Source organism: Dasypus novemcinctus, chromosome 19, assembly GCF_030445035.2.
Source record: "Dasypus novemcinctus isolate mDasNov1 chromosome 19, mDasNov1.1.hap2, whole genome shotgun sequence".
Taxonomy (NCBI): domain Eukaryota; kingdom Metazoa; phylum Chordata; class Mammalia; order Cingulata; family Dasypodidae; genus Dasypus; species Dasypus novemcinctus.
This window is the reverse complement of record NC_080691.1, coordinates 31,362,036-31,434,124: the sequence shown is the minus strand read 5'-3', so window position 1 is coordinate 31,434,124 and position 72,089 is coordinate 31,362,036. Positions and strand designations below refer to the sequence as shown.

Below are 72,089 nucleotides of genomic sequence, written 5' to 3'. Positions count from 1 at the left end.
TCAGGACCCACAGTGACAATCTTCATTACTTGAGGTAGTAAACTAGGCCTAGAGCTACAGGGTGTCTAAGAATTACCTCCTGAGAGCCTCCCTGTTGTCAAATGTGGCCAAACTCAGCGTATAAATGCATTACCTTCCCCCTAGCATGGGACATGACTCCCGGGGATGAGCCTCCCTGCCACTGAGGGATTACTACCAATCACTAACTGGTGATGCAACTAGAGAGAGACCTTGGATAAAAGGGTCAACTCAGACCAACAGAATATCTCAGCCTACATGTTGGAACAAGTGTAAAAATTGCTTTTTGACCTTGAATGAAAGGGGGAAATGGCAAAGGCAAAGGAATTCATATGGCTAAGAGTCTTACAAAGAGAGTCAGGAGGTCATCAGAGGGGTCATGCTTAAGCACACTTCAGCAGGACCCCAGAGACAACCAAAGTAGGTACAACCCTAGGTGCTGGTTCTCCTGAAGGCTATGGAAATCCACAGGTATATATGGTCATGGCCGATGGATTTGCAGTTCTGTGCTATGTCAGAGGGCCCTACGTTGGAATTTGTGCTCCTGACTATGATGTAGCTGGACTCAGATGTGACCTTCTTACACATACCTCTTCTGTCACTTTTAGTGAACCTGTGGTTGGTGCTAGGGTTGGTGTATACTCAGGGGATTTGAATCTCTGGACTGCCCATGAGCCAACTGGGCCCTGAACCTCAGCAGAGTTGCCACTCCTAATCTCTGGTTCTTTGGACTTACCAGGTCAGCTACCAGGAAGGTGAAGATGGCCAACCAGGTAACCAAGAGTGCCAACAACTGCAAGCAGAGGAATTGCATCCATCATCCATGTGGAATCTAAGCCTCCTCTTGATCTAGAGGTGGGGTGGATATCACCATCCTAGGGTCCACAGAATGGAGGAATAAAATATGGATTAGAGTGTACTTACTGATATTCTACTGTAAAACTATCGTGACTAGTAATAAAAGAAATCATAGCATTGAGGTGGAGAAAGTGGCCACAGTAGTTGCTGAGGGCAGGGCGAGGGAAGAAGAGATGTGGTGTGGGGGCATTTTTGGGACTTTGAGTTGTCCTAAATGATATTGCAGGGTCAAGTGCTGGACTTCATGTATCCTGCCATAACCCAGTGAACATACTAGGGGAGAGTGTGAACGACAGGGTAAACTATTATCTATATAGTGCAGCAGTGCTCCACCATGTATTCACCAAGTGCGATGACTGTGTCACAATGATGGAGGAGGTTGTTGGTGTGGGAGGAGTGGCGTGGGGGGGTTGAGGGGATCCGGAAACCTCATTTTTTTTTTGAAGATTTATTTATTTTTTTATTTCTCTCCTCTTCCCCCCCCACCCCGGTTGTTCTCTGTGTCTATTTGCTGCGTCGTCTTTGTCCTCTTCTGTTGTTGTCAATGGCATGGGAATGTGTGTCTCTTTTGTTGAGTCATCTTGTCCCATCAGCTCTCCCTGTGTGCCACACCATTGCTGGGCAGGCCTCATTTTCTTTCCCGCTGGGCGGCTGTCCTTACGTGGTGCACTGCTTAGCGAGGAGCTCCCCTATGTGGGGGACAACCCTGCAAGGCAGGGCACTAATTGCCTGCATAAGCACTGCACATGGGCCAGCTCCACATGGGTCAAGGAGGCCTGGGGTTTGAACTGTGGTCCTCCCATGTGGTAGACAGACACCCTAACCACTGGGCCAAGTCTGCCGCACTGATTTTTTTTTTTTAAAGATTTATTTATTTATTTAATTTCCCCCCCTCCCCTGGTTGTCTGTTCTTGGTGTCTATTTGCTGCGTCTTGTTTCTTTGTCCGATATTTTTTAATGTAACTTTTTTTGTGAGGTATATAGCTTCAAAACCATACAATTTAAAAAATGATGGAGTGGGGGAGGTGAGGAGTGGGGTATATGGGAACCTCATGTTTTTATATCTTTTTAAATATAACATTCTTTGTGATCTATTAACTTTAAGAAGTATAAAAAAATTAAAAGAATTCTCAGCTTTCAGAAGCAAAATGAGTTCAAAACTTTATTTCTATTCACATCATAGTGGAACCAAAACATAAGAAAGTGAAAGAGAAGACCGAAGCATTGCCAAAATTTAAATTGAGATGTATGATTTCTTTCAAAAGCTAACAATAAGGAAATTTTCAATTAAAATTGTTTAACAAACAACTATCTTTCAAAGATGAATGATTGAATTCTGAAAAATTGGTAGAAATGGTGGCATACTTTAAGAATTTCCTCATAAAATAGAAATTAACAGGAACAGGAAGCAATAACAGTAAAAAGCATATGATGGAAGCGGACCTGGTCCAATGGATTGGGCCTCTGGCTATCACATGGGAGATCCACGGTTCAAACCCTGGGCCTCCTTGACCTGTGTGGGCTGGCCCATGCACAGTGCTGATGCACGCAAGGAGTGCCACCCTCTGCAAGGTGTCTACCGCCTAGAGGAGCCCCATGCACAAGGAGTGTGCCCTGTAAGGAGAGCCACCCAGCATGAAAGAAAGTGCAGCCTGCCCATGAATGGCACTGCACACACGAATAGCTGACACAATACGATGACGCAACCAAAAGAAACAGAGATTCCCGGTGCCGCTGAAAAGGATAGAAGAGGTCACAGAAGAATACACAGCGAATGGACACAGAGAGCAGACAACTGGAGGGAGGGGAAAAGGCAGAGAAATTTTTTTTTTAAGATTTATTTATTTATTTAATCCCCCCCCTCCGGTTGTCTGTTCTCTGTGTCTATTTGCTGCGTCTTGTTTCTTTGTCCACTTCTGTTGTCATCAGCGGCACGAGAAGTGTGGGCGGTGCCATTCTTGGGCAGGCTGCACTTTCTTTCATGCTGGGCGGCTCTCCTTACGGGGTGCACTCCTTGCGCGTGGGGCTCCCCTACACAGGGGACACCCCTGCGTGGCGCGGCACTCTTGGCGCACATCAGCACTGCGCATGGGCCAGCTCCACACGGGTCAAGGAGGCCCCAGGTTTGAACCGCGGACCTCCCATGTGGTAGACGGACGCCCTAACCAATGGACCAAGTTCGTTTCCCTAGGAGAGAAATTTTTAAAAAACATATGACATTCTGACCAAAAGAGATGACAAAGCATTATGAAGAATTTCCAAAATTCAAGAAAGTGGACAAAGTACCAGTAACTCCCAGCAGTTCCTGCTCTTCATGTTTGTGCAAGGAGAAGCAGAGGGAAGCCACTGAGTCTCAGAAGGACCTGGGAGCATGAGAAGCACATGCTGATAGTTGCAGGGACTTTGGCACTTTGATATTATTTATGAATTCCAAAAATAGATATTGGATTGTGTTTGTAAACTGGTCTGTCCCTGCAGCGATATTAGATTATATTGGATTCAGAGGTTTCACTTTTACTTGGTTAAATAATGATTAAGGCTTTGATTGGGAAATGTCATTAGGATGTTGCATTCTTGCCCCTTGGTGGGTGGGCATTCACAGAGAAAAGACATGGCAGAGAAGAGAGTTTGGAGTTTTGATGCTGGAAACCAGGAAGTAAACACATAGGGAATCAGATACATGAGGAAGGAGAGAAGGCTCAATTGGTCCCATCAGAGACCCCAGGAAGAGAGACAAGCCATTTGACTGAGAGTCTACAGCTGACCTGTGGAGAGACTAGAGGGACTGAACCCAGGGAGAAACAAACCCTGGGAAGAAAGGAACCCAGGAAAGCCTGAACCTTTGCAGACATCAGCAGACATCTTGCTCTAACATGGGGCAATAGACGTTGATGATGGAAGTCATTTAGTCTTTATGGCCTAGTAACTGTTGTGGCCAAAGAAATACCCTGTATAAAAGCCAGCAGATTTCTGGTATTGTGCATCAGCACCCCTTTGACTGTCTAATGCATGGGCCAACCTAGTCATAGTGCAATGTGGGTAAAAATGTAAAAGTTGGATGGAAAGGAAGATAGCACTAGTAGAGACAGAGAAATTACCCAACATGAGGACAATGGATTGTATCTATGCAGCAAATCTAGCAATCAAACCAACGAAGTATTAAAAAGGTGTCATTCATTTGTGATTGGGACAAAAAGCCAAACTTATGGGACAAATGGTTCCATATATATACATATATATATATACACATATCATATATATATATGGGAAATTGTCAAGGAATAATTGCCATTTAGCCAAAGTAGGTTTGTTATTGAACTTGACTAATAAAGGAAAGAAATGTCCACACAATAGCAGAAAGAGCAACTCTCTTATCAGAGGAGAATCACAAATCCATCCCTCACTTTTCTTTTTTTTTAAGATTTATTTTTTATTTATCTCCCCACACACACACACACTTCATTGTCTGCTCTCTGTGTTCATTTGTTGTGTGTTCTCCTATGTCTGCTTGCATTCTCATCAGCAGCACTGGGAATATGTGTCTCTTTTTGTTACATCATCTTGCTGCATCAGATCTCTATGTATGCGGCACCACACTTGGTCAGGCTGCACTTTTTCATGCTGGGTGGTTCTCCTTACAGGGTGCCCTTCTTGAGCGTGGGGTGCCCCTATGCAGGGGACACTCCTTGTGCACATCAATTCTGTGTGTGGGCCAGCTCCACATGGGTCAGGAGGCCCTGGGTTTGAACACTGGACCTCCCATGTGGTAGCAGATGCTCTATTAGTTAAGCCTCATCCACTTCCCCATCCCTCACTCTTAATCCAGAAGTATGTAGACTTAGGTTTAAAAATTTTTGAGTCAAGTGCATTCTAATAATAATATTCTCAATCAAGTTATCATTCAAGTGTGAATGATGAGCAGACAATTATGTATTATATTAACTGAAACCTACAACACATGTGTTCCCAACTTCAAACAAAAAAGTACAGGAATGAGAAATTTAGCTAATGAAGTATTTCATCAAGGCAAACTCTTTAGAAATAGAAAAGCTATAGGGGGAACAGGGAAAGGTTAAGGAAGACTCTATATTTTACAAAGGTTATTTTTTGTGAAATCCATCTGTAAATGTAGTTACATCAATCAAATTACCAGCAAGAATGTGTGTGTTTGCGTCTATATAATTAGAGCAGCATTATTCATAATAACCAAGAACTGGAAACACCCAAATGTCCATCTCTTTCAGGGCTTTAGCTGATAGTGCCTTCTCCTTTCTGTCACATGGCAGGATCAAAAGTGAAAAGTTGTCTCCTCTATGTCTGTCTTCTTGAGTGAGTGGTTCCACAAGTGATTGGGGGCTCAACATGAGACATGACCACTGACATTGCAAATCAAGAATATTACAGGAACAGATGTTGGACATTATATATGCTGCCATAGCCCACTGAATGTCCTGGAGGAGAGTGTAAACTACAATGTAAACTCTAATCCATGTGGTGCAGCAGTGCTCCAAAATGTATTCACTGACTGCAATGCAAGTCCCTGCAGTGGACTTAAAGGGCTCACACCATCCTCTTGGGCAGAGACTGACCCTCCAAACAGAGCCCCGGTGGTGGCCAAGAACACTCGTGGACAGGTGGTTTAGGGGGTGGGTCAGGTGGGAAGCCAGTGCTAGAAGGGACTAAGGAAAACTGATGGCACATGTACAGGATCAGGACCCCCAAGCCCCTGGATGCATCCTGGGAGCAGGGGGGACCCTGCCTGGGACCTAGGCATGGGGCTGGGAGCCCGGATATCCCCACCTACAGCCTATGTTTCAGGGGCTCCCAGGATGGCCGCCGGGACACTCACCTCCTGCCCCGCCTGCTCATCAGCCCAAGGCCTCACCCCAGGTCAGTGAGTTCCCGCCATCCCCTGAGGAGCTGAAGACCAAGTCCTCGCTGGTATGTCTCATGAGTGCCTCCTACCCAGGCAGCGTGGACGTGAAGTGGAAGAAAGACGGTCATGACTACACCGAGGGTGTCAGACCACCAAGCCCTCCAAACAGATGAAGAAGTAGCCACCAGCAGCTACCTGACGCTGACGCCTGCCCAGTGGAAGGATGCAGATCAGTACAGCTGCCAGGTCACGCACGAGGGGAGCACCGTGGAGAAGAGCATTGCCCCTGCACAGAGTTCTTAGCTCCCTGACCTCAGGCCCCAGCCCTTAGGGGAGCCTGGAGTACAGGCCCCTGGGGAGGGTCTTCCCTCATCCCAGACAGCCCTTCCCCACCTCTCTGCTCTGTCCCTCAGGCCCCTTCCCGGGATCGGTTCCAATGCATGACTTCCCTACCTCTCCCCTATTTGCACTTCTCCTCAATAAAGGGCACACCATTTATCATCCAACTCTGTCTAAAGCACATTGTGTGTCTGCTCATGTCTCTGGGGAGTGGATCACCAGCAAGGGTCAAGGGCATTCTGGAATAGGGATCCCATCTCCCCAGTGTCCCACCCTCCCAACACCCGGGAATCTGGGTGAATTCTGTGTGCTAGTCAAACCGCCATCGGCGCAGGACCAGATGTCATGGGGCTGCCCTGAGGGAGAGGGGCCCAAAGAGATGATAGGGCACCCTGGAGAGTGAATGGGGGGATGAGGAGCTCCCAGTGCCCAGTGGGGCTAGAGACAGGCCAAGGGAGTGAGAGCCCAGTGGAGCCAAGGCCACAGTCACAGCACAAAATCAGGGTCACCTCCAGGGTCCAGGCAAGGGACAAAAGCATTTCCCAGGAATTGCCAGTGGTTGCACAGGCACCAAGGAGTGTGGAAAGCTTTGTGAAATCCAATGGCCTTGTGCTTCATAAGATTCCTGGGTTGAGTAAAGTCAGTGACATGTCCTGCATTAGATAAATGGCTTCATGTTGGGTCACTTAGTTTCCTGAAATCATTTGATCATTCTTAGCACCTTAGAAATCCCAACATCCTTGGTAGGCATGGGTATTCCATGGACACTAATTTGGGAGGCTGAGGGCCCCAGGGTAGTTGCCCTGGGTTCACATGGACATGGGGAGCAGTCAAGGACAAGGAGATCCTGGTGGGGGTAAGGATCCTTAAGGGTCTCAATACTAAAGTCAAGCTCAAGGATAGAGTTGAGGACACCTTTATGAACAGAGTTTTGAGAATATCATGCACTGTCAGGACAGACACAGGTTACGTTATGGCAAGTGGGGAAGAGCATCTTCCCAGGTGATGGCATTTAAGTTTGTCCCTGGAAAGGTGGATAAGAGGTCAAATCAGAACAAGGTTCAGGGTTAAGTCAGAGGTAATCAGGCTGGAGTAAGGGTAGCCTGTGGGCCGTGGGCCAGTTCGGGGTCCACCATCTCATCTCCCCAGACCTGCTTAGCCAAATGTGTGGACCTCACCCCTCCCCCAACTATCAGCTGTGACTCCTGCCACATCCCCCACCCTGTGGTTGCTCACACCCTGATATCACCCACCCAGTCAGCTCCCAGGGTCCCACCCTGCAGGGACTGTCACTTGCAGAGATGCATTCCCACCAACCCCATGTATGTCAGTCCCCATCACTGCACAGGTGAGACACCCTGTTATTGGTTCATGATGTGCCCTTCCTTTCCTGACCCACCTGGAACCTGGTCCTGAACTCACTGTCTTTGTTTTCCTTTCAGGGTCCAGGCTCAGTCTGCCCTGATTCAGCCTTCCTCTGTGTCTGGGGCTCTGGGACAGATGGTCGCCCTCTCCTGTGCTGGAAGGAGCAGCAACATCAGGGGTTATAATGATGTATCCTGATACCAACAGCACACAGGCACGGCCACCAAACTCCTCATTTATGACACCAATAAATGACCCTCAGGGATCCCTGCTCATGTCTCTGGCTCCAAGTCTGGCAACACAGCCTCCCTAAGCATCTCTGGGTTCCAGCCTGAGGATGAGGAGGACTTTTATTTTTGCTCATACGTGGGCAACGGCATTTCCCATAGTGATACAAGTTCATGGGGAAGTGAGACCAAAACCTGCCTGAGCTCACTCAGGGCACTTCCTGGTGACTTCAGTCTCTCATTTGTTTTCTTAGGAACTGTACATTCTTTACTGACATTGATCATTTTTAAACATATGCAAATGTGCTTCATCATCCTCTTTTTCTCCCTGCCTTCTTTGTTTCTCACTTTGTATTTATTTATACCTCAATCCATATACATGTGTCATTTTTTAATCAACTTGCATCTACATGGTACACATCACTATCTTTACCCTACAATACTTGTATTTTTTGCTAATTCACATAGGTAAAGTTGCCTTTATTTAAAAAAAAATCCCTTTTCTTATATGTCCAACTGGGTAGAGTTATTAAATTCATAAGTAGACAATGACTAATTTCAGAATACTTTCAACACTCCCCAAGATGACGCCATATTCATTTCAGTAGCCCTCAATCAGGATCTGGCAGTCTAAAATATCCCTTCACTCTCTGTAATGACAAGAATTTTCTGAACATTTCTTTAAATTTTACTTCACTATATGACCCACTGTATTTCTTTTATTTTCCATAATTTAATATTTTAAGATTTGTCCATGTTATAGCATGTAGGAATTGTTCATTCCCTTTATGGTCCAATAACATCCCATTTTATGGAATATCACATTCAGTTATCCATTTATCAATTGATGGACTCTCATTATTTTTCTATGCCTTCTTCCTCAACCATGAGATTGAGGAATCCTTTCTGAAGGTTTTTTGAAACCATATCACTTCCATCACTGCCCATGAAAAAGAAAACACGACAAAATTTTCCCTCTAGGTCTTTCTTTAAGAGAGACAAAGGCTGCTCTCCTGTGACATTCTTTGGGCTTCCCAAGAAACCCCATGTTGAAGGGCATCTCCCTTCCTTTCCACCTCCTGTCTGGACATGCCCTGGATGGGTGGGAAGGGGCAGGGATAGAGGTCCTGGGCCTGAGTCTCAGCGTGATTAGATCAGTGGGGGACAGCTTTGTCCTGCCCTTGTCTCTGTCCTTCTATTTTCCTAATTAGTCAGCCTGGATTCTAGTGACTTTGTTCCCACCTCCTCCAAGACCTCAGAGTTAGCTCTTTCACCTTTTTCTGGTTGTTTCTCATGGGAACATTCTCAAATTCTGCATTTGGTCTCTGCCTGTGTCCTATGTGATTAAAGAAAGAAGGAAAATTCAGGTTCAGTTTGCCATGTAAGTATTTTTTCTATTATTTTGAAATTTATCATATCTAAAGAAGAATGCATGAAATGAATATGTACAGTTTATTAAACAATTTTCATAAATAGAAACACATTCACCCATTCCTACATGTACCACTGCTCCAAGCATGTCCATCTGTCCCTCTCCCCAAGGAAACAGTACCCTGAACATGTTAAGGAACATTCCATTACTTTTCCATGTGGGTGGTAAACCTTTTTTCCTCAGAGTCATGGGGCCATGATGGGTCTTTGCCCAGCCAAGGGTACCATGGGTTTCTGCCAAATCCTCCTCACACAGGTGGTGTGATCTCTTGGAAGGTTTTTCATCCAGCTCATGATTCTCTCTCCTCATTCTCAGTAAGTTCAATGAAGTAGAACGACTAAATCAATACTAAGTGTAAATATCTGTTTTTCATTGTTCCGTTGTAAAAGTTTGTCTCCCTTAATTCTTCTCCTTTGAATTTTTTGGTGAAATTAGAATTTAATTTGAAACATGACATCACCCCTTGGAGACTCCCACCAATAGACAAAGATGGTGGAGAAATAAAGGCCGGAGGTGAATGTGAATTGTGGTTCTTCTAAGATATACTGAAAAGAAGGGGAATTTTGAGCTCAGACATGGGGAATCACCTGGAAAACTTTCTAGGGTGGCACCAAGAGCCACACACCCATCCCCTGTCTCTAAAACCAGGCCCTCTCCTCAATGTGCTGATGACTGAAGAGTTAGCCTGCCCTCCCACTTCATTATTGAGATTTACATTTGGATGATGTGCTTCTTGAAAGGAAACATCTAAGAAAGTTAATAAGAAAATGTCAGGGAGGTCTAGCAAAATTAATGATGCCCACATACTATGTATAGAGAAAGCACACAAGCACCACAACTGTATAACAAGCCTTTCTCTTCATCAACCCTAGTCCTGAAGGTGAACATTTACTTAAGTGACCTAAGAACCCTTCTCATCCTGGTTTATAGAACACAGTTCTTAAGGACTTAAAGAAATAGACCTGTGGGGTCTGTGGTGATGCTGAGAGATCTTCCCTAAGGAGTTGTCATCCCCCTAATTCTATATCCATCCCCTTATTCATATTAGAGTCAAGTTCAATCAATGACCCCACATCCCTATGTATTATTTTGATGACTCATCTTTCTCTAGGAGCCTCTTGAAAACAAGAAGTTAAGAGACTTTTCCTCTTGAAGGTGAAGAGCTCAGAGCACAGGGTCTCAGGGTGTGCAGAGGTCACTGGTGCAGAGGACAGACCCAGCAATGTCTTCTGTGTAGACAAGGACGCTGGCAGGAGGAGAGCCCCCATACATGGTATGGAGGCCAAAGAGATGCCAGCTGCTTTCTAGTGTGCTAGGACTGGAATAGGGAATGAGGTGAGGGTTAGGTCAAATGTCATTCATAGAGGTTGGTCTTTCCAGGAGTTTGGGAAAATGAGAGAGGAGCATCTAAGGAAAACTAAAACTAAGAATTTCTATTGGGTCCTGTTAGATATGAGATGCTATATTCGATGAAAATAAAATGCAATAAAACCCTACTCACATACCATGATAAATATGTGTAATGTGAATTTCTTGTACACATTCAATAAGTCTATGGAAATACCCCTGATGGGCTTTATACCCTAGGATATGGTGGATTGAAACATGAGCAAAATACTGTAATATATTTCTTGGTGATTGCTGTCTAATTCATATTCGCAAAAACCCTTTGGGTGCCTAAGCATGTCGGGTATTTTCACATTAAAGTGGAGAGTCTCAGAGAGCATCAAGAGCTGGTGGTAACAGGAAGTTCCCTGGAGGGAAACTCCCTTATGCTCCGAGAGGCAGCTGTGGGCACAGACCAGGAACATGGCAGGGAGCCACTGTCTGGCCATTGGAGTCACTCCCATAGAAGTTAGACTCATTTATCTCTACACCTGGCTCTCTGCCCCTTTTATCTGAACCTGTAATTAACACTACACTTGTTAAAGATATGTCCCAGAGACTTAAATTTTTGGTCTGTTCATGTGCCAGTTGAATCCTGAATCTCAGCAGAGTTGCAAAAGCTACTCTCCAGTTCATTGGACTCACCCAGATCAATCAACAAGGAGATGATGATGGACATAGCCCATCCCAAGGAACAGAGCGTGCCCGCAACTGCAAGCAAGATAGTTCCGTATATCTGACCCATGGGAACTAAGCCTCCTTTCAATCAGAAACAGACTGGGCGTCACCATCCCCAAATTCTCAAGATTGGAGAACAGACAATGGACTAAAATAAACTTATTATTATTCTATTGAAGAATTATTGTTCCAGCAATGGAAGAACTTGTATCACTGATATAAAGGCAGGGGCCATAAAGGTCCTGAGGGCAGTGAGAGGGAAGAATAAGTGTAATGTGGGGACATTTTCAGAACATTGGAATTTTCCTGAATGACATTGCAGTGATGGATACATGCCATTATACACTTTGACAAAACTTATAAAATGGTGCAGGGCAGTGTGTAAGCTATAATGTAAACTATATTCCATGGTTAGTAGAAATGCTACAATATGTGTTCATCAATTGTAATAAAGATACCACACTAATAAAAGATGTTGTTAATGTGGGAAAGGAAGAGGGGGAGCAGGTGTGGCATATGGAAATCCCCATATGTTTTGATGTAACAATTATGTAATCTAAAGCTCCTTTTAAAAAAAGACAAATATTTTAAAAAATTAAATATAAACCTAAAAATGTAAAGACTATGCGACAACATCTGATGAGATGAAGGAGTCATTCTGAGATATTTTCAGCTGTTCCTGGGCACTCACCATCACCTTGACGACCATCAACAGGAATCATTTCCACCGCCTTCCAAAGCTGACACTTCCTGGAATCTTCTAACCAAGATGTAGCTTCTGTTAGTAAGCAGGAGTGAGTCTCAGTTATAGAGATCGGCCAAACTGGGTTGCCTTCTGAAGCACAATGCCATAAGGAACTTTGGGAAGCAGCTCTCAACTGTACAGTTCTGCTTCAAAGGTTCAATCCTGTGATCTATGTATCTTTTAGAAATAAAAAATATATATATTAAAAAATAGGTTCAACCTCTTGATTATAGAGAAGTGATGATTTCAGGTGGGAGATATTCCTCTTCTTGGCTCCAAGTTCACAGGCATCATACACCACACACTTCGATGAATCACAAAGAACAGAGTTATGGCTGACTTCCCAGTTTGAATAGTCTGAGCCACAGTCAGAATTTACATCCTTATGCCTAATCTATTTCTCCATCTATTCAGATATATATTGTTTGCTTAATAAATATTCTTGAATGCCTGCTCTATTCTAGGTACTTGGGATATGTTAGTGAATGAATGACATAAAAAATTGTTCTATTCATAGGGATTATGTCCTATCAAGATACACAATAAACATGAACAATTAGTAATGTTTTTAAGAATTGTTTCTTATATTAATTTAAAAATAATTATTAATAATTACCTTCAACATCTGTTAGAAGGGGAAGATGGCTGGTGGAACACTGTGCAAGAACTGTAGTGGGGAAAGCACTACAGGGGATTCAACACTAGTAGAAAGTGGCACTTTTAAGAAGGGTGGTCAGGATGGACTTCAATGTGAAGAAGCATTGCTGTGAATTCTTCTACTTATTATTATTATTTTTTACTTTCAAAGATGCTTTAGATTGCATAAATGATTGTATCTGTCAGCCAAAGGGATGCTGATGCAAACTACCAGAATCAGTTGGTTTTTATAAAGGATATTCATTTGGGTAGTAGCTTATAGTTACAAGTCCCCAAAGAGTCCAACTGAAAGCTACTTCCTCCCCAGAGTCTTCTGTCACATGTTGGAGCAAGATGGCTTCCAACATCTGGGAGGGTCCAGCCATCCTCTTGCCCTTAAGGCTTCCTGGTCCCAGCTTATTCCAATATCAGCTGTAGCTTGGGCCAAGTCTCCCCACTCCCAGGGGTTGTTTCTCTCCAGGCTCAGCTGCTCTGGTCTCTCTACAAGGTCAGCTGTAGATTATCAGGCTCTCTCTCTCGCTGGGGCCTCTGCCCTGTCCATGGAGCCATCTCTATTCTTCTGTGTTCTTCTCCTGTGAGTTTATTTCCTGGGGCCCCAGCTCAAACTCAAACTCCCTCTTCTGCTGTGGCACAATCAAAGCCCTAATCGTAATTTAATAAGAGCGAAATCTCTGAAGTTAATACAATCTAATACACCCAGAGGAACAGACCAGTTTGCAAACATAATCCAATATCTGTTTTTGGAATTCATAAGTAATTCCAAACTGCTTCACTGATACACTGAAAATATAGGTGGATTTCCATATAAGCCAGGCACTCACCCTCTCTCACTGTTCCCCAGTAACATCTTTCATTAGCGTGGTGTAGTCCGTAGAATTGGTGAGCTCCTATTGAAGCTTTGCTACTAACCATGGTCAGCAGTTTACATTATAGCTTATGCTTTGCAGCACACATTTTTATAGGTTTTTACAAAATGTATAATGGTCTCTATCTATCATTGAAATGTCCTTCCCAAACTTGCCCCATGTTACGTCTACTCTTCCCTATCCCTCCCCTCAGAACCTCTGGTGACCACTGCTTTTACAACATTGTTACAAGATCTTCCATTGCTAGAAAATTAGCCTGTCTACTTTGCCCATAGTTGCATTTCCCTCCTATGTTTGTTCACTCTTCAATATTAAGGCTTTTAGGATGGTTATGCTCTCTGTGTTTCTGACTAAGAGGGGGACTTGGATACCATGGGGTAGATGGATGGAAATGTCATGCTTGCAATTGTACTTGCACTCTGTTTTGGGGATAAGAATTTTCCGTCATCATCATTTTGCTAGTTGTCCTAGGTGAGTCAGATGAACCGGAGAGTAAGTGTTGAAACACAGCTGAGGTTCAGGGTTCAGCTGCCATATGAACAACTGAAGATTGAAGTCTATGGTAAACATATTTAATGAGAATAGTTCTAAATAAAGGTTCAAATAAAATAGCAGAAGAGGCATATATAGGGAACTTATAAATGAATTTAACTCTATTTCATTGGGAAATATATATTTCAAGGTAAGGTCCACTGAATTCCTGAGATTGTCTGGCCTGCCTAGAGTGTCTAGATGTCTCTAGAGTCCTAAGGAGGACCCCGAATTAAGACAGGGTTTACTGTGGCAGTCAATGTGATCCTCTTTCAACACTCATGAGGGTAACCTCTGAAATGACCTTCCAATTCACTTTGAAATCTCTTAACCAAAAACACTCATTTTTATTTAATATTTCTCCCTTTTGGTTAAGTTCTTTTTCCAAATTCATGCAATTGAGTCTTAATGGAAAGATCCAAGCAAGAGGACAGTCATGAGGTGGGAAGGAAATCCCAGGTTTAAATCTAGAACATGGGGGAGGGAGTAGTATAGGTGTGGTAGGGGTGGGCACGGAGAGAGTGAGAGGCCTCCTTGTAGTCATGTTATGATCTAGTACCAGGGGAAATGGCTTAGGATGGAAGTGCTGCTATATAAAAAATGTAGGGGCAATTAGGAATTAAGTGCAGACCACTCTGCGATTAATCAGAGCAGTTGATACTGCCCTCTCACAACCTTGGGAGCGGTCACAGGCAGGTTTTAGTTCTCTCCAGTTCAGGAACTGTTGAGCTTAGGAAAATTGGTCTCTCCACATTGCTTCTTTTAAACCATGAGTCAGAATCAGGAAGGACCAAAGAATAAATACCTTTGGCTATGCAGGCCATAATAACTTTGCACTACTTTTAACTCTACAGGGTGTAGCAGGTAGAAAGGATCCACAGACAATAAAATAAATCAGTGTTCATGACTGCAATCTAATAAAACTTTGTGTGTAGACACTTTCAACCAAAAAGTGATAAACTGCATCTGGAAATAATTCTTCCCTTTTCTTTTCCTTACCCCCTTGTGTTAGTTAGCCCAAGAGATGCTGATGGAAAGTACCAGAAATCTGTTGGCTTTTATAACGTATACTTATTTGGGGTAAAAGCTTACAGTAAGAAGGCCCTGAAGAGTACGACCGCAGGCTCCTTTCTCATCAAGGTTAGCTACCACATGTTGAGTCAAGATGGTGGGTGATCTCTGCCCGGCCTCCCTTCCCTCTTCCCCTTGAGGCTTCATGGGGCCAGATTCTTCTGCTCTCAGCCATGGGCTGGCATAGGGCTTGACACTCTGGGCTTTTATATCAGTCTGGCATAGGGCTTGTTTCTTTCCAGGCTTTCTCATCTACTCATCTCTCTACTGCAAAGTATCAGATGAATGGCTCAGCTCTCTCGGGGACCCCAAAATCAAACATGACAGAGCGCTCTATTCTTCTTTGTGTCTTTATGAATGGGTATCTGTTTGTATCAGCCCACCAAGGGGACTGGACTCAACTCTGAGTCTCTACTCACGTGCTCTGACCAGTCAGCAGATGGTGCTGTTCAGCCCAAGTTTCAATGGAGGTGCTTCAGTCTAGGTTTTCTATTAATCTATTAATCTATTAATAGATTAATAGAATTGATTAATACTACTAAGGGTCTACTCACATGGTTGACTCAAAGCCCAAATCCTAACCAGTAATTTAATCAAAACATATCAGCCGAATCTAATGCAGTCAAAGTGTATCACACTTAGAGGAATAGATCAGTTCACAAATATAATCTTTTTTTTTGGATTAATAATTAATCTCACACTGCCACACCCCTGCTCCAGCACTGTCTGATCTGATATGTGGACACCTCTGTCCACCCACAGTAGCTCCCTGGTAAACTGGAGATAAGATGTTAGGGCTCATGCAGGATAAAGAGCTGGGAGACTTCCTCCCCTGGCCCCAACCCTAATGAACTCTGGGCCTGGAGTAAGGCCCCATCCACTTTCTGCCCTTTGAGTAGATGAAGTATGTTGGCAATCGCATTGGACCTCATCCCCAAATTTAATCAGGTGCAGGAATGTGATTGGAGCCCCATGTATCTGTCATAGACGGGATTATTTGAGCTATAAAAGGGTTGAATCTTCAGTTCTGGCCTCAGAACATCTTCGAGAGAGAAGGGGAGAGCTGTGCAGACACAGAATTATCTCAGGGGGACTCTTGAGAAATTTCTTTGTGGCTTGGATGCAAAGATACTTTGGTTTCATCCTCCCTGTGGCACTGATTGAAAATACCAAGCCACACCAAATCAGCTGGACACACAACATTGAACTGGTGAGATAAGAAATTTGGTAGCCTCCATATTACTTTCCTTTGACCAGGGTTTGGCTATTGGAAAGGCCACCTAGTAAATTCTTTAGGCTACTCAGGCCATAGTAGGGTCCTGAGTTCTTTAATTTAGCCTGGGTATAACTGTGAAAGCAGCCACAAAATAGCAGTACACCAATTATCAAGGCTATATTCAAACTAAGCTTTATTTATGGACACTCTAAATGTGGAAAAAACCACTGAGGTGCAGGTCACCAAAGGTATTTGGTTAGGGTCTTATAATTTCAATTCTGAAAGATTCAGGTAGCAATCCAATCATGTCCCAAGGTGGAATTCCAGGCAAAGGTTTTTAAAGGAAAGACAATACACAAGATGCTTGTGGTTAGAGGATATTTGGGGTACTACCATTGTCCTTCAGTTTACCTAAGTGAGTTCTTAACCTTATGGTTTGTTTTAAGATGTCTACATGTCCTGGAGTTTGAAGGAACATTGTTACTTCAGGCTTTACACTCTTCAGCAGTGTAAAAACCTACCTGAGAACTTCCTAAGAGTAACTTCCAGAATGACCTCCTGACTATATTTTAAGTCTCTGAACCACAGAAAATATATTTTATCTTGTTTCCTTTATCAGGTTTGAGGGAAAGACAGCCAAAATTTGTGAACTAAACAGCCCACTGGGTTTATGGGAAAAGGAACAGTCCAGAAGGAGCAGGGTTTTTGGCAGAGCTTTGAGAACAAACTTACTGAGGAATTCCAACCCTCAAAGACGGTCCACATGGATCTGGGACTAAAAAGGCGGCAGTGTGGTACCAGTGGTTGAGGATTTCAAAGGTTTACTCTCTGAGAGTTTGAACACCCATCCTTCAATCTTGTACCTTTTGGGCCTCTCATTCAAACTAGTTCTCTGGCAATTCTGGGGCACAGTGTGGCTGGTGTATGGCAGGAGAAGTCAATTTGGAATTAGCAGCAAATAGTAAAGATACGTGATTGCATTGAAATGGTAGAGAGTCTGAGAACTAATGTTGTTCTAGGAACTGGTCTTAGTATTTTAAAAATAGACCTTCTTGTGGTGATTCCCAACAGTAATTTTATCTCGTGTTTTTTTAGAACAGATAAACTGGTATGTTATTTAGAGATCTGATGCTCAAATCAGGCACAGCTAGGTTTTTAATCCTGGCTCAGTCTTTATCTAGGTGTTATTCAATGGTTTCAGCCTATGCTCCTCAGGTGTAAAACAGCTATGTTATTAGTCATCTCAGTGTTTAGGGATAAGATTAAAAAAGGGAATGATTGTCATTTCAAATAAATTCTGACTAATATCATGTTGCTGTCTTTAGGTGCTACTGACCAGTAGAAAGACCTTGCAGTTGAAGGGGCCACTGGCTTCAAGCAGGAAATAATAGTAAAATGGCAGATCTCACATGTGAGAAAGATCAGCAGCCAACACTGTGGATGAAGAATAGCAAAGATTCCAAATGCCAAGGAGGTGAAAATGCTGACATGGTCTTTGTTGGGTGGAACATGTCAATGAAGATGCTGAAATTGCCTTTGTTAAGGAGATCTCATATCTGAAATCTGTCATTTCAAAGATTTTGAGCAGAGTTACTCCAGGCTCAGGTCCAAAAAGTAGGAAACACATCATGAGTGACAGTAGCAATCATTCATGGAAGCCTTCACATGAAGCAGCCCCAAGTTCGGAAAAAGTGGCCAATTTGCAGTTTCCTCAACCCGAATCAAGACCAACAGACCATCCTATTGTTATGGCGCATTCATCCAAACCCGGTTGTAATGGGAATCCATTGCCAGTCATGCCTGAAGATTTTTTCGATGAACTCTCACCGTGGCCTCAGAATCCACTTGGACCTTCTCTTTCTGTAGGAGTCAAGAAGGAAAGTCCTCATATTTTAAAGCGATGTCCTCTTTCTGATGTAAACAGGGGCAATCTCAAAAGGCCTAAACTCGGTGAAGATACTGAAAAGGAAAGTTTCTTTCCTACATTGAACCCCAGTGAAGACCCAAAGTTGATTTCAACCTCATTTAACCATGGTCAAAATGGAGCATTTTCTCCATTGGCGTGTCCAAATGACAAAGCACGTTGTATATAATGAACCCAGCTATAGCAAATAGCTTTGGAGGACCAGCAAAAACAGACATTGGAAGCACAAAAAGTCAGAAGAAGACTTTGAATTCTAAGGAAGGAAATAGGATCATGTTAATAGCTCACTTTTTCTATGGTCAACCTGAAGGAGAAAAGCAGCCAGTAGAGAAGACTTAAATGTGAACTTTAAATATGCCAGTTGTTTTAAAGTTATAAAAAATGTAAACTTTTGAAGCATATGAAAGAGAATTTGGGGCTTGAGAAGAGGAGAGGCAATGGCTGGGAAGTTCACAGCACCTGCCAGCACTGCCATTGGCTGTTTCCCATTCCTTTGCAGCTGCAGTGTCACATTGAACATGAACACATACCTCAGAAATCGTCCTCTGTAAAATCTGTAAATTGTAATTTGAAACAGAGCAGGTTCTCTTACAACACCTGAAGGACATTCATAAGCCTGGCGAGGTGCCCTTTATCTGCCAGGTTTGTAGTTATAGTTCATCACTCTTTGCTGAGATGGAAACCCATTTCTGAGCATGCCATGAAAATTCCAAAAACTTGCTGTGTCCCATTTGTCTGAAAATTTGCAAAACATCAGTATCATATGTGTTGGATTGTTGGTGACATTGGAACGACAGTCTTTCAGTGTTCCAAGTGCCGCCTACAGTTTTTAACTTCTAAGGAGAAATTGGAGTACATCACCAAGTATTATCAAGCTTTTATAATGCCAGAACAACTAGAAGGGTTAACTCCTGAAACAAAGGTTATTATTCAAACTTCAGTTCAACATGATCAAGAGGTGCAGCATCCATTATTATAAGCATGCCTCACAATTAGTGATCCCAGTTAGTCCCCTGCTAGACCGAAGAGACGATGGTTATGAACAGAAGCCTTTCCAGACACTCTTGCAGCTAGGTTTCTGCAAGAATTATAAATGACTCAAGTGAGGCTGTGCCATCTATGCCTTGGTTTTAGAAGCTCACAATATCACCCATTTATAGGTTTCTGGTTTGAAGAAATGCCCAAAGTCTCCTTCCTCCTCCCCTCTAGACACCTTATCCCTGTGTTAAACCTATTTTACTCCATCCCCATCTCCATAGTTTAATTTTACCTGTATTTTTAAAAGCTTAAATAAAGGAAATCACAAAATCTATACTTGCCTTTATCTTCTTTGACTATTTCCTGTGAGATGTACCCTTTGGATTTGTAGAAGTAATGTATTCCTTTTCATTGCCTGGTATATTTCTATTAAATTAATATGGCACACTTTTTACATCCATTTTATTTTGATGGGATTTAAGAAAAATATCTATCTCTTTATTAAGGCTGTTAAGAACTTTCTTGTGCATGTTTGCTGGGCATTTGCACTCATTTCTCTTGGATATATATGTCTATGAGAAAAGATGATAAAACTACAGGTAAAATTGTATAGTATTGTTCTCATTTGCTAAAGCTGTTCAAAATCAGTTGTCTTTAATCATGGGAATTTATCAACTTACAAACTTGCAGGTTCGAGACTGAGGAAATGTCTAAATCCAGGCATCATCAGGTGAATATTCTCCCTGAAAGCCGGCTGCCCGTGGTCCTTGAACCCCTGCGCTGCAGCACTGTGGATTGTTGCAACTGCTGGTGTCTCCCTTCTCTACCTGCTTCACCCCCGGTGGCCACGAGCGCGGCTGAAGCTGGGTCTGAAAGCCCTCCAGAGCCTGAGTCTGCTCTCCTGGGGAAGTGCTCCAGGCTTGCTCCAGTCCCAGCAGAGGCTCTCTCCCTGTGAGGGTGACCAGGCTTGTGGGCCAGGGGGCCTGGCAGGGTCAAGGGTCCACGTGGGGTGTGGAGTTGGACACTTGGGGCTCAGGCTTTGTGTGGACGCCCATGGGTGGGAGAGCTGGCCCCTGCAGCGCCTGGTGCCTCCCTCAAGAGGGGCTCATTCCAGCCATTTCCCCTCCCATGTTGGCACAGCGGAGGTGGGGTGGGCTTGGGGGCTTGGGGTGGTGGAGGGGAATCCCAGCTCCCTCTTCTCTGACAGTCAGGAGACAGGCTGGGAGGTGACCCCCAGCCCCACCTCCACCCACTCGACAGGTGTCCAGGGGCTCCTGAAATGTCCGCACCCTGCTGGGCTCCCTGTTACCCCAGATAAGCCCCCTCAGTACCAGCCCCCCAGGCACACCCCTTCCCCCTCGTTGCCCCCCACCTGCCATAGCCCCTCCTACTCCTTAGCTGTGAGCCCTTGTTCTGCAGCTGGCAGGTGGGGGCACCTGGGCCTCATTGCCCGTGCAGGAGCGGGAGGGGCCAGGATGGACCCCTTGGCCCTGGGGATGCCACGCGGGTCATTTCATCCTGAGTCCCAGGGTGGTTGCAGATCCAGGCCTTGCTGGGGACTGTGAGGGGCAGACTGCACGGCGGGGTGTTCTCTCCTGAGGACTCCCCTCAGACCTGGGGGTCTGGGCAGGCCCCTCGGGGGCTCTGACGGCCCCTCTGCTCACAGCTCTACAGCCTGCTGGAGAGGGCGGACTGGACCACAGCTTCCCTGTCGGGTGAGCACCTCCCAGTGCCTTGGGGGGGCTCCTGGGGTCTCCTGGGGGGTCAGGGGTGGTCACTGTGGCAGGGCCTGCCCCACGCTCCTTGGGGCCCACCTGCCCCTCCCTAGCTCGCCCTGCCTGCAGGCACAGCCTCGTCTTCTTCCAGGGCCACTAAAGCAAAGCCACGAGAGTGGTGGGTGAGTGGGCTGGGGCTTCCTCCTCTGCTCCAGAGCCCCTGCCCCTCCTGCGCCCTCCTGCCCCTTCCTGTGCCCTCCTGCGCCCTCCTGCACCCTCCTGCCCCCTGCTGCCCCCTGCTGCCCCCTGCATCCTCTTGTAGGCCTGCGTGGCACAGCACTCCTTGTGTGCATCAGCACTGCGCATGGGCCAGCTCCACACGGGTCAAGGAGGCCCGGGGTTTGAACCACAGACCTCCCATGTAGCAAACGGACGCCCTCACCACTGGGCCACGTCCGCTGCCTCTTGAAGGCAGTTTCTGTGAGGAACCTGAAGACGTCCACTGCGGAGGCCCTGACCGGCTGAAAGCTGCTGCTCTGCTCCTTGGCCACATCGTCTCCGTGCTGGGCAACCACATGGTGGTGCCGGCCATGCAGCTGGCCAGCAAGATCCCGGACGTGTTGGAGCCGCTGTGGCCAGCAGAGCTGCTCAAGGTGAGGGCGGCCCTGGGGGACGCTGCGGGGTCTGGGCGATGCAGGAGCCCCGAGGGGCTCTGGCTCGGGGTGGGCAGGACTGAGCGCACGCGGGGCGTAGGCTGGTGTTGCCACTGGCCCGTGCTGCAGCTGGGGAAACAGGCCCCTCGGGGAGGTGGTGGCCCCGCGCCCCTTGCTCGTGGCAGAGCTGTGGGGAGGCCCCGGTGGGCCCCACTTGGGGCTCGAGCAAGCTCCGTGGGCCCCAGGCTGGCAAGGCCCGGCTCCACCACAGAGCTGGCCCCCGCTCTGTCCTCAGGCCCTCCCTGCTCACCCACAGCCCCTCTGAGGACGGTGTCCCCAGGCCAAGGGTGGGCAACTTCAGGGCTGGGGCCAGGGAACAGGTGGCCCAGCCCCACGCATGCGTCCCCCCCCCGACCTGAACAAGGTGTGTGGCCTCACCATGGACACCCATGAGACCTTCCAGAAGCTCCACAACTTCTCGCAGCACCTGCTGCAGGAGCACATCAGGGCCTGCAGCCTCCCCGAGCACAGCTTCATCAGGGCAGGGGCACAGGGAGGGACGTGAGGCAGGCACCCCTGTTCAGCGAACCCCCTTCCAGGCCCGCTGGGTCCTGGGGTCTTAGCCAGGCCCCACACGTCCCTGCCTGAGGGGGTGATGGCACCAGGGGCCCAGGCCGCAGGTGTGAGGGGGGAGGCGGGCAGGTGGGGAGGGTCGGGGGCTTCAGCTGTGTCCCTCCCCGCAGTGGATGGAGGGCCTGAGCCCTCCCCCCATTCAGCTTCAAGCTCAGAAGAGACCCAGCCCCAGCCTGGCCAGTCTCCTGTGAGGCTGGTCCGAGAGTGAGGCCCAGTCCTGGAGGGGGATGGCCAGCCTCGGGGCCTGCCCAGGGCCTCCACCGCCTCCACGGGCTCCAGTCTCCACGGGCTCCACGGCCAGCACAGGATCTAACAGGCTCCACGGGCTCCAACTTCCCCACCGGGAGGTGCTGGAGCTGCCACACCCTAGAGATGTGTCCCCACGGGTGTACCCGCTGTTCTCTTTTGACTGTTTCTTGGGCTTCCACATCCCTGGGGACCGCTGGGAGCTGCCATCCTCACGGGAAGAGAACGTCTGTGGTCAGACCCCAGGACCACAGCTTGCGCTGTCTCCTGGTGGACACTGCAGCTGGGGTTCCAGTGCCGCCCCTTCTAGCAGACGCTGCCTGCTGACCCCCTCTCCAGGTCAGAGCCCTGCCCCACAGGAAGTGCTCCTGGGCTGGAGGCAGCTGGGGTGTGGACAAGGCCTCAGTACCGCCTCTGCTGGGCACCCACTGCAGGCCCACCCACCCCCATGCCCAGTGTGCGCTGGCCCCGTTCTGACCTCTGCGTGCAGCACCTTCTGGAGCCCAGAGGCCTCACCTGGAGGCAGAGGCCATGCTGCCCTCTCTCCACAGCAGTCCCGTGGTGGCGGGCTCTGCCCAGGGCCTTCAGACGTCCTGGCTGCCTCCACACTGGCCGCTGCCCGGCAGCCAAGATTCATGGGGCATTAGCGGGCCCCAAAGCGCCACCTTTACCGGGTGCCAGTCCCATCGGCAGCTGTTTCTGGGGACTGCGGGGCAGGCATTGGGTTCCCACCCAAATCTGAGCCCCCTGTGGCCCGGCCCTCTCCACATGGGTGGCGTGACCCCACCCCGCGGCTCTGCTGCTGTGGGCGGCAAGTTTTACACGTTCTGTCCCTGGGGGTTCAGGAGGGGGCAGCAGGGCATGGTGTGGCTGGGAGCGCACCCAGCTGTCACGATGGGGGCTGGCAGGGTCTTCCTACACTGCTGGGGCTCCCAAAGGCGGGAGGGGGCAGCACCCTGGGCAGCAGGTGCTGCTGACGGTTTTGTAGGAAGGTGCTGGCAGGACGTCTCCCCTGGGTTCCTGGTGTTCTGTGGTTTTGGCAGACTGTCACTTCAGCCGCTGCTCTTGAGCAGGAAAAATAATTGTAAATACAAACTGATTGCTCTGCTCTGCCCTGCCCTGCCCTGCACCAGGAGCTGGGGATTGAACCCGGGACCTTGTATGTGGGAAGCCTGCCCTCAGCCACTGGGCCATGGGGCTGCCCCGAGGTGGCTTTGTTTGTTTTGCTTGTTGTTTGTTTTTATTGTTTCAGGAGCACCAGGAACCAAACCAGGACCTCCTGTGTAAGGCAGGGGCTCACGCACTTGAGACACATCCACTCCCAAACCAAGATTTATTCAACATATACACAGGATGTCACGCCCTGTTGGTGGGTTTCTCTTCCTGTGTCTTCACAGTAAACAGCTGCAGGAACCCTCGCTGCTGTCTGTGTTTGTGCCTCTGCCCCTCTCACCCAGAGCTGTCCCCAGGGCATGGGTTCCCTTTGCCCCACCCCTCCCACCCCAGCATCAGGCAGCTGTGCCTTACTAGCTTCTCACAGCCTCTCGTGTGGCAGGCGAGGGCATCGTGGGCACCTTGGCCTCACCACCGTGTGAGCCCAGAGGTCCCTGACCAGAGCACGGTGTGCACCCTGGTGTCCTGAATCACTTTGTGTCCCACATCTGGCCCTGGGGACAAATCAGGGACCTCACCCAGACATCTTCTGCTGGCCTCCAGGGAGGACAAAAATGTGGCACCCCCCAAATAAAGTGCCCCCAGGGGTCGGGTGTTACTCTCAGCATCTCTGTGGGGCTCCAGGTCCACCCCCACATGGGAAGCAGGTGCTGTTCTCCTCGCGCAGTGCCCACATCCACCTCCCCTCCCACTGCCATCACCCAGCACCATGTCCAGAACCCAACAGGTGCTGAGAAGGTTCAGGAGGGAATCCTCCCAGCTTCACATCCCTCCAAGGCGTTGCCAGTCAGGTCTGGAGATGCAGAGTGGCCAAGAGCTGGTACAGAACCCAGAGGACAAGGCCGAGAGCCCACATTCCACCCTGGGGAGGGGGCTGGGTGCCCCAGGAGCTGCCCTGGCAGACGTGCGTGAATGGTGGGCTTGAGCCAGGGTATGGGGCTGGGGCAGGGAGGTGCCTCTAGGTGAAGCGGGTAACAAGAGGGGTGCCTGGGGGTCAGGAAGGAGAAGAGGACCCATGTACATACACACGTGGCTGAGGGCGGGAGCTGGGGGTCCCCATGCAGCCACCTGGCCAAAGAGCGGAGATCTTGTCCAATGTACCAGCAGTTCCCAGAGAAGATTCCATAAAACGCTGGGTGTTAGCACATGAAGAAAGAGTGCCGTGGCCATAGAATTGTGGGAAACTCTCAGGAAAGCTAGGCAGGTGTTTTCCAGCAGGACTTGTCAGGAAAAATGGGCTCCGTGCAGTACACGCTCAGGGAGTGGGTGACGGGACACACAGGCTGAGAAGGGGAAAGGCCCAGAGCAGGGGTCACCCTGCGTCCTTGAAGCCCCTCCCATCTTACCACTCCAAACACTTCCTGGCCCTCTCCATTCCCCCCGGTGCCTGAACCCCCACGCCCCATTATTCCATCAGGCAGCCATCCCGCCTCCTCTCTGACCTCCCCCAAGTGGCCGCTCTCACTCAGTGGCCAAACAAAAGCAAGAACACAGCCCTCTGACTTCCCAAACTCCTCGCCTCTCCGTGAAGGTTCCAGAATGTTCCATGCATGTTTCCACCGGTTCCCTGTCCAGCACGTTCTCCCAGTGTCTGCTCCCTGGTGGCACCTCTGCTCCTGCTGAGGCTCCCCTTTGCCGGGCCAGGCAGCCTCACCCTGAAAAGGCCTGGCTGATGGACTGAGGTCGGTGGTCCCTGGCCCAGTCCTGGCCCTGGTAGGGGGGAAGGAACCCAACGTGGCTCCTGCCTGCACTGTCTGCCCCCTTAGGAACTCAGGCTCCTTCTCATGCCCTGTGAACGAAACACGAGGCCCAGCAGGATGACCCAGCAGCAGGTGGGTGGACAGAGAACAGCCCTCACTATGGGGAGCAGGGGCCTAAGTGAGGGTGACTGTTGGTGGCAGCTCAGACTTGCCAGCCCCAACATCACGTGGCCCAAGGAGTGCTGAAGATTGGAAAATGGTCCCGTCATGCATCAGCTTCCCACCTCGGTCATGTGGTGTGTTTGGGTTGAAGTTCTGCTCCAAAGAAACCAATTTTGGGTGAGATGGTGTTATGGGGTGAACTGCATCCCCCCAGAAGATACATTCGAGCTAACTCCTGGTCCTGGGAAAGGAGCCTTACTTGGAAATTGGGTCTTTGTGGATGTGATTCATTAAACTGAGGCAAACTGGAGGTGAGAGGTCCCTGATCCAACAGGGCTTGTGGCCTCATAGCAAGAGGGAGGTTGGACACAAACAGACACTGAGGAGATGGTCACACGATGACGGGGCAGAGAACCAAGGATTGCTGCCACCACCAAGAAGGCTCCACGCTAAGGATCCCAGACTCCTGCCTATAGAGCTGAGACCACAGATCTCTGCTGTTGTAAGTCCCCAGTTGGTGGCATTTGGATGCCACAGTCCTGGGAGGCTGAGACGGATGGACATCTCAGCTTGTTTGTCCAGCACCTGGACAAAAATTCCTCCATTTGACACTCACTGGCCTGTCCCCTTCCAGCTTCCCCAATGAGATCCATGTGGCCTCAGAGTGGCCAGCTGGGCATGAGGTGCTGGTGGCTGGGGAGGAGGACAGGGGCATGCCCATCCCTTCTGGACTGACTCGGGTCCCCCACAAAGACCAGCTCCAGTCCTAACCCAGGTCCCATAGGAGCGACCCACCTGTGAGTAGGATCTTGGAAGATGATATTGCTTCAATTGAGGCCAAATGGAATCGGGAGTGGCCTTGAACCTGTGTGGCTACAGCCTTAAAGCAGAGGCTCTTGGAAGGAGGCAGATGCTGTGTGATGGAGGCAGAAGCAGTCAGGAGGCTGAAAGGCCACAGGTGGAACCACAGACCCTGGAGGAAGCACCCATAGGTTTGGCCTTCTGGCCTCGGAAGCAGTGAAAGGCTAGATGCCTCCTGCCTGCTCCCTTGTCCATCGTGTTTGTTACAGCAGCGCAGGCTGAGCGTCGGGGCCAAGCTCGCCTGGGTGATGGCGAGGGACTGGTTCCTCACCTGGGTGCAGGCAGGGGTCTCCCCTGAGGTAACCAGCTGGCCCTGGTGCTTCTGGCGTCTGCCACCAGGAGGCGCTGTGGGCCTGGGAGCCACCCGGGTGGGGTAGCCTGTAGACCTGGAGCTGCCCCATGGAGTATTGGTGTTGGGTGGCCTGTACCCACTACCTCAGTTCCCCATCCTGTGCCCATCCCTGAGATGATTCCAGTGTCGTGTTAGTGTCGTCCATTCCCTAAATATGTGAGGAGGGCTTCGTGTCTCCAGGTGGCAACAGGGATCTTGAGGGTCCGGACCTAATTCCCACCCCTGGGGAGGGGACATTCTCCTGAAGAGCCTGACAATGATGGGGAGCAGGTGTCATCCCCTCCTGGAGAAGAGAGCAGAGCGCAATGAGGAGAGGGCCACTGGGGGCATGTGGGGAAAGCGATGGCACAGGCAGGGGCCAAGCAGTCACAGTCACCAACCTGTCCTGCTTTGCTCTGAGGCCCCAAGGCATGGCATCCGAGCAGAATGGGGCCCACCATTGTCTGGTGACAGGGCTGCCAGGGGTACCAGGTGGCCTTGGAGCTGTTTATCCTGCCTGCAGCTTTTCCAAGACAGGTTAGAGCCACCACAAGTGGCCCCCAGGCCTTGCCCAGAGCCAATGTCCTGCATTCCATGCCAAGGACATGGAGGGTTCCATGTCCAGAGGTTGGAGCCCCATGTGCCCATGGTGGGGCCACCTCCCCACCACACTGTGGTCCCCCTCCCTGGGACTGACTGGACACAGGGCTGGGCCCTCAAGGTCAGCAAGCTGTAGGCCCTAGCCCGAGGCTGAGGGTCAAGTCAAGGCTCCTGTACAAAGTAGATGCTGCACAGTCAAGAGATGACAGAGTGTGACTGAGGAGCTGCCCCATAGTCAGATCTGTGGTCCCAGCTCCCAAGAAGACCCTGCCTGGAAGCCACTGTGCTTCCTCTTGAACCACCCCCTCCCTCAGAAAGGGGATGTCACCTCTCCAAGACATTCTTCCTGCCATCAGCTAATAGACACCTGAGTTGTGTCCAACTTTAAGCAATTGTGAATAATGTCGCTACAAACACAGGTGTGCAGATGTCTGTTCATGTCACTGCTCTCAGTTGTCCTGGGTATATACCCAGTAGGGGCATTTCCAGACCATGTGGCCAACTTACATTGAAATTCCTTAGGAATTGCCAAACAGTCCTGAAAAAGATAGGGCCACTGACATGGCACTGAATTCTAGAGCCATCTGCCATGACCATAGAATGTATGGGTCTCCGTAGCCCTCAGGAGAACTGGTACCTGGGATTGTATCTGCTTTGGGTGTTTCTGGAGTTCTGCTGAGGTGTGTGTAAGTGTGACCCCTCTGATGACCTGCTGACTCTTTTATGAAGACACTTAGTCATATAAACTCATTTGTCTTTGCCAGTTCCCCCTTTTATTTTATTCAAGGTCAAAAAGCAGTTTTTAATACTGGCGAAGAACTAGAAAGAGACCTCGAATAAAAGGGTCAACTCAGACCAGTAGAATAGCTCAATCTACATATAATACCAGGAGTTAAAAATGCTTTTTGACCTGAATCAATGGGGGCAATGGAAAGGACAAATGAGTTTATATGGCTGTGAGTCTCAAAAAAAGAGCCAGGAGGTTATCAGAGGGGTTGGCCTTATGCACACCTCAGCAGAGTCCCAGGGACAGGTAAAGTAGATACCACCCCGGGTATTGGTTCTTCTGAGGGCTACAGAGACCCACAGGTTCTATGGTCATGGCAGATGGAGTTCAGTGCCATGTCAGTTGGCCCTGATTTGGAGTTTGTGTTTCTGTGTGATGGAACGGACTCAGATATGATCTTTGTTCACAAGCCTCTCCTGTTACTTTTACCGGAACTATAGTTGGTGCTGGGGTTTAATATATACCCAGAGGATCTGAATCTCTGGACTGACCATGTGATAGCCAGGCAGGCCCTGAGCCTCAACAGACTTCAGCTCCTACACTCTGGTTTATTGGACTTACCCCACTCAGCTAACATGGAGTTGAAGAAGGTCAACCATGACACCATGGAGCCAAGACGGCCTACAACTAGCGGCGAACTTGGCACAGTGGTTAGGGCGTCCGTCTACCACATGGGAGGTCCGCGGTTCAAACCCCGGGCCTCCTTGACCCGTGTGGAGCTGGCCCATGCGCAGTGCTGATGTGCGCAAGGAATGCTGTGCCACGCAGGGGTGTCCCCCGCATAGGGGAGCCCCATGCACAAGGAGTGCACCCTGTAAGGAGAGCCGCCCAGTGTGAAAGAAAGTGCAGCCTGCCCAGGAATGGTGCCACAGACACGGAGAGCTGACACAACAAGATGACGCAACAAAAAGAAACACAGATTCCCATGCCGCTGACAACAACAGAAGCGGACAAAGAGAAGATGCAGCAAATAGACACAGAGAACAGACAACGGGGATGGGGGGAGGGGAGAGAAATAAATAAATAAATAAATAAATAAATAAATAAATAAATAAATAAATCTTAAAAAAAAAAGAGTGCCTACAACTGAAGGCAGGATTGCATCCAGCATCCATGTGGAATCTAAGCCCCCTCTTGTTACAGATGTGGAGTGGACACAACCATTCCAAGGTCCACAGGATGGAGGAATAGAGTATGGATTAGAGTGGACTTACTGATAATCTATTCATGAACTATTGTGATTAGTAATTGAAGAAAATGTGGCATAGGTGTGGAGAAAGTGGCCATGGTGGCTGCTGGGGATAGGGAATGGGAGAAAGAGATGAGATGTGGAGGTGTTTTCGGGACCTGGAGTTGTCCTGGGTGATGCTGTAGGGACAGTTACTGGACATTGTATGTCCTCCCATCGCCCACTGAGAATGTGGACTATGATGTGGACCATTGACCATGAGGTGCAGCGGTGCTCTGAGATGTATTCACCAAATGCAATGAATGTCTCATGATGATGGAGGAGACTGTTGTTATGGGGGGAGGCGTGGGAGGAGGCGGGTGGGGGATATTTGGGAACCTCATATTTTTTTAATGTAATACTAAAAAAATAAAGACAAAAAAAAAATGAGGTTCCGTACACCGCCCATCCCTCAGTGCCACTCCTCCCACACCAACAACCTCCTCCATCATTGTGGCACAGCCATTGCAAGCCGTGAACACATGGTGCAGCACTACTGCAACATATAGATAATAGTTTACCCTGTAGTTCACACTCTCCCCCAGTACATTCACTGGGTTATGGTAGGATACATAAAGTCCAGCATCTGACCCTGCAATACATTTAGGACAACTCAAAGCCCCAAAAATGCCCCCACATCACATCTCTTCTTCCCTCTTCCTGCCCTCAGAAACTACTGTGGCCACTTTCTCCACCTCAATGCTACGATTTCTTCTATTACTAGTCACAATAGTTTTATAGTAGAATATCAGTAAGTACACGCTAATCCATATTTTATTCCTTCATTCTGTGGACCCTAGTTTGGTGATATCCACTCCACCTCTAGATCAAGAGGAAGCTTAGATTCCACATGGATAATGGATGCAATTCCTCTGCTTGCAGTTGTTGGCACTCTTAGTTACCTGGTTGACCATCTTCACCTTCCTGGTAGCTGACCTGGTAAGTCCAAAGAACCAGAGATTAGGAGTGGCAACTCTGCTGAGGTTCATGGCCCAGCTGGCACATGGGCAGTCCAGAGATTCAAATCCCCTGAGTATACACCAACCCTAGTGCCAACCACAGGTTCACTAAAAGTGACAGAAGAGATACATGTAGGAAGGTCACATCTGAGTCCAGCTCTATCACACTCAGGAGCACAAATTCCAAATAGGGCCCTCTCACATAGCACAGAACTGCAAATCCATCGGCCATGACCATATATATCTGGGGATTTCCATAGCCTTCAGAGAACCAGCACCTAGGGTTGTACCTACTTTGGTTCTCTCTGGGGTCCTGCTGAAGTGTGTTTAAGCGTGACCCCTCTGATGACCTCCTGACTCTCTTTGTAAGACTCTTAGCCATATGAATTCCTTTGCCTTTGCCATTTCCCCCTTTGATTCAAGGTCAAAAAGCAATTCTTGACACTTGTTCCAACATGTAGACTGAGATATTCTGTTGGTCTGAATTGACCCTTTTATTCAAGGTCTCTCTCTAGTTGCATCACCAGTTAGTGATTGGTAATAATCCCTCGGTGGCAAGGAGGATCATCCCCAGGAATCATGTCCCATGCTAGGGGGAAGGTAATGCATTTATACGCTGAGTTTGGCCACATTTGAGCAACATGGAGGATCTCAGGAGGTAATTCTTAGACACCTTGTAGGTCTAGGCCTAGTTTACTACCCCAAGTAATGAAGATTGTCACTGTGGGCCCTGAGTGGAGGGGGAGAGAGGTACAGAATAGATGGAAGCAGGACAACTTGGCAGCAATGGAAGTGCTCCACAAGATCATGCAATGATGCACATAGGACATGTTAACTTATACCAAAAGTGTATAAAATCTGTAAGCTAAAATGTAAACCATAGTGTAAAACACAAGGAAGCTAAAAATTTAGAATTTTATACAGTCTAAAATATAAACCATAATGGAAACCAAAATGGAAACATGTTTGATAGCTATGTTTCAAAATCTGTACATCAGCTACAGAAAATATAACATGAACATGTAAAAAGATCATTGCTGGGGAAAGGGGAAAAAGGTTTGATGTTGGATATATGGGAGTCCCATATACTGTATTTGTGAATGATGATGATCTAAAACTTGTTTGAAGACAAAATTTAAAAATTAGGAAAAAAAAAAAAAAAGGATGAAGACACCAAGGAAGAAATGAAAGAAAGTGCCGTGCCACTGTAGATACAGGGCAACAGCTATTAGAGTGATGAAAATCAAAATGTTTGAAACAAATCATTATTACATTTTTCATTTTATTAATACAACCATTTATTTTTACTTTATTTTAGTATTTTTAAATTGTTATGCATTCCATTTCTAAACATTAAAACCCATCGCTATATTTCAATTTCCTATTAATTGAATTTGGCAATATATTAGGCTTCATTGTTGTGAAGTTTTGGACCACAGAGAGGTTCAGCTCTGGCAGGGGAGGACACTGGTGTGGGGTGTTATTGATGGGGGGGCACGTGAGTGGGGGTAGTTCTCCAGGGCATGTGTATAGGGGACATAAAAATGTTCTCATATATGTTGGGTATTTTTATTTTTATTTTTTTGACTTGTGGAATTCTTTTTTTTTTTAATTTATTGAAATATATCACTTATACACAAAATGTATAAAAAATAAGTGTATAGTAATAGTTGTGGACTTGCAAAACAAACATATATAACAGCATATGGGGCTCTCATACTTCACTCTGTCACCAATGCCTAACATTGTTGTGAATCATTTATAACTAAAGATTAAAGAGCATCATCAGAATATTACTACTAACCAAAGTATCTTACATTTGGTGTATTTTTCCCCCAACCCACTCTGTTATTTTTTATATGATTTATACATTTACAGACATAAACAATGTATATAGTAAAAGTTGTGAACTTACAAAGCAAACATGCATAACATCACACAGGGGTCCCATACATTAACTCAACACCAACACCTTGCATTGTTACGAGACATTTGTTCAAATTATGAAAGAATATTGTCAAAATCTCACTACTAACTACAGTCCTTATCTTTCATTTGGTATGTTATTGCTCCAACATACCCTATTATTACTTTTTACATACTTTTTATGGCAAAGTTGTAAACTTACAAAACAATCATACACATGTGCAGAATTCCCATATAACACCCCTCTATCAATACACCACACTGTGGTGGCACATTTGTTACAGATTATGTGATGATGTCATCAGATTATTACCAGGGCCATAGCTTACATTTGGCACACTTTTTCCATGCTTCCCCATTATCTAAACAGTACATCCTAGGCATAGATGCATAAATGGTACATTATTACTGTTAACCACAGTCTGTAGGTCATTCCAGTTGTATATTTTCCATGCTTCTCCACTTTCCTACCACCCTGCAATATGTATATCTGCAGATGTATATCTTCTCTAGTTCACATAGGACACTCTTGCATCTGTACCATCAACCACAATGCTCAGCCACCTCTGGCTTTACTGTGTTATTCATTCCCTAGAATATTCTCTAGCTTTCTGTGAATTGACATGTACATCCCTAGACTACACTTTTCAGCCACATTCCCATTTATACACCAACTATGACTCACTATAATATATTACCATCAACTCTATATGTTTCCAGCCTTTTACAGTAAGGTTAATTAAAACTTCTACACACATTAAACATCAGTAGTCCATCTCAGCCCTGCTCTTATCTCCTTTAAGAATCTACCACCTGCAGCAGTGCCCCAAAATGTGTTCACTCAGTGCGATGAGTGTGCCACAATGATGGGGGAGGTTGTTGGTGTGGGAGGAGTGGGGTAGGGGGTGTGGGGAGTACAATTTTTAGTGTAACATTTTTTATGATGTATGTATCTTCAAAAACTACAATTTACAAAAATGTGTTGGGTATTTTTATAGTAGTTGCAATTACAAATGTCAACTGAGGGAGTGCTGAGTTCCTACCCAGAGGAGCTCTGTCACATTCCCCAGTGGAACAAAAATAATCCCCAAGTGTCACGGCAAAGACCAACAAAGAAGAATGGTCCAATAAGGAGCCCTTGATACTGATGACTATGCTTATGAGACTGTGTGCCTGAAATATAAAGGAGGCCAAGAGCTGAGAATTCTTTTGAAACTCTTTAAGCATGCTTACTTTGTATACTGCTTCTGTATTAGTCAGCCAGAAAGGTGCTGGTACAAAATACCAGAAATGGGTTTATTTTTTATAAAGGGTATTTATTTGGGATAGGAGCTTACAGATATCAGGCCATAAAGCAAAATTTACTTTCCTCACCAAATTCTATTTTCATATGTTGGCGCAAGATGGCTCTGGAGACTGTGAGGGTTCAGGCTTCCTGGGTTCCTCCCTTCCAGGGCCTTGCTTCTCTCTGGGTTCAGGGTTCCTTTCTTCCCAGGGCTTGCTTCTTCCTGAGCTCAGCATTCCTCTCTTCCTGGGGCTGGCTTCTCTTTCCTCTGTGAGCATGTCCTGGGCCCCAGCTGAAGGCTTCACCATCAAACTCCAACATCATAAACCCTTAACTCTGTCCTTTGCCATGCCTTTGATCTGTGAGTCCCCACCCACCAAGAGGCAGGGACTCAGTGCCCTAATGACATAGCCAAATCAAAGCCCTACTCCTCACTTAATCATGCCCAGATTACAAACATAAACCAATTTCTATTTTTGGAATTCATAACCATATCAGACTGCTCCAGCTTCATACATTTTTAGTATCTCCAGTTCATACTTAATTTCTGCTGCTTGCTCAAAGTTTCTTTTCAATCTTGCTCAGGGTAAATGGTTTGCCCATCTATTTTCTAAGTATAAAATAGGAGCAATATGTTTGAGTTTTAACTTTAGGACTCTTCAGAAGATGTTGAAAGGTGATTTGACTTGGTTTCTGCCAGATGCTATGGACTGAACAATTTGGATGGATTTTCATGCTCTTTGTTTCATTGGGATCCTCATTCCGTGAGAATGGTATAATTCAAATACTTGGATTATATGAGGGAGAGGCTACAGTTATACATTATTCAGGAAGATTTTGATAGTAATTATCAAGTTCCCACCAAGTACCAACAAAAGCTAGATGTTTCATTCACTTGGGCATCATCTAAATTTTTCTAAGTCCCTCTTTTCAATTAAAGACAAAGACCTTTTGCAGCAGATATGTGACATTTTGATTACATGGGATTACATATCCAGCTCCTCCCATTAGCCAAGTTGCAAGGCAGTTCCTCAGTGGGGCTCACATCCAGTAAACCACTAGGACCATGCATTGGGTACAATTCCAAGGCTAACTGGACGCAGTGTGGTCTCTCCATTCTAGTTCCAGTCATAAGTTTAATACTCTTTTGATTTTCATTGCTGAAATTTTTGTAGTGGTGACTGCTGTAGTCCATTGAGGATTTATTCCAAGTTCGGGAGAGCTCAGAAATATTTTTCAAAATGGGCTCAATCTAAATAATCCAGCATTGTGATATTTTCAAGTGGGAGGCCATTTCTGAGTGCCTTGTCATCTTAAATTGCATTTTAATTATAAGAATTTATGAAAAATAGTCTCTGACAATTTTGGTGAAATCTTGGTTCTATGCTTACACTATTATGAGTGGGCAATGATTGTTCTCAAGGCTAAATTTGTCTAAATATATTCATTTTTCTACTACTTGATTTTAAGCTAATGTTATCCTTCAATACATTAAAATTTTAATCATATTAATTAAGTGAAACATTAAATGGCAAGTTTTCTGAAAAGACTTTAATGAAAAACAAAGAACCCTCCTGAAGTCAAGGGAGAATACATACAGGAACTTGGCTTGAATTGTAAGTTCCCTGGGTCAAGAAGCTGATGGGGAAGTTGACACTGGAGAAAGCTGGTAGAGAGAAGACCTGCCAGTTCAGGTAAATTCTCTACCTAAAAGAAAAATCTGACCAAAAACATTACCAAAAAGAAATATCTAACCTCAAATTTCAGTAGTGATCATGGGGAGAAACTCTGATATATGTCAGGGTATTTCACACACTCACATACAAAGAAACAAGCAAGCAAGCAAACAAACAAACAAACAGGCCACTAGGCTTGAGAGGAGTCTCTAGGTGTAAATCAAGAGTTTTGGCAAAATTCCTGGGAGAAAGTCACATTGTCAAAGGCCATGATGGAAATGATGAATTAGTACACTGGTTAGTATATATTTCTGCCCAGAGTGAAATGGAAAATTACACTAAAAGTATACCAATGAAGTGAGTTAAGTGTGTATTTGTAGAATAGGAAGCCACAGAAAACTATGGAGAGAACAAGAGGATGAGGAAGGGTGTTGGTGGGGTCTGAGGGGAACAAGGGGGGATGGGCTGTGGGGACACCTTCCTCTGGTCATCCCCTCCCCCACCAACTGAACCACTGTGACTGTTTGAGGCCCTGTGATGTCACCTCAGAACTCTAGGCTGAAATGTGCTTGCTCAGGGCCAGTTGCCTGAGGCAGCGATTGCGTATGCAGTATGGAGGCATTCCTGTTCGTTCTAATTCTGTTCAGTACCCTGTGGCTGAGTGAAAGCACAGCCATAGCGGTACTCGGATCACTCTTCTACCTCTTCCTTGGAGTGGGGCTCTTCACCATCTTGGCCCACTCTAAGAAGAGGAAGGTGAAATTTCGAAGAGTCCAGCGACACCTGGACTTGAGTGAGGTAAGGGACCCTGGGATCAGTTAATGGTCGAGACTCACTGTTTTTGCCTATCCCACTTCTCACTTTCTACACCCACTACGTAGGCCCAGAGGGACACCTTAGTAATAACCTCTCACAGAGTAGACCCTATCATCTAGGGAGCAGGTAGGGGAAGGCTATTTTGAAGTGGGGCAACTGTTTCATTTCAAAACTCATAAATCGTCCATGTGGGTGTGGCAGAGGGCTCCAGGATAAATTCAGTCATACATGGTGGCAACGAATTGTAAGTTTTAAGAAGTTCAGGGTATTCAACTAAAGACAGTCTCTCAACACTTGCTCACTCTTCATATCTCTCAGCAGGTATCCCTTGGCCAAGCGGGTTCCATGTGGGAGGGTTGATGTGGAGAGCAGTGCTGAGCCCTGGGAAGGCTCAAGGACATGTTCTTGTCCAAGTTGGGATATCAGGGACCAGCAGCCTTCTGTGAAGCCACACTTGCTCCTCTAGAGTGCAGATTCTGTGTCCTCTTCATAAGAAGGCTCTTCTCAAAAAAGACTCCACTAAAAATCAATTGATAGCTCATCCAGAAAAAAATGTGTCATTCAAAGATGAAAAGATAATCATTGGAATTAACTCCCTAAAAAGGTTTAGCAGACTAATACAAGGGATACGTTATTGATGGATAGGGTTCTGAAGGTTTCCTTGAAAAGACAGAGATTGTATCCCATGAGATCCTATCTTCTTTTTTGGTTTGACAGTGTCAGCGCAGAGGCAGGAGAATCGAGGAAAAGGGTGAATTAACAGGTAAGGTTCTGTTCTCCCAACACAACTGCTCCAAGGGTGAACCAAAGCCTCAATCCTGCACAGCCAAAGTCACCTTCCTAGTCTGAGCCCGTCAAAGTTGTTAAAGACCCTCTCAGAGAGCAGAGGTCCCAGAGGCCATGAACACAAGGAAGACTCTCAGACCTTGGGACACTCTCACATCCTCCACACATCCTGACAAACAGAGAGGGAAGGGGCTGGACATACAACGTGTGTGTGATACAGTGCAACAAATCTTGGTGGAATGGGAAAGCAGGAATTGTGTGGCCTGCTAGGGGCAAAGATTTTAAGCACACTAAACCTGAGATTCCTCCCGTGAAATAGCTTTTTTTGGAAGGAATGAACAGGCTATTTGTAGGGATCACATGATACAATTCGTGGGAAAGTCCTTGAGAAATGATTGGCCATGAAGCGTGTGTGAGCCCCTCCATTGTTTCCCGTGACCATTGGACATGATCTCCCCATTCTTGGAGCTCCTAGAATCTATTTCTCTAGAAGCCTCACCCAACAGGCTATGGCATGCAGCCCCAGAGCAGGTGTTTTCCTCCTGCCCTCACCACCTGTAACCCAGTCTCCTGATTTCCCAGCTTGGAGAGCTTGCCAGGGAGGCGCCGTGGGGACACCAGGTGTGAGTCCTCCTCGGAAAAGGTGATTCCTGTTTATTCCCTCTTTCCTGCTCCCCCTCCTGAGCATGGCCTGTGCTCTCCAGTTTCCCAGAGCACTCTCGGGGGGATAAGAAATGGGACCACAGAGAGAACAAATGCACAGGAAAGCCATGGGGATTGGGTCAAATGTCTGCGAGAAACCCGGGATGCAAGCAATCAGTTGGGACGGAGGCAGCAGCAGCCCCTCCCCGGCCAGGCCTGCTAGGGCTCCCTGCCCCCTTCTTCCTCTGACTAAAGCCTCTGATTTCTTTCCTGCAGTCCCCTGCGCAAGGAACCTGGACCGGCCAGACACAGTCGCGTCACCTGTCACCCGTGGGCCTTTCCAACTCCCCGGGATGACCGCCCGCCAAAGGGGGACCGTGCAGAGGGTGCTGCTCCATCTGGGACCCCTTTGGTGGCCTGGTGTCTGGCCGCCAGGCGACCTCCACACCCACAGAGTGACCCGCCTGTGAGATCTCTGGCAGGGTCCTCTGGGAGACTTGCCTCTGGCGGCCCACTCTTCCCTCCGGGGGCACAACCACCTGCCCCTCTGTGGGAGGCCCCAGCAGCACTGCTGGGGGTGAGAACCTCCCTCCAGGTGGTGTCTGGGGAAGCCCACCCTCCCTTTGCAGGCACCATCCTGGTCCTTTCATTTCCTTCCTCCTTCCCTCCCTTTTACTCCTTCCCCCCTTATTCTACCCTGACCACCCCCTCCTCCCCACCACTGGCCAATTCCCTCTTTCCACAATCCTCCCTGGCACTGCCCCCCACATTCCCAACCTTGTTTTTGACCTTTACCCCGAGCCCACTCACCCCTGCATCCTGGGTTCCCCCACTCCGCCCCTCTTTTTCCATCTTCCCAATGTTCCTGTCATCCCCACTGGCAGCTCTTCCATCTCTGCCCCAGGTGGCTTGTGGCCCATTCCACCTGCCAGCCCTCTGTTCCTCCCTTTCCTCCCCCACAACCCTGTCCTGCTCCCTGCCCCTGCCCACCCCTTCCCTTGCCTTGCCTTGCCTCTCCGCTCTGCCCTCTGTGCCTTCAGGACATCTACAGAGGGCATGGGCAAGAGGCATCCCTGCACCCCACCCTTGTGCCCTCTCCCTCCCCTTAATTCAGCCCAGTGAAATCAGGGCCAATCCTAGGCTGTGCAGGGGTGTCCTGGGCACTCGCCCTCTACCCCTGACCCCTGCACACCTGGCTGCTGCTGCTACAACTTCAAGCGGCACAACTAACCCCCTGTCCATTGGGGTGGACATAGAGCCACAAGTCCAGGCCAGCCCAGTGGACTTAAACCTGGAATCAGGTACGTTGGCTTCTGGGGCCTCTCAGGCCACGCCCAGGGAGGAGCCAGTGGGGGCCTGGCCACTTCGCAGGTGGTGGGTCCTGGAGGGAGACCAGGGAGAGCCACCTGTGGCAGGAGAACTTCTCTTAGCCCTCCGTACAAAGAAGCACTATAATCGGACCACGTTCCAGCCACTTCTCCAATTGGGGGACAATCTAAAGTCCTCCTTAGAAAACGTCCACCAGAAAAAGGGCTGAGGGATCCCCAAGGCCAAGGGAAGAGAACCCCTCACCCAGATCAGAGATTTTCCTGACACCCTTTCTTGATGATCCCATCAGGCCTGGAAAACACACAGGATTTCCAGGAACCCAGAAGAAACAACATCGTACGGAGGGCCCTTCACTGGATTACACACCGGAAAAAGACCAAGGGGCAGGAAGGACCCCCAAAGGGAACAAAAGGAAGACCAGCCCCTGGGATGTCCCCACGCACCGGAGAAAAAGAATCTGAATCCAGCTGCTCCCGAAAGGGAGCTTTAGCTGCACCAAATGCACTCCCTGAACCTCAGGCTGGACCTGGGGGGGACTGGGGCTTCAGAAAGAAGCCACGAAAACCCCACCCCAGAAAAATCCGGTTTGAGGCTTCCTCAGAGTGTCTCATTTATTATCCTGATGCTCCCCCCTGTGAGCTGCTGCCAGACGCAGTGGTTTGCCATGACAAAGTAAAAAACCCAGAACATTCGGGGAGACATTTCAAATGGGGGAGATTGTGCTGCATAGGGTGTTTCCCACACATGAACTAATGTGTTCTAGAAATAAAGTTATTCTTCCTTCAAGCCGCTGCTTTTCATGATAATTTGTTATTTCTCCAACAACTCACACACCAAGCACTAACCAACGGAAAAAGCAAAATGCCACAGTAGCTCAAAACTCCCTTACAGTTTGGTAATGTAATCTGAGAATTACCCCCAATTGAGAATTCTTAAATGTGACTTTTGAGCGGGTGGTGAGTCAAGCCCAAGGCAACACATTCCTCTTGCCCAAAATGCGTCATCCATGGCAGCAATGTCTCCAGGTATTGGCAGGTTACTAACACTTTTATATAGCATCTAAGAAACTTTGTGCTTGATTTTTTTGAAAGAAATTTTCCCACACAACAGGGATGATGGAATGCCAGGGTGTCAGGAGCTAAGTGGCAGCACTTGACAAAGACCAAGTAGGCGTGGCTAGTGTAATGACCCTAGACTCAAAGCAGCAGTCGCAAGAGTCTGCCCTGCAGAAACCTATGATATTGGGTAGGGGATTGTGGGATATGTGTAAGTGAAATAGAAAATCTACTCAATCCTTTCTTGATTTGTATAAGAGAAGGATTTTAGATCAAGTGCCAAAAAGCAGTCATGCCCCCTCAGTCAATTCCAAAATCAGGATCATTTACAGACCTGGAAGCCCTGACTGAAGGGATGCCCCGGTCTTCTTCAGGTAGCACCCTGCTATGCTTCCCCCTTTTATACTGTTCATCTTCCTCCCAGCTTTCCCCATGAGAAAAGGAAATGATCAGACACTCAGGGATTATTGGACACTGACTCAGAACTGACATTAATTTTGAGGCCCAAAATATCCCTGTGACCCCAATCTGAACATGCATTTGGGGCTACCAAACTGGGCCATGTGGCTGCCCCGAGGTGGCTTTGTTTGTTTTGCTTGTTGTTTGTTTTTATTGTTTCAGAAGGCACCAGGAACCAAACCAGGACCTTTCCTGTAAGGCAGGGGCTCAAGCACTTGAGGCACATCCACTCCCAAACCAAGATTTATTTGACATATACACAGGATGTCGCTCCCTGTTGGTGGGTTTCTGTTCCTGTATTTTCAAAGTAAACAGCTGCAGGAACCCTCGCTGCTGTCTGTGGTTGTGCGTCGGCCCCTCTCTCCCTGAGCTGTCCGCAGGGCACGGGTTCCCTTCGCCCCACCCCACCCACCGCAGCTTCAGGCAGCTCTGCCATACTTGCTTCTCACAGCCCTTCATGTGGCAGGGGAGGGTATCGTGGGCACCTTGCCTCACCACCTGTAAGCCCAGAGGTCCCTGACCAGAGCACGGTGTGCACCCTGGTGTCCTGAATCACTTTGTGTCCCATGTCTGGCCCTGGGGACAAACTGGGGACCTCACCCAGACATCTTCTGCTGGCCTCCAGGGAGGATGTTCATGTGGCACCCCCCCAAATAAAGTGCCCCAGGGGTCGGGTGTGCCTCCCAGCATCTCTGTGGGGCTCCAGGACCACCCCACCTGGGAAGCAGGTGCTGTTCTCCTCACGCAGTGCCCACATCCACCTCCCCCCCAGTTCCATCACCCGGCATGTCCAGAACCCAACAGGTGCTGAGAAGGTTCAGGAGGGAATCCTCCCAGCTTCACATCCCTCCAAGGCATTGCCAGTCAGGTCTGGAGATGCGGTGTGGCCAAGAGCTGGTACAGAACCCGGATGACAAGGCCGAGAGCCCACACTCCACCCTGGGGAGGGGGCTGGGTGCCCCAGGACCTGCCCTGGCAGACGTGCGTGAATGGTGGGCTTGAGCCAGGGTATGGGGCTGGGGCAGGGAGGTGCCTCTAGGTGAAGTGGGTGACAAGAGGGGTGCCTGGGGGTCAGGAAGGAGAAGAGGACCCATGTACATACACACGTGGCTGAGGGCGGTAGCTGGGGGAGCCCCATGCAGGCATCTGGCCAGAGAGCAGGGTTCTGGTCCAATGTAGCAGCAGTTCCCAGAGGAGTTTCCACAAAACACTGAGTGTTAGCACATGAAGAAAGAATGCCGTGGCCATGGAATTGTGGGAAACTCTCAGGAAAGCTAGGCAGGTGTTTTCCAGTAGGCAAAAATGGGCTCCGTGCAGGACACGCTCAGGGAGTGGGTCATGGGGCACATGGGCAGAGAAGGGGAAAGGCCCAGAGCAGGGGTCACCCTGCGTCCTTGAAGCCCCTCCCATCTTACCACTCCAAACTCTTCCTGGCCCTCTCCATTCCCCCCGGCGTCTGAACCCCCACGCCCCATTATCCCATCAGACAGCCATCCAGCCTCCTCTCCGACCTCCCCCAAGTGGCCGCTCTCACTTGGTGGCCAAAGAAAAGCAAGAACACCTCCCTCTGACTTCCCAAACTCCTCGCCTCTCTGTGAAGGTTCCAGAATGCTCCATGCATGTTTCCCTGCCCGGCACGATCTCCCAGTGTCTACTCCCTGGTGGCACCTCTGCTCCCGCTGAGGCTCCCCTTTGCCGGGCCAGACAGCCTCACCCTGAAGTGGCATTGCTGATGGACTGAGGCCGGTGGTCCCTGGCCCAGTCCTGGCCCTGGTAGGAGGGAAGGAATGCAACGTGGCTCCTGCCTGCACTTTCTGCCCCTTTGGGAACTCGGGCTCCTTCTCATGCCCCTTGAACTAAGCACGAGGCCCAGCAGGATTGCCCAGCAGCAGGTGGGCGGACAGAGAACAGCCCCAACTTTGGGGAGCAGGGGCCTAAGTGAGGGTGACTGTCAGTGGCAGCTCAGGCTTGCCAGCCCCAAGGTCAGGGGGCCCAAGGAGTCCTGAGGATTGGAAAATGGTCCCATCATGCATCAGCTTCCCACCTAAGCCACATGGAGTTTTTGGGTTGAAGTTTTGCTCCAAAGAAACCACTTTTGGGTGAGATGGTGTTATGGGGTGAACTGCATCCCCCCAGAAGACACATTCAAGCTAACTCCCAGTCCTGGGAAAGGAGCCTTATTTGGAAATTGGGTCTTTGTGGATATGATTCGCTAAACTAAGGCAAACTGGAGGTGAGAGGGCCCTGATCCAAAAGGGCTGGCGGCCTCATACTAAGAGGGAGAATGGACACAAATGGACACTGGGGAGATGGCCACACGATGACAGAGTGGAGAACCAAGGATTGCCACCACCACCAAGAAGCCTCCACGCTAAGGATTCCAGGGTCCTGCCTACAGGGCCAAGACCACAGATCTCTGCTCGTAAGTCCCCAGTTGGTGGCATTTGGATGCCACAGTCCTGGGATGCTGAGATGGATGGACATCTCAGCTTGTTTTTCCAGCACCTGGACAAAAATTCCTCCCTTTGAAACTCACTGGCCTGTCCCCTTCCAGCTTCCCCAAAGATATCCATGTGGGCCTCAGGGTGGCCAGCTGGCCGTGAGGTGCTGGTGGCTGGGGAGGCAGACAGGAGTATGCCAACCCCTTCAGACTGACTGGGGTCCCCCACGAAGACCAGCTCCAGGCCTAACCCAGGTCCCATAGGCGCGAACTCATCTGTGAGTAGGATCTTGGAAGATGTTATTGGTTAACTTGAGGCCAAAGAGAATTGGAAGGGGCCTTGACCCTGTGTGGCTGGAGCCTTAGAGCAGGCTCTTGGAAGGAGGCAGATGCTGTGTGATGGGGGCAGGAGCAGTCAAGGGGCTGGCAGGCCAGAGCTGGTGCCACAGACCGTGGAGAAAGCACCCTTAGGTTTGGCCTTCTGGCCTCGGAAGCAGTGAAAGGCTAGATGCCTCCTGCCTGCTCCCCTGTCCGTCGTGTTTGTTATGGCAGCGCAGGCTGAGCGTCGGGGCCAAGCTCGCCTGGTTGATGGTGAGGGTCTGGTTCCCCACCTGGGTGCCAGCAGGGGTCTCCCCTGAGGAAACCAGCTGGCCCTGGTGCTTCTGGCATCTCCACCAGGAGGCGCTGTGGGCCTGGGAGCCACCCGGGTGGGGTGGCCTGTGGACCTGGAGCTGCCCCATGGAGTATTGGTGTTGGGTGGCCTGCACCCACTACCTCAGTTTCCCCTCCTGTGCCCATGCCTGAGGTGATTCCAGGGTCGTGTCAGTGTTGTTCATTCCCTAAATATGTGAGGAGGGCTTCCTGTGTCCAGGTGGCATCAGGGATTCTGAGGGACCTAATTCCCACCCCTGGGGAGGGGACATTCTCCTGAAGAGCCTGACAATGATGGGGAGCAGGTGTCATCCCCTCCTGGAGAAGAGAGCAGAGCGCAGTGAGGAGAGGGCTACTGGGGCATGTGGGGGCAGTGATGGCACAGGCAGGGGGCCAAGCGGTCAGAGCCACCAACCTGTTCTGCTCTTCTCTGAGGCCCCAAGGCATGGACATCCGAGCGGAATGGGGCCCACCACTGTCTGGTGACAGGGCTGCCAGGGGCACCGGGTGGCCTTGGAGCTGTTCATCCTGCCTGCAGCTTTTCCAAGGCAGGTGAGGGCCATCAAACGTGCCTCCCAGGCATTGCCCAGAGCCAATGTCCTGCATTCCATGCCAAGGACATGGAGGGCTCCATGGCCAGAGGTTGGAGCCCCATGTGCCCATGGTGGGGCCACCTCCCCGCCACACGGCTCCCCCCCTCCCTGGGACTGACTGGACACAGATCCCCAACAAGGCTGGGCCCTCAAGGTCAGCAAGCCGTGACCCCTAGCCTGAGGCTGAGAGTCAAGTGAAGGCTCCTGTACCAAGTAGATGCTGCACAGTCAAGAGATGACAGGGTGTGACTGAGGAGCTGCTCCAGAGTCAGATCTGTGGTCCCAGCTCCCAAGAAGACCCCACCTGGCAGCCACTGGGCTGCCTCTTGAACCACCCTCTCCCTCAGAAAGGGGATGTCAGCTCTCCAAGACATTCTTCCTTCCATCAGGATGTCCCTCTGTCCCCTGGCATGACAGAAGGAAATGCCCACCAGGTCACATCCCAGGTCCCCCCTCCCCTAGGTCTGTTTTCTGTCTCGGCATCTCGCTCTGCATCAAAAGCAAGGCCGGTTGGTGGATTCTCAGAAAGTTAAATGTAGCATAACCCTAGGACTTGGCAATCCCACTCTAAGGTTTCTGCCCAAGAGAATTGAAAAAGGTGGCTGGGATGGATTCTTGTACCCCAACATTCACTTCAGCTTTATTTGAGTTAGTCCAGAGGTGGAGGCCACCCAAGCATTCATCAGCAGATTCTGGGGAAGCAAAATGTGATCCAGCCAGCTGATGGAAAGTCACTCAGCCACACAAAGGAGGGGAGCAGATGTAGCTCAGTGGTTGAGCGCCTGCTTACCATGTACAAGGGCCCAGGTTTGATCTGTGGTACCTCCTAGAAAGAAAAACAAACAGTAAAAACAGGAATGGAGTTCTGACCCACATTGCAATGTGGGGACACAGTACTGAGGGATAGGACCAGGTGCAGGAGGCCACTATTGTTTGGTTTCACTTACATGAAATATCCAGAATAAGTAAATTCATGGCAATAGAAAGTAGATCAGAGATATATTCACATACCATAAAATCTATCTATCCAAAGAGTATAACCGGTGGCTTTTAGTATAATCACAATTTTGTGCATTCATCACCACAAAAAACTTTAGAACAATTTCATTACTCCAAAAAGAAAAAGTCCATACTCCTTAGCAGTCCTTCCCCAGCCCTGCATAACCACTAATCTAATTCATGTTTATGAATTGATTTATATTAGCGTTTTATGTAAATGGAATCATACAGTATGTTACACAATATAGTTAGTTCGTAATAGCTCAGTCCTACATTATTTGTCCCTTTGTGTCTGGTTTGCTTCACTCCCCATAATACCCTCCAGGTTCACCCATGTTGTCATAGGCTTCACGACATGTGACCTACGTATTCCATCTGCATAACGTTCCATTGTGTGACTATACCACAGTTTGTTTATCCATTCATTGGCTAATAGACACCTGGGTTGTTTCCAACTTTAAGCAATTGTGAATAACGTCACTACAAACACAGGTGTGCAGATGTCTGTTCATGTCACTGCTCTCAGTTCTCCTGGGTATATACCCAGTAGTGGCATTTCCAGGCCATATGGCACACCTACATTGAAATTTCTTAAGAACTGCCAAACAGTCCTGAAGAAGATATATGAGAATATTGAGATATATATGAACACATTTCAAAACTGCTCAAAGAAAGAAAAAAGAACATCAGAGGTGACAAGGGGCTGGTGGTGGGGATACAGGGAGTGGTGATACCTAATGGGGCTAGGGGTCCATCTGGGGTGATGGAAGAATTTGGGTGGTGGGTGGAGGTGACATGAATGAAATAAATGACACTGAGTTGTGCATTTATAAATGGCTAAAATGGGAACTTTTGTGTGATATGTATTTTACCACAATAAAATTTCAAACAAAACCAATAACCAAAGCCAAGAAGATAAGGGGATTATTTCTCAGGGAATTTTTCCAGCCTCTCCCTGTGCCTGGCCTGGCAGTGGGGACACCTGTGTGTCTGCGGGGTGCAAGGCCAGTAGGCTTTCCCAAAGACAGACTCCCAGTGTGGCCTCGGCTCACCTGGTGCACTGCCACACGGCCACTTTCCACTCTCTGCAGTCTTCCAACCATTCATGCCTCATCTGGGTGCTCCTCATCCCAAGTGCCGACAGGCAGCCAAAGTCTGCTCCCTCAGAAAACCCAGGATGACTTCTCTAAGCTCCCCTTGGAAAGGTCCAGAACCTGGATCTGCCTTGCCCCACCCCAATCCCAAGAAGCCAAGCATCTAGCTCCTCATGCACGAGTGACACAAGACCCCTTCCTGGTGTGGAAGGATGATCATTGCAGGGCATGGTCAAAGGAAGGTGGCCAAAAGGAGGAGCCAGCTCAGGGTCACAAGCACGGGGCCAGAGGGGACTTTTGAAAGCCAGAGCACTCCCTCTACCCTCAAGGAACCAGACCCTCCCTCATGCTTTGGTGAGTGCCCCCCCAGCTGGGCTGGGAGCTTGTTTTGAGTGGATTATTCCAGTCCCAGATTTATGTCTAGCAGGGCCATCATTGGATCTTGAGTCTGACATACTTAACCTAAACTCTAGTGCCCCTTGTTTACCTGAAATTCAAATCTAACTTGGCATCCTGGGTTTCACTCTCTCTTTTATTATATACCCTGAACCGCCCCCTCCCCCCCAGGGAGATGGCTCCTGCATTGTCTACTCATTGTTTTTGCTCGCTATTGTTGTCTGCTCACTGTCTGCTCATTGTTGCTCGCTGTGTCTGCTCATCCTCCTTAGGAGGCACCTAGAACCAACCTGCTACCTCCCGTATTGGAGGCTGGCATCCTACAGCTTGAACCACATCTGTTCCCTGCTTGTGTTGGTTGGTCATTGTTCATTGTTCCTATCAGTTGTCTGCTTATTGTGTCTGCTAACAATATCTGCTTGTTTTCTCTGCTCACTGTGTCCACTCGTGTCTCTCATCTTCTTGATGATGTACATAAAACTGAACCGGGACCTCCCATGTGGGAGGCAGGCATCCAGCTGCTTGAGCCACATCCTCTCCCATCTTTTTTTACCCCACCCTCTCTCCTGTGGTTTTTATTTTGTGTGTGCCAGCTGCTTCTCTGTGTCCACTCACTGTGCATTCTTCTGTGTCTGTATTTATTTATTTATTTATTTATTTTTGAAATTTTCCCTTCCCCCTTGTGGTGTGCTTTCTGTCTGCTCTGTGTGTCCATTCCCTGGGTGCTCTTCTGTGCTCTCACTTGTCTCCCTTCTTTTGTTGTGTCACCTTGCTCAGTCGGCTCTCTGTAGCACTTGTGGGGTGGGCAGTGCTCCGCAGCATATAGGCGAGCCTGCCTTCAAAAGGAGGTCCCGGGACATGAGCCCACAGCCTCCCATATGGTAGACAGGAGCTGATCTGATTGAGCCACAGCTGCTTCCCCCCTCTGTTTTTTTAGGAGGTACCAGAGATTGAACCGACGACTTCATACATGGGAAGCAGATACTCAACCACTCTACTCTCTCTTTTTGTAAATTTTTTTATTTTGAAATAATTTGAAACTTGAAAGCTCAGTTGCAAAAATAGGACAAAACTCATACAGAGAACTCCAACCACTTCCCCAGATACCCACATCCACCAGCCTAATATTTTGCCACATTTGCTGCATCATTCCATCATCTATCTGTCATCTAAGTCTTTTCTAAACCTTTCAGGGAAGATTGTGCACTCATGCTTCTTGAATACTTCTTACAGGCATGTCCGTTTCCTAAGAAGAAGATATTCATTTATGTAAACACAAGTGCAATTTTCTTTTCTTTTTAAAGAAGGTTTAGGTTACATAAGTGATATGCCAAAAATATAGGGGGAAGTGCAGTTTTCAAGTTCAAGAAATTTTCCCTTGAGATAAAGCTGACAGTCTATAATCCAATTTTTTTCCTTATGTCCCAGAATTATCCTCTTGAGACTTTTCCCCTCTGTTGTTAGATCCCATCCAGGATCATGTATTGTATTTAATTGTCACTGTCTCTTCAGTGGCTCTTCACCCAGTTGTGGAAACGTACAAACGACATCGACTTTCCCATCTCGGCCCTCTGGAGCATAGCATTCAGTGGGCTTGATCACACTCAGTGTTGTGCTTCCCTCATCACCACCCTTTACCAGAACTGTCCATCACCCCAAACAGAAACCCAATGCCCATTGAGCAATAACTCCTCCCTTAGACATGGCACTGGCTGTTCTACTCCCCTGGAAGGAGCGAACACCTGAAAGCTTACCCCAAAAGCATGGATGAAATCCAGTCTGGGTGCTGGCTCAAGTTTCTTCATTCCCAAACACCCTCTGGCCACTCACCTGGCCCACCCTTGCCTGCCCATGGGGGAGGACAGAATCAGAGCTAGAGCGGACAGGGTTCTCTGTATCTGGTGGATGGGCCTCAAGATCCCTTCCCACCCTCTTATTTGGTCTGTGCTTCTGCAGCAATCTGGGAGAAAATGATTGGAAAGAGGGTGAGAGCCCTGGCGAGGCAGAGAAGATGGAAGTGGCCCAGCAGCGGGTGAGGCTGGGGCTGGCCTCGCAGAGGGAAGAGGCAGTGCATTCTGGGAAGCAGGTCCTTTGGTGGCTTCCCCACAGACTGGGCTGGAGGCCAGGCCGAGGATGGAAACTTTCTCAAGCAGGCACAGAGGTGACCTGCAGGGCATGGCCAGAGCTTTTGGGGTCCCTGAGAGGCACCAGGAGCCAGGAGCACAGCTGGTGTGCTCTGCCACCAGAGCTGAGCACCCAGTGGCTCTGTGTACTTGTTGCATCAGTCTGCTCGAGTTGCATCCTCTCTTTGGGAAGGCAAAAAGATGCATTAGCTGATTACGATCAACTTTTTAACTTCCTCTGGGCTCTGACATCCCCTGATATGGAATTATCAACCCGAAGATGAGAGAAAGAACTGGCCATTCTGGAAAAACAGATATCCCCAGGCATTGGTTGTTTAAGCATAATTGCCATGTGTCTATTGAAGGTGTGTGTGTACGTACTTTGTGCAGAATGAAAGATGTTACTCTCATCTCTAGGAAGTTATCATCTAGCAGAGATTTTCCCCCCCTATGTCTCATTTATTTATTTCTTTATCTATTCATTTTACACTTTTTAAATTAAAGTTAGTAGATTACAAAGAACATTACATTAGAAAACATTAAAAACATAAGTGGTTCCCATGTACCCCAATCCCCACCTCCCATACCATCATTTTTGTAAATTGTATTTTTTGAAGATATATACATCACAACAAATGTTACATTAAAAAATATAAGAGGTTCCTGTATACCCCCACTCCCCCACCCCACAAGATTTTTTTTTAAAGAAAGAATCTCAGCCTACCCACTTTGGGTTCATACAAAATACACACCAATGAAGGTTAGAAACAGTGTAAGCAACTGCCATGCTGGAGGCCCCACAGGAGGCACAAAGAACTGGAATTCTGGTGCAGATGAAGCAGTTGGAGGACTTTGCGGAGGGTGAAAGTGAGAGCACAATGATCATCTTGTTGGAATTCCAACTTTGGTTCTGCTTTTAGTCCCCAACTTGTTCTTGACAAACCTACCAAGTGCACGTTCATGGGACAGAACAGTCTCTTCAACAAATGGTACTGGGACAACTGGGTATTTATAACCAAAGAATGAAAGAGGACCCATATCTCACTCTGTATACAAGAATCAACTCAAAATGGACCATAGATCTAAATATAAAAGCCAGGACCATAAAACTATTATAAGAAAATGTAGGGAAACATCCTAAAGACCTGGTGGTAGGTGGTAGATTCTTGAACCTTATACCCAAAGCACATTCAACGAAAGAAAAAATAGATTAATGGGACCTTCTCAAAATTTAGCACTTCAGCACCTCACAGGACTTTGGCAAAAAGGTGAAAAGACAGCCAACACAATGGGAGAAAATATTTGGAAATCACATATCCAATAAGGGTTTAATATTTAGGATATATAAAAAGATGTTACGGGAAGCAGACTTGGCCCAGTGGTTAGGGTGTCTATCTACCACATGGGAGGTCTGCAGTTCAAGCCCCGGGCTTCCTTGACCCATGTGGAGCTGGCCCATGTGCAGTGCTGATGCACCCAAGGAGTGCTGTGCCATGCAGGGGATTGTCCCCCACATAGGGGAGCCCCACACTCAAGGAGTGTGCCCCATAAGGAGAGCCGCCCAGCGTGAAAGAAAGTGCAGCCTGCCCAAGAATGGTGCTGCACACATGGAGAGCTGACACACAAGATGATGCTACAAAAAGAAACACAGATTCTTGTGCCGCTGACAGCAACAACAGCAGACAAAGAAGAACACACAGCAAATAGACACAGAGAACAGACAACATGGGCGGGGGTGGGGGAAAGGGGAGAGAAATTAAAAAAATAAATAAATAATAAAAATATTTTAAAAATAAAAAATAAAAAAAATAAAAAAATGTTATAACTCAACAATAAAAAGACAAATGACCCAATTGAAAAATGGGCAGGCTGGTGCCCATCCTCTATTGGAGGCACAAGCCTACTCGGGAGCTCTTCTGTGACTGGAATTGAAAGCTCCACTTCCCAAAAACAGGGGAGGAAGAGACAGTTGGGCACCAACTGCAGCTACTGATGAGTAAACTCAGTGGGCTAAAGTATAATCCTGAGAACAGCTAAAGTTTCAACATGTCCAAGTCAGAAAGAGGCCAGGAGCCACGGGGAGCGGGGCAGACTAGGAATCCCAGTGCTGGTGGGGACCGGCTTCTTTCCATTGAGGTCGGAATGCAGCCCTAGCCTCGGCCCCAGTCCCACCTCCAGCAGGGAGGAAGCTGCGGGGACCTGCGCCAGCCTCTCTGTGAAATTACCGGCCAAGCCGCCGAGGCTAGTAATTGTCCTGCTCTGATGGCACGAGCCACCCCAGGAGCTGTTCTGTGATGGGAATTGGAAGCCCCATTTCCCAAAAACAAGGGGTCAGGAGATGGTGGACTGCTTTGGCTACTGATATGTAGGCTCCAGTAGTTAAGGTATAACCTGAGGAACAGCTGGGGTGTGAATCTGCCCAAGTCAGAAAGAGGCTGGTGGCCGCCATTTCACTCCGCCCCCAGCCTGAGGGGAAGCCTTACTGACAAACTCTCTGTGTGGGCAGGAACCGGTTTCTTTCAAAGGAAAGGGCTAGCATTGGCTTCAGTCCCACCTCTGGCAGGGAGGAGGCTAGTGGGCTCTGCACCAGGCTACCCAGCTAACTGCAGGTCCATTTTGGCTGGCCCAGACTGAAAATCAGAAGTCTACTGGGGCAACTGAGGTCATCTTGGATCCGCACTGCATAGATTGCTGCCCACACCTGCAGCTCCATCCCTGCTACAGGCAGGGGAGAAAGGAGCATGAAGCTTCACCAGTCTCTCTGGGCAACTACAGTCTAGGCTTGCATGACTTGGATTGTTTTACACAGCTGCGACTCTGTCCCTACTCCTGGCAACGGAGAAGGTGGGGAGAAGGATCAGTCCCTGGGGCAATGAGGGCAGCTTGAGCCTCCACAGCTTATAGCGCCAACTACACCCTTCACTCCTACTGCACAACCAGCAGGGGAGACAGGGCAGGAAGCCCTAAAGAGAAAAACTGCACCCAGAATAAATACTCTAATAAACCAGATGCCAAGATACCAACAAAACATTACAATCCATACCAAGAAACAGGAAGCTATGGCCCAGTTAAAGGAACAAGATTAGCCTCCAGATGATGTAAAGGAGTTGAAACAACTAATCATAGATGTCCAAACAGTGTAAAGAGACTAGGGATATTAAGAACACATTGGATGAGCGCAAAGAAGAATTTGAAAGCTTACGTAGAAAAATAGATCTTATGGGAGTGAAAGGTGCAATAAATGAAATTTTAGAAAACATTAGAATCATGTAATAACAGATTTGAGGAGGCAGAAGAAAGGATTGGTGAGCTTGAAGAAATGGCCTCTGAAAATGAACATAGAGAAAAACAGATGAAGAAAAGAATGGAAAAAATTGAATAAGATCTCAGGGAAATAAATGACAGCAAAAGGCAGGCAAACGTTAAGTGTCATGAGTGTCCCAGAAGGAGAAGAGAAGGGGAAAGGGGCAGAAGTAATATTTGGAATAATAATGGTAGAAAATTTCCCAACCTTATTGAAGGACCTAGATATCCATGTTCAAGAAGCACAACATACTCCCATCCAAAAAAATCCAAATAGACAAATGCTGAGACACATGCTAATCAGAACGTCAGCTGCCAAAGACAAAGAGAGAATTCTGAGAACAGCAAGAGAAAAGCAAGGCATTACATGTAAGGAATACCCAGTAAGATGAAGTGATTTCTCACCAGAACCATGGAGACAAGAAGACAGTGTTCTGATATGTTTAAGATACTACCAGAGAAAAACTTCCAGCCAAGAATCTTATATCCAGCAAAACTGCTCTCAAAATTGAGGGTACGAATAAAATATTCACAGATAAACAGAAACTGAGAGAATTTCTAAGCAAGAGACCAGATTTTCAGGAAATACTAAAGGGTGTGCTAGAGCCTGAAAAGAAAAGTCAGGAGAGTGAGGCCTGGAAGAGAGTCTAGAAAAGAAGTTTATATCAATAATAGTAACTAAAAGTGCCAAAGGAGTGGTGAAAATAAAATATGACAGATAAAACTAAAATAGTCAGGAATAAACTTAACCAACAATATACAGCACTTGTATTCAGAAAACTGCAGCTCAATGTTAAAAGAAATTTTTAAAAAGCTCTAAGTAACTGGATGAACATTCCATGCTCATGGAATCGAAGACTAACTATAATTAAGATGTCCATTCTACTCGAATTGATTTAGAGATTCTATGCAATCCTAGTAAAAATTCCACTAGCATAAAAAATTTTTGAAAACATGATCATCAAATTTATTTGGAAGGATAAGTGGTCCTGAATAGCCAGAATCATCATAAAAGATAAACAAACCCATGTCTCCAGACTTTAAGTCATATTAGCTAGGTATAGTGTTAAAAACATCATGGTATTGGTGTAAAGACAGACACAGAGATCAACGGAACCAAATTTATGGTTCAGAAACAGATGCTCACATGTATGATCAAGATTTTTTTGACTAGCCTGTCAAACCCACACAGCTCGGGGACAACAGGGTATTCAACAAATGGTGCTGAAAGAATTTGATATCCATACTAGAAAGAAGGAAAGAGGACAGACCCCTATCTCACACCTCATCCAAAAATTAATAAAAAATGGAACAAAAACCTAAAAATAAAAGCAAGAACCATAAAATTTCTGGAAGAAATTGTAAGAAAATGTCCTCAAGACCTGGTGGTAGGTGGTGAGTTCTTAATGGAGATAAGAGGAGGACTGAGATGGACTCCTGATGTTTAATGTATGTAGAAGTTTTAATTAGCATTATTGCAAAAGTGTAGAAATGTATAGCGTGAATGGTAACACATAGTGAGTAACAACTAGTATATAAAAGGGGACGTGGCTGAAATGGTAGTGTAGGGATGTAAATGCCAATTGACAGAATGCTAGAGAATAATCTAGGAACTGAATAGCACAGTAATCCAAGAGGTGGATGAGAATCATGGTTGATGGTAACAGATGCAAGGGTGTCCTTTGTGAGCTAGTGCAAATGTACATCACTAAGAATGAGGGAAATGCGAATCAAAGCAACAATGAAATAATAAAACAACAAAACAAAGAAAATAAATAAGAAAGAAAAAGAAAAAAACTGCAATGAGATATCATTTCACACCTACCAGAATTGTCACTATTAAAAAGACAAAGAACTACATGTGTCAGAGCGGATGTGGAGAGGTAGAAATACTTAATGATACAGACACTGTGGAGGACCCTTTGGCAGTTTCTAAAGAAATTGAATATAGATTTCCCATGTGACCCTGCAATACCACTCTTGGGCATATACCCAGAACAACTGAGAGCAGTGACAAGAACTGACATCTGCACACCTATGTTCATAGTGGTTTGCCAAAAGCTGGAAACAACCCAGGTGTCCGTCAACAGAAGGATGGGTAAACATACTGTGATATAGTGAAACGTTGGACTGTTACGCAGGAAGAAATGAAGTAAAACATTTGCAAAATGGATGAACCTGGAGGACACTATGTTGAACGAAGCAAGCCAGACACCAATGGACAAGTACTGTATGATTGTGATACTATGAACCAAACATATTGTGGAATATATTGTACCATTGAAAAAAAATTATATGTATCCAATAAATTTAATTGAGAAATGGATGCTTTTATTCAAATGTATTTTCTTTTTTCCTTTTTAATTGTTTATATTTCAATTATGAAATGTACAAAAGAAAGTTAAAAAGATGTATCATTCCACTTATATAAAATAAATATAAATCAATTTATAAAGATGAATTTTGATTAATGGTTACGTAGGGCTAGGGAAGGCATCTAAGAAGTGTGGAGTTTTTCTTCTCAGAGTAAAGAAATAATTCTAAAGGTTTTTGTTATGATGAATGCACAACTTTGCAATTATAATAAAAGTCATTGAATATACACCTTAGTATCGTACGTGAATATTTCTGAATAAAACCATTTAATAAATAAATAATTATATTATTATAGCCAGTACTAGCAGCTCTGTACAGCAGGGGAAACAGATTGAGGGGTGAAGTTTCTTGTTTTCATGTTTATTATTATGATTGAAATAATGAAAATACACTGCTAATGATTGAAGTGATGCATGCACAACTAGGCGAGTTACCAAAGCACTGACGTATGGTAGGATTTATTAATATGTATCAATAGAATCACTTTGGGAAAAACAAAGTTCTCAGAACTCTGGCCAGGGGAAATCATTCCTGAAGACTGTCCTGAGAAAAGCCAAGCTGCCAAGTCTGAGGAGGAAGGAGCGCAGGAGCACTGGACCCGCTGAGGGCCTAGGTCGGGGTGCGACCGCCCAGAGCCACTTCAGATCGCGCTTCCCCCAAAGGCAGCCCAGCATCAGGGACCCAGACACGCCCGACCCAGGCCAGGCGGCCTCCAGGTGAATTGAGGGTGGGGAAACCCCGCTGTGGGGGGATCCCCATGTCCTGCCACTCTCCAGCAATGAGGCGACCAGACAACCTCGCGCTCAAGTTCTAAGCGAGCAGGCCAGGTTTTGACGAAGCCCCGGGCTCGGCCTTTCCGGGTGTTCCCGCCCTGTGGCTGGAGCCGCGCCTCCGCAAGCCCGGAGATTCACCCCGCGCTCCGGGTGGCTGGCGTACTGCCAGTCACCCCATCCCCCGACCGCGTAGGCCCACCCCGCCAGCAGCACGACGACCTTCGCCAGACGGACCGCGCATTGATTGGATGCCGGGAACTGTCCGTCACGGGGCTGCCACGCCCCCTTCAGGGTGGAGTCCCGCCTTCGGGTCCAGACCTCATTGGCCGGAGGTGCTGTCAGCGCTGCCGCGTCGGAGCTCCGCCCAGTGCACGTGGAGGCGGCGCCAGAAGAAACCGCGGCGTTTGGGGGCGCCCGGAGAACTGCTGCGCGGCCTCCGGCGGAGTCCCCGGAACGCAGGAGGGCACGAGGGACGTGGAGTGGCCCGCGGCGTGGGCGGGCTGCGCAGAGCGCTGGGCCCTGCGCCTCGGGACCCCGCCCGCGTCCCCCGCCCCGTGGAAGCGGTAAGTTGTACCCGGCGTGGCGTCGGGGCGGGCGCAGGCCGGGCGGGGACCCCCCCAGGCGCGGAAAAGTGGGCGAGCGAGCCTCCCCGTGCTGCGCTGAGGGGGCGCCCGTCCCGCGCCCCTTCAAGTTTCTGCTCGCTCGCCTTGGCGGGGCGCGGGGTCCCGGAAAGTTGTGCGCGGCACCTCCGCCGGTCCTGCGCCCCTCAGGGCCCGGGTGGGGGCCGGGCAGGGCGGCGCCTGGCTGGGTCGCTGCTTCCCCGGGTGTGGAGGGGACGGGCGGGGGGTGCAGGGTCCCGTCGGGGGTCCTCGCCCAGCCCTGCCGGCCTGGAGCGCGGGGCCCGGTGTCAGAATAAGGGTCCCGAGGCCCACGGGCAGGGCGGCCTGCCCCCTCCCCCCACGGTCACTCCTCCGCGCAGGGTCCCTCCTACCCCCCCACGGACCTTCCTACCCCCCGTGGTCCCTCTTGACCCCCAAAGTCGCTCCACCCCTCCCTACAGTCCTTCCCCCACCACAGCCCCCCACGGTCCCTCCCCCACCCCCACTCTCCTTCCAACCCCCCAAAGTCCCTCCTCCCCTGTACTGTCCCTCCCCCTCCAGGATCCCTCCTGCCCTCCCCCTCCCGCCCCCTGGTCTCCCCATAAATAGACTTAAATTTGTTTAGGGATTTACCACCTTTTGTTATCCATGTCACAGCTAATAGACATTCCTGTTCGTATTTTTTCCCCCGCAGTTTTGGCTGCCGTGGACTTATCCTAGGAATTGACTCAGGGACATGATTTCCTTTGTCTTGGATAGTTTTCTTGGAGTGGAATTATCAAGAATTGTGGTAAGTTTATATTTTCAAGAAACTGACAAAATGCTTCCCAAAGTAGCAGCACCATTTTGCATTCTCACCAGAAATGGTTGAGGGCTCCAGTTTTTCCATATCTTCTTGAATAGTTGGTGTTATGTCTCTTGGTTTTAGCCTTTCTAGTATGTACAGCAGATTTCAACTTGTATTTCCCTAGTGAAAAAATGGATTGAACTTTTCTTCTCTGGTCAATGTGTATTCCCATTTTTTCCATTTTTAAGTGCTGTTTGCCCTTAAAAAACAAAACAAAACAAGTTTATTCGTACATATCAAGAAAGCATACAGTTCATCCACGGTGCACTATCAGTGGTAGTTGGCACAGTCACATAGTTGTGCCTTGATCACCTCGGTCATCATTACAGTGTTCTCATTATTTTAGTAATAATAATGATAATAATAAATGTAAAGTAAGAAAATCCATGCCCTCGCCATCTCTCTCGGCTTCCCTTGCTGTCCTCAGATCCCATTTCTGGCTACTTTTGCACAAATACATTTTTTCCCTGTATAAATTGTTTCATATTCATTTTATATAAATGGAAGCATACATTATGTTCCATAATCCACATAGGTCATTGTAACACAAGCTTCCTGCATTTGTCCTTTTGTGTCTGGCCTGCTACCCTCAACCAAAGTCCTCCGGGTTCATCCATGCTGTCATATGGTTTATGACTTACTTTCTTCTTACCTCTGCACAAGAGTCCGCCGTGTGAATCCACCACAGTTTATCTGTTCATCGGCTCATGGACACCTGGGTGGCTTCCAGCTTTTGGAAATTGTGACTAACGCCCCTGTAAATGTAGGTGTGCAGATGTCTATTCGTGTTGCTACTCTCTGTCCTTAGCCTTATTGCAGGATCCCGTCGCAATTTTCTATTCAACTTCTTCAGGAACTGCCAAACACAGGAACTCCTCCACAGTGGCTGTACCATTCCGCATTCCTACCAGCAGTGAATAAGTGTTCCTATCCCTTGACATCTCCAACACTTGCAGTTCTCTGGCTTTTTAATAGTGGCCATTTTGGTAGTAGTGAAATGATATCTCATTGTTTTGATTTTCATTTCCCTAATCATTACTGATGTTGAACATTTTTCATTTTGTATTTCTTCTTTGGACAAATGTCTATTAATATCTTTTGCCCATTTTTTAATTGGGCCATTTTTCTTTTTATGGGTGACTAGTAACATCTCTTTGTATATCCTGGATATTAAACCCTTTCGGAAGTGTGATTTCCAAGTATTTTCTCCCATTGATTCGGCTGTCTTTTCACCCTTTTGAGAAAGCCCTGGGAGGTGCAATAGTGTATTTGTCTGTTAGGTCTAACTCATTTCTCATATTGTTTTTAAGTTCTCTGTTTCCTTCTTGATCTTCCGTCTAGTTCAATCTAATGATGTGAGAGGTGTGTGGAAGTCTCCAGTGATTATTGTAGAGATGCCTATTTCTCCTTTTGGTTTTCCCTGCGCTTATCTCATGAATTTTGGGGAACCTTGGTTAGGTGCATAGGTATTTATATCTGTTCTATCTTCCTGGTCAATTGTTCTTTTATTAATACTTAATTGCATTCTGTATCTCTTAAAACTTTTTTGCATTTATAGTCTGTTTTGCCCATATGTATATATGGATTATCCCTGCTATCCCTGCTGTTTTTTGGTTACTATTTGCATGGAGTGTCTTTTTCCAGCCTTTCACTTTCAGGCAGTTTGTTTCCCTGGGTCTAAGGAGGGTCTCTGGTAAACAGTGTATGGATGGCTCATGCTTCTTTTTTTTAATACATCCTGTCAGCCTGTACTTTTGATTGGAGAGTTTAATCCATTCACAATCACTGATATTACTGTAAATGAATTATTAATTTCCACCATTTTGTTCCTTGGTTATCATGTGTCATATCAAATTTGGGTCTGTCTTTTCAGACTTTGTTTATCTTTTTTGCTATTTCTTCTTCTGTACTCTTCCCCAAGACTCTCTCCTGTCTTGTTTTTTCAGGTTCTAAAGCTTTCTTTATCTCTTCTTCAAGATGGATTCTTTATTAGAACTGTCTCAGTTCCTGTTTGCTTGTGAGTATTTTATATTCTCACCTGAATATTTGAAGGAAAATTATGCAGAATGCAGAATTCTTGACTAGCAGTTTTTCTCCTTCAGTCTCCCCATTGTATCATACCACTGTCTTCTCTCCTCCATGTTTTCTGGTGAGCAATCTGTACTACATTTTACTGGATATCCCTTGGAAGTGATGGTTCCCTTTTCCCTTACTGCTCTCAGAATTTTCTCTTTATCTCTGACATTTGACTTTCTGAGAAGCATGTTTCTTTGAATAGGTCTAATAGGATTTATTCTAATTGGGGTATGGAGGGCTTCTTGGACATGCAGGTTCATTTCTTTCTTGAGAGTTGAGAAATTTTGAGCTATTATTTCCTCAAGTACTCTTTTTTTCTGCCGTTTCCTTCTCCTCTATTTGGAACTCCTATGACATATATATTGTTGCTTTTTGTGTTGTCATTCCGCTCCCTGAGCCCCTGCTCAATTTTTTCCCATTCTTTTCTCTCTCTTCAGTCTCACCTGTTCTGTCTTCGGTGTCACTTCTATCATTTCAAGTTTGCTGTTGTGTGGCTTTAGTGAGCTTTTGATCTCACCTATTGTGTCTTTCATTCCCATGAACTCTGTTACTTTTCTCTTCTGGATATCAAATTTTTCTTTGCGCTTGTTCAGTATCTTTATGATCTTGTTTATTTCTTTAGCCATGTTGCCTTCATTTCATTAATTTCAGAAATTTGTGTGAATCTCATTGATTAGTTCTCTGAAATTCTGCATTTCTTTGGGGCTTTGATATCTTCCTTTTCCTGGAATTTTCTTAGTCTGTCTTGTCAATTTTTGCTGATGTGTGAGCATCTGATTCAGATGCAGTTTACTCACATGCTCAATATCTTTTTCTTTTACTGGGATTTAATGCAGGAGGTTGTGGCTTACTGCTGCTCTTTGATTCTTGGTTCAAACTGGATTGCTAGGGTTGTCCCTGTTCGTTGCCCAAAACTGGACTCTGGTCCCACTATATTAGTCAGCCAAATGGGTGCTGATGCAAAGTACCAAAAGTCTGTTGGCCTTCATAAAGTGTATTTATTTGGGGTAGAAGCTTAGTTACCAGGCCATAAAGTGTAAACTACTTCCCTCCCCAAATTCTGTTGCCCCGTGTTGGAGCAAGATGGCTGCCGACATTTGCCAAGGTTCAGGCTTCCTGGATTCCTCTCTTCCCAGGATTCATTTCTCTCCAGGATCTCCTCCTCTGTTTTCTCCACAAGGTCCACTGTACTCTGTGGCTCTTTAGGCTTTGCCTACAGGCAGACAGCTGTATCCTCCGTGGGGCTTGAGCTGTGTCTGAGGAGCTGTCTCTGTTCCTCTGGTGGTGGTCTCCTGTGTGTTCATTTCCTGGGCTCCAGCTGAAAATCTCCAACCGTCTCTTCTGCCATGTTTTCTGTGTGAGTCCCTGCCCACCAAGGGGGTAGGAATGCAATGTCTTACTGACACAGCCCAATCAAAGCCTTGATCGTTCTTTAATCTTGTAATCCTCGGAAACCAGTATAAACTAGTATGGCCAGAGGAAAAGACCAGTTTTCAAACATAATCCTATATTTCTTTTTGAATTCATCAATCATATCAAAGTGCTGCAGCCAGTAATGGGTTTTAGACCTGCTTCCTAGGGTCTTGGGAGGGACGGCGGAAAGGCCAGCGAAACCCTAACTTACTTATTTTCTCATGTGTACTACCTAGTTCTGCCAGCAGATGGCACTCCTTGGCAGCCCTTCCAGTTCAATGCAGGGTTGGAGTGTTTTTGCTGTAACACAGACTGGAGGAGTGTGATGGAGGTTCCTGCCTGGAGAGTAAGAGCCTTGTAATAGACACTTTCTCAGGAACAGTTCTTCAGCTTTCTCTGGCAGCCCTCTCCCTTTTCCTGGGTAGGAAATGATTCCACTCCCTTCTCTGTCCTCAACAGTCATTCCTCTTTAGTAGAGAAGGAGACTGAGAGGGTCAGATCTCTTTAGTCCCTTGCAGGCTCCCAAGGCAAAGTATGGCACAGCCCCACCTGGCCCAGTAGGGCTCATGGGACACAGCAGATCAAATTTGTGGTTCAGAAGCTGAGTCAGCCTTAGGCTGTGTCCCTCTCCTGTTTCCTGGGGAGGTGCATCCTCAACAGTCAGTCCAGGGTATAAGAGCAGGAGACTGAGAGTGTCCGATTTCTTCATCCCTGTTTAGTCTCCCAAGGTAAACAACGGTGTGGTCCCACCTGACCTGGAAAGGCTGGTGTGGACACAACCGACCAGATTTGTGGGTCAGTAGCTGTCAGCCTTAGGCTGTGTCCCTCTTCCTCTCCTTTGCAGGTGTTGTGGCTCTCCTTTGTCTAGAGTTCACTCAGAGACCTGAGTATTCTAAAGACTCTTTAGAGTTAGGGAGGGTACCAGGTACAGAAACTGCTGCTTTCATCTCACAGTTTTGCTGTGTGGTTCCCTTCCTTTGTCCCTCTCTGTTCTGGGTGGTGTCCAGCCTTTCCCTGCTGTCCTAAACCCTAGAAGATCTTTTTTCCAGCCCATCATCCCGTGCTCCAGCTACTTTTCTAGAGGAGGAGAGGTCCATGTATTTCTTATCCATCATCTTCCTGAAAGTCCTCACTAGTATATTCTTGCCATCTCCAGTGAATTCAGCCTCCATGGATCTGCATAAACTGACACTGCATTTACCATATATCCTACAGGAATTTCTACTTGATTAGAAGCAAAGTTTTTTTTAGGTGGAATCATTTGAATCCTAGGCAATCTATTCTGTCACATTTATTCACTAATCTTTGTGGTAAATACAATAATTATAGATTTGAAAATATTGATATCTTAGCATTTAAAAATAATCACTTAATAATAGTGTATTTTTCCATCCAGTCTTCCTTTTCTCCACATGTGTTTTCATTGATTGAATTACTGACTCTCCATCTTTGGCCATTAACAGTGGGACAGTCATTATGGAGGATGCATAGGGTCAGTGCTGGCTCCCTCTAATGCGGATCTCCGGTTGCATTTCAACAAAAGTTTTGGACACCAAGTTAAGAACCAAGTGGAATCTAAGTTCTTCTTTGTCAGAAATTTGAGCCTCTAGAGGGTCCACATTAATTATATAATCCAGTACACTAACTTTTCTTCCCAATGCCTGTGCTTTTTGGAAGAGCTCTTGGCTGTGGTATCACTGTGATGGTTGACAGGTCATTGTATGTGATGCCTCACAACTCTCAGGATTTTGATCTAACCCAGAGTGATATAAGCTTTCTTTTAGTTTTGGACAGCAGGATCTATGCCAGTATTACAAGTTATCTACACAGCTAACTTCCCTAGGCCGTGTGATCATGGAGGCCACCTTATAAAGATGGACAGCTTGGACTCTCTGTAGGCTCAGTAATTTTAAGCACATGCACGGATGGTGGAACTCCCTTGCAAGGTTTCCTTTTTTTTTTTTTTTTTTGGTTGTTTTTTGGTTCTTTTTTTAAAAAGATTTATTTTCATTTCTTTATATCTCCCACCCCCTCATTGTTTACACCTGCTGTTCTGTTTCTCTTCTTTTGTTTCTTTAGGAGGCACCAGGAACTAAACCTGGGACCTCTGATATTGATCGGAGGTGCCTAATCACTTACGCCTCCTGAGTTCCATGTCCTTTTTGTTTTTGTCCTTCTGTTTTTCCTCTTGTGTCTCTTGTTGCATCAGCTTGTTATGTCAGCTTGCCATGGCTGCCTGCCTTGCCAGCTTGCTCTCTTCAGGAGGCACCAGGAACCTTTTCTCCCTGCTTTGTAGTGTCTCTCATTATGTTTTTCCTCTTGTGTCTCTTGTGTCAGTTTGCTGTGCCTGCCCATCATGCTAGCTTGCTGTCTTCTTTAGGAGACACTGGGATCCAAACCATTGGCCTCCCATTTCATAGGTGGGAGCTTCATCTCTTGAACTACATCCTCTTCCCTGCATGGTTTCTCGTGGCCCCATGACTGAGTGATGACTGCAGGTCTGAAGTGCAGAGCATTGGAGCTACATGCTTGGGGTCACATTAAGGCCCATCCCCTTTGAGCGCCAGATCTGGAGCAGTCCACCTCACCTGGGAGAATTACACACAATAACCCCCACAAGCTCACACAGTCTCATAGTCTGTAGCAGTTTGTTAGAATTATGAATCCCCAATATAGGTACTGAATTATGTTTGTAAATTGTTCTCTACCTGGGCATGATTGAATTTTGATTGGGGCATGTCAGTAGGGTATTGAGTCCCCTCCCACTGGTGGGTGGGGACTCAGAGATGAAAGACATGGTGAAGTACAGAGTTGGAGAATTTGATTTTGGATTTTTGATGCTGGAATTTGGAGCTGAAGCCCCAGGAAGTAAGCACACAAAGGAGCTTGGTTGGGGGGAAAGAGAAGCAAGCCTTTGGAAAAGAGGAACCCTGAGATCAGAGAGAAGAAAGCCTTGGGAAGATAGGAACCCTGAGCCCATAGAGAAGCAAGTCCTGAGAAGAGAGGAACCCAGGAAGCCTGAACCCTGGCAGATGTCAGCAGCTGCCTTGCTCCAGCCCATGGGAAAAGACTTTGGTGAGGGAAGCAGCTTATGCTTTATGACTGGTAAATGGAAGCTTCTACCCCAAATAAACACCCTTTCTAAAAATCACCTGATTTCTGGTATTTTGCATCAAGACTCCTTTGGCTGACTAAAACACTGTCACACAACGGAGACTTACACATGGATTCCCTTAAGCCTTCTCACAGCCTAACCTGTAACCCCCAAAAGGAACAGATTGACTCCAGAGGACTGTGGAAGGGAGGGCAGAACTCTTTACTGGAAGACCATTCATCCTATCCCATATCCTCATTTTACAGTGAGACTCAGATGGGCTAGGTCTCCAGCCTAATGTTTGCAGGAAGCCCCTTATTTTATCTCAGTTTCTCCCACAGTTTTGGATAAGCCCAGAATATCCTCCATTTTCATTTGCTCTCAAGGTCACCTGCAGTGGCAGAAAAGAGAATACAAAGAGGGCAGGACCATGTTGTGTTGTTTCTTCAGGTCTTGGTGATTTAAAAAAACAAGATGGGAAACTGTGGTAAAGGCAAACACCCCATGAATAAGCTCAGCACACACCTGTGGGAAAGGCTCAGGCTCTTTCTGGGGGATGTGATTCTCAAGCCCATTTTGGTGGCAGTGACAAACATCTTAGTCAAACGAGGGAAAATGGTGCTGAGATAATTAAAACAACCTTTCAATTTGGTTTATAACCAGATGCTGCCATTTTTAAAGCCCTCTTGTGTCAGGGATCTGCTCATAGGATTCTCCCTTTCAGCTCTTCCTTCTACATAACATCAGCAAGTATGTGTAGGTATAACCTCATGTAATAAGATCTGTACGCAATGTGAAAAGAAATGTGAGAAAGAAACACTTCTATCTTAGACAGAAACCTAAGGTGAGGTCAGGTGGCCTTACCTCAGCATTAGGTGGAGTCTCCTCCTCTGCCCTGTCACCAGGAGGCCCCTCCATCAGGTCTTCCATGGGAGCTAGGGGACCCAGAGGAGCCTCAGGGCACAGGGGTGCAGTTCATGTAGGACCTAGGGAACTTTGCTGGACTAGGACGAGGGGCTACAGCGTCCAGGGCTGGTTGGCTAGAAAGCATTATGTGAGGCCACTCAGACTTCCTTTGTGCAAGAAAGACTAATGAGGATGGGACAATAATCAGAAATAGAGTCCTTGGCTTTGTAGCTAAAGGCAGTTAAGATGAATGTGAAATCGTTCGTGTAGTAAAGGTGCTAAAGTACGTACTGACTCGAACACAGCCCCTACCCGTGTCCTGCCCATTTTGAAGCCCAACTAAATTTCTTGTATGTCCTTGATTACTGATTTCCCTGTCCCATGTATTTTATAAGATTTTGATAAATTTTACAAGTTGATATGTCTATAAGGAAACTTTCCATTCAAACCATTTATATCGGTACACTTAATTCATTGGCATTAATTCCATTAACAATCTTTGTTAACATCACTGTTAAACTGCCAGATTTCTTCATTACCTGAAACAGAAACTCTTTATGTATTAACTATTAATTTCTTGCCCCTTTCCCGTAATTCTCCTAATATTCCTTAATCTCTTTTCCTTCTCTATTTTCTTTATCTAGATGTTTCACATATAAAGAATCATACTCTCTTTTGTCTTTTTTGTCATCTCATTTCTCTCACTATAATCATGTTGATGTCAGCCATGTAGTAGGATGTCTAAGAAGTTCTTTACTTTCTATAGCTGAATTCCACAGTGTGGAGGTAGCACTTTTTCTTTTTTTATCCATTCACCTTCTGATGGATACTTGCGTAGTTGTGACCTTTGGCTATTGTGAATAATGCTGCTGTGAACATTGCTTTGCAAGTATGTGTTTAATCCCACCTTGCAATACATATGTATACCTATGTATATATATGCATGTATATACAGATTTTGTTAGTAGCTGGTCATATGGTAATTCTTTGTTTCTCTTTTTGAGGGACTGCCCAACTGTTTTCCACAATACAGAACAGAATACATTGGTCAGCATTCAGAGCTTTTCAACGGATATTGAACCTTCATAGAGGTAGATGTATTGATACTGGCTCTTTAATTGTGCAAACTAAACAACTAATGTAGGATGCTGAGCAAGAAGATGAAAGATGGGAAGAGAAGATTAAGGAACTTTAGAAGTATCCATTAATTTTTATATTAATCTAAAACTGCTCTGAATAAAGTCTGTTAATGTTTTCAAAATTTGGAAGCATTATTTCAGGTGTGTTAGTGAGCCAAAGGTGTGCTGATACAAAGAACTGGGAATCTGTTAGTTTTTATAAAGTGTATTTATTTGGGGTAGAAGCATCCAATCAGAAGGCCCTAAAAAGTTCCTTTCAAGGTAGTTTAAGAGGAGCATTCTCATTTTCCACATGTTGAAACATGATGTTGGGAATGTCTGCAAGGGTTCAGCCTGCCTTCTTAAGGCTCCATGATCCCAGCTTCCTCCCAGCTGAGCTGTAGGCTGGCATGAGGCTCAGCTCCCAGGGATTCTCAGCTGCTCTCTTCTCTTCACCTCCAAACTATCAGCCTCATCTCTGCATTTTTCTTCTGTGCATCTTATTCACTGTTCTCCCTGAGTGAGCATCTGCCTAATCTTGATTTCGTAAAGTAAAAGTGAAACCTTTGAATTTAGTACAAAGGGGTATCATGCCTGCAGGAACAGACCAGCTTACAACCATGATGAATATCTCTTTTTAGAATCCATAAACAATATCAAACTGCTACAGGAGGGATGTATTTCATCTAATGTTCAAAAATAAACTAATGGCCAAACTTTAGGCTGAAACACTGCCCATTATTAGTTGTGAACCAATCTTGAGTTGTGAATGCATCCTTAATTGGTGTGATTGTGGCACTTCTGATTTAATTATTAAATTACACTTTTCACATGTAAAAGAAGAATATGACTTAGGCATTTTCTGGATTTTCCCTGTGTATGGGACTGAGTAAGCTACAGTCGTCATTCTTGAATCGACATAATGATTGCTTTTCCACATTACCTTCTTTAGGGCAGTGGCTCGATGATATCTTCTGGTACTCCCTCTTCTAAGCCAGATAGTGATTTTCATGGTACTCTCAGACTGGGTATCATGGGCAGTAGGTTTTTTGACTAAGAAGCAAATTTTCATTTTTTAATCTTGAGGCAAATACCTGGGAAAATCTTTCATGATTAAAAGAGCTATTGACAACTTAGAGTCAAATGTAAGAACATTATTAATGCTGTATTTAAAGTTTACAGTTTTCATCCCCTTATTTATAAGTTGCCTAGGGGACCTATGTGAATTAAAGTTGGGTTTCAAGAAAATCTTGTTGTTTTATGTTGACTTAAAATACCCAACGGATAGATATGAAGGTTTGTGAAATTTGCAGTAGGTGAGGTGACTACTTAGTTGGGCAATATTTGGAAACTCTGTAGGCTTGGTAAATTTCAGCAGTGTGCACAGATGCTAAATCTCCTTTGTGTAGAATCTACTATTCCCATTCCACAGTTTCAAGGGTAGGTTCATTGTATCAACATTGAGGTTACTTGATGGGGTGCATATTAGGCTCTTCCACATGAGATTGGGAACTTTTGTCTCTATGCCTGGGATCCTCCATCTGAGTTGTGTGTATAAAAAGAAACCCACTACATATGGCTGTGATGAGGACTGAATGCATTCCTCTATGTAAAGTTTGCAGGGTAAGATGCGATTATATTCTTGATGTAGTTGACAGTGGCAATTGTCCTGTGTAAATAAGACCTATGTCTAGGAGAAATATACAGTAGCACACATACATACAAACATGCACAATCACACTACACATACATTGACAATCTGCAACTCCACTTTATGATAAGCCAGACCACCCTAAGGGAACCTAGCTGATTCCAGGAATTGTAGTAACATGATGAAAGTTCTTTTCCTGAAAAATCAGTTTCTCTCACCACACCCATAATCCTTGTTCTCACATGGGATGTGGAATCACTGCGCTACCCACTCTAAAGCCAAGAAGGAAGCCCTGTCGTGGTTGTATTAGTCAGCCGAAGGGGTGCTGATGCAAAATACCAGAAATTGGTTGGTTTTTATAAAGGGTATTTATTTGGGGTAGGAGCTTACTGATACCAGGCCATAAACATAAGTTACTTCCCTCACCAAAGTCTATTTTCACATGTTGGAACAAGATGGCTGCCGATGTCTTTGGGCGTTCAGGCCTCCTGGGTTCCTCTGGGCTCAGCTCCTCTGTTTTCTCCACAAGGTCAGCTGTAGACTATGGGGCTCTCTAGACTTGCCTGTCTCCACAAGGTCAGCTGATTCACTTCCTTTCACGGTGGAGTCACTTGCACCTTCTACGCACCTTCTCGAATCTCAGTGAGTGGAATTGCACAGATTACCCTCTCTCTCTTCTCTGCCTGTGCCCCTTGGTCTGCCTCCTCTAACCTGGCATAATTAGGTGAAGATCTGTCCATGGGGTGTGCATCATAGTCCACTCCTCTTTATTGCTGAGTAGGGTTCTGCGGTGCGGACAGGCCACATGTGCTTCATGCTCTACCCTTTCGCTGGGCATCTGGGTTGACTCCAGCTTTGGGCCTCTGCAGATAAAGCTGCTGTGACCCGGGGACACATTAGTGTCAGCATCCCATTTGATCTCATTTCTCTCGGGTAAAAACCTCGGAGTGGAATGCAGGGGTCGTGTGGCAGTCACTGGGTCTGGACATGCTGCTGCACCTGTTTCCTCCCTTCCCCCCAAGTAGCCACCCCAGTGGTCCTCATGGCTTCTTCCCTCCTGCCACACCACAAACAGGCTCCAAACTGAGAACCCCCACTTCCTTGCCATTTCTGTACACAGGACCCCTTTTCCAATTGGTCTCTCTGACATCCAATTTAAAATTGCTCTGTGCATGCCCAACATTTCAGATCCCCCTTACCCTGTGGGTGTAACACTCAGCATGTCTAACATCCTGTTTGTCATCGTCACCCTCCCACCAGCACCTCTCAGGGCTCAGAGCTGTGTTCCCTGTTGACACCAGTCATCCCGATGCTTACTGAAAGGTAGGAAGCACTCACTGGTGGCTGTTGATTTCTCGGGTTCCCTTTTCCAGCTCTCCAGACCTGGTACACACCTCCTCTTTCCCCAGCCCCGTGTCTGCTGCGGGGCTGAGCGGGCACCTGCCCTCTGGTGAGGTGAGGCCCTCCTGTGTGGCTCCATTTGTGTCCTTCCTACCACCTGTGTCCACTGGGGAAGGATGGGGACAGGGAGTCTTTTTAACTTTTCTGAGCTGGAGACAGTATGTCTTGGGTGAGTTAATTCAGAGAGAGGAGAGTGGAGGAGCATTCTGTCCTGGGCGCAGTCTCCCTGATCTGCTTCTGCTGCTTGCTGTGTGCCTTAAGGGCCATCACTGCTCCCTCCCAGTCCCGGGCTTCCCTCCTGCTTTGTGCCCACCTGGTGTGGCCAGCTTAGCTCCTCTGGCTCAGACCTTCGTGCTAGTGCTGTCAGCTCCCCAGGCAGGACAGGCATCCCTGGAAGGCACCAGCAGAGGCCCTTGGGGTGCAGAGGGCAGAGGTGCCTTCTGGGGCTGGCAGGTTATGGCTTTCCTCAGGCGCCACAGGCTTTCTTTCTCCTCTGGGGAAAGCATCTTCCAGAGCAGATGCTCTTTCCATCCTTAAGGCACATTTCATGAGTGGAATCCCAGACCATAGTTGGGAACCCAGGGCTGGCAGCACCGAGATGCCCAGCTAGAACTTTCCATGCCCCTGTCTGGGGCACAGGCTAGTTGGAATCCAGGGGAACTGGATCTCCTGCTGCTCCCTGCCCTGCCCCATCTGTCCTTTTTTGCATGGAATTGTCAGGTCCCCTGGGTTTGGGACTTGGTCAAGCACCTACCCAGGATCTAAGTCAGCTTCAGCCCAGATTAAACAGAACAAAGAAGAGGTAGAAAGCACCGTTTGTTGATTATTTTGACAGATTTTTTTTTTAAAGGGTCACCCCTCTCACTTTGAGTCCTTTATGGGTTTTCAACCAGATTTTGTCAAGGAGAAAATCGGGTCTCTTTTCCCATTCTTTTGTTTTTACTGTATATAGAGGGGAGGAAATCTGTAAAATGTCAGTTAAATCCCCCTCTTGCAGCAGTGCTGCCAGCTGTGGGCCAGAACGTGTCATTTTATTAGTGTGTGTGTAGACTTGCTAGTTTATTAACAGTGTTGTGTTTGTGGGAGTGTTAGTTTATTTCATTGCTTTTTTGTAGTTTCTTTCATTTCAGCCCTTTCCTCTTCCTTCCCATCTTTCCTCACATGGGGCCCTAGAGTCATGCAAATTAAATTTCTCCCTATCTTTCTGAGAAACCCTAGGTGTCTTCTCTGTAACACAAGCAAATGCCGATGCTGTCTTTCACCTTCAAAAACACAGCCCATGTCCACCTGTTCATCAGGCAGGTTCATGTCTGTTGTCAAGTCTGTCCACAGGCCTCCTTGTTCTCAGCCACAAGCTGGAGGCAGTGGTGTGGGAGGCGTTAGACCTGTCCTTAATTCAGAACAGCCCATATGTCCATTCCCAGAGTACCAGGGCTCCTGGCCTGCTGGGCCCTCCCGTTCCAGGAGCTTGTCGTCGTGGTCTGAGCAGAAGTGCCCAGTACCAGGCAGCAAAGTCCCCAGTGGGGCAGGAGGTCAGCTCCTCTGGTGACTGGCGGCATGAGAATGGTGAGTGAGCAGCACTGTGTGTTCTTTAACTGATGGTTGATGAGATTACCCACCTGTGTCTCACTAAAAGACACCTCTTGGCTCTAGGAGTTGCCAAAATCCTTGGCTCAGTTTGCAGCCCTGGCTGTGATTTGTTTCTTGGGGGCCTGGGATGAGGAGATCATGAAAATCTTCCTTTACAGACAGACACTATCAAGATTATTTGGTTCCCTTTAAACAGTCAGCTCTTAACTGGCAGGTGTGGGTGAAGCCACGAAAAGGGCAGGCATGTGCCATGTCTCAAGTGAACCCCAGTTCTAGGAAGCATCTCCTGCTCCAGCTGCCCCACGTCCTCCCTGATCTTACCTTGTAATAGATATTCCCCAACTAACCATCCAGTAGTGACATCTACCTGCAGACATTTCAAACATGCAAATTTTATATGTAAAAATGAGCAAAGATTAAAGTCTCCCCAAAAAAGTAACAAAAAAGATACCTTACTGAGAGAAATATAAACTAAAAATGTTAAATTAGAAACACCAGAAATTCCTCTCAAATACCCAATCCAATTGTAAATGAAATGTCAATAAAATAATGTCACATACTGTGTATGATGCTATAATGTTTATATAATTTCCCTTATCAAAAACAAATGTGAAGTTGGCTTCCTGATTTCTTTAAGATAATTACTTTTTCAACCTCTTCTAGAGAGTTGTGTGCGGTTTCTACCATAATACTCCCACCTGCATTCTTGATCCGTGTAACCATTTTATTTTTGTCACATCACTATGCCTGTTGTAAATATTTGTATTGATCCATATTCCACTGATTATTATTTCCAGATTTATTTCAGAGAATTCCATTCTTTTACCTATAGGGACCCAGTGTATTAGGTTCCCTGCTGACTCTCCAGGATGCACGTGAAGTCAAAGGGGTTTATGAGTGTATAAAGGAATGAATGAATTTTGGAAAACTGTCCTTCACAATGGCTTTATGTATCCAACATCGGATGAGGGCTATAGTTTTGCAATCATCTGGTGAATCCAATCAAGAAGTACAGTGTCTGTCCCAAAGAATAAAGCATTGACTAGGTTTATTATATGTGTAATCAAGTTGTGAATCCTGGAATATAGCCCTTATTAGATTTATGGACTGTGTTTTCAATGGAATGCACAGCAGAGGTTATATTCACCTTGAGCAGAAGGAGCTGGACAGGGCAGGACTTAGGGAGAAGAGCAAAGTACTACTCTTTTCTGGAACTGGCATCACTACCTAATTGGCCTCACCCTGTCTTCCAAGTTTTGGGTTCTGATGAGTTCTCCAAACAATAGATGTGAGAAGACCTCATTTATTTATACTTTTATGAGCCTGACTATATTCAGATTTTTTTTTAATATCAAAGGACCATCTTACATTTTCTTTGGCCAACCTTTGCCTCACCATATTCACGTCCTATTTTGGCAGTTCATGTGGTTTCCCTACTTTTGTCTTGAATCTGTTTCATTGCTTTAATTGCCTCTTCCAAGATTCTAAGTCTTTGGTGTTCACTGCTGTAAGCACTAGCCACATTTGGCTATTAAATTTAAATTAATTAAATTTAATTAACACTAACAATTTAGTCCTGCAGGAGCACTATACAGATTGCAAGTATTGAATAGCTACATATGGCCAGTGGCTTCTGTAATGCATTGTGCCAATAAGGAACATTATTTTCATTGCAGAAACTACTCATAAGCATATTGATCTTAATTGTAGGTATTCTATTTTTCTATTTATTAATGATTATAAGTCATTTATTTTTCTTTCTATTAATTCCCTTCTGTGTATTTACTCGAATTATTTTTATTGTATTTTGTTTAAATTCTTAAGGTAAGGGGTATATATCATTTAAGTATTTCTATTAATTAATATAAGTGTTTTTCATTATGTCAGGCGAAGAATTTTCCTGGGAAAATTATTTATTCTTTGTGACTTTGACACTTTTACGTAATATATTCAACTATTATTAGCTTTTCATAATGTATACTTTTAAATTTGTGACAAGATTATTTAGAAGAGATTTATTTCCCTAAGTTTCAGTTCTTAGATTATATTTTCTGTTTTCATTACTTTCTGGTATTTCTTTTGAGTAGGGAATGTTGGTTATATCTTCCAAATTTTTGAAGTTTCCCTCCATCTTATTTTGTGAATCATTTGTATGATGTCCTTGAACTCCTTTGAGATAAATTTTCATTCTTTGGGATGTTGTACTTTTGTATATACATTTGTTGAATAATCGTGGAATCCATTCTACTTATTTTGAGAAACTGGTATTGCCCTTATCAAAATACGTAAGAGACAAAAGCATAACAGATGATAAATAAGTTTAGTAGGCCCAACATGGTGACTTCATGCTAAGTCTGTATGAGTAAACCAAAGCCTAATTAAGTTCCTGTGTCTTGTGAAGGGTTCTTCTCCCAGAACCTGAAATCTGAGAATACCCAGTCATGACTCACCAGCTCG

General features: G+C 46.7%; 1 long non-coding RNA gene and 1 pseudogene across 1 annotated transcript; both read left to right on the top strand.

Annotated features, from left to right (window-relative positions):
• Positions 1-18,099: 18,099 nt before the first annotated feature.
• On the top strand, positions 18,100-26,219 carry LOC131274443 (zinc finger protein 280B-like; annotated as a pseudogene).
• An 11,478-nt stretch (positions 26,220-37,697) lies between these two features.
• LOC131274584 (uncharacterized) lies at positions 37,698-39,461 on the top strand. Its single transcript, XR_011646601.1, has 2 exons — positions 37,698-38,647; positions 38,965-39,461. It is a non-coding gene; the product is annotated as an uncharacterized lncRNA (long non-coding RNA).
• Positions 39,462-72,089: the final 32,628 nt, after the last annotated feature.